A 72,089-nucleotide genomic window follows, 5' to 3' on the forward strand; every position below is an offset into this window, starting at 1 on the left:
TTCCGATTCTCTCGTTGCTTTTTACCATAGGGGTAGATAGATATTCATGCCTTAGGGCTCCTTATCAAGAAGCTCACACGTCGTAGTACACACATAATCTACTGAAGGCCTTACGTTTACTCATCATAAGCAATACGCAAAATCGAGTTCCTCTGACTCAACTCTTCCACAGCCGCATTCAATCTCTTACCAACTGTCTTTTTGGATGTAGATGTTGTTGTATAACAAATAAAATAGAATTTAAGAGTTTGAATTGCTTACAACTGAGCTCTACCACACAATCTAGAGTAAGAAAAAAGAGTGACAGTCATAAATGCCCTGTAGCCTCCTGCTTATAAGTGTGGTGCATAACACACCCATAAACAAGACTCTACTAGACACGGCTTGTAGACTCCCTAGGACAGAACTGCTCTGATACCACTTTTGTCACGACCCAAACCGATGAGCCGCGACGGGCTTCCGGTACCTTACTCAATCGAGTACCAACGTAATGTATCTTTAGTATCATACTATCATAGGTAAATGAGTCGGAAAGGCTGACGTGAGATAACTAGAATAAAACATAAGGGAATACTCGACATAGGATGGCCCAACTTGATATACCGACTTATACATATGACGTACTGGCCTACAAGGCCGACATGATCCTTAATATACTCAAAACATAGGCCGACAAGGCCATACCAGTATCCGTATACATAACATCTGTCTATAAGCCTCTAAGAGTACATAAATATCATAAAGGCCGGGACAGGGCCCCGCCATACCAATCAATATATATTCAAATCATACTAACCAAATAGGCAACTCCGGAGTAAATGGAGTGCACAAACACCTTCTGCTGAGCTGATAGCCTACTAAGAGAACTTTCAACCTGTCTATCGGGACCTGCGGGCATGAAACGCAATGTCTCCAGGAAAAAGGGACGTCAACACAAATAATGTACCGAGTATGTAATGAATGAAAAACAGTAAATACTAAACATGAGAGAAACATGGAGTAAAGAACTCAACCTATAATTCTGAATCGCTCTGTGAATCATGAAAATTTATAATGTCATGCATGTGCATATAAATGCCATACCATGCATAGGTATATGCATACATAACATCATCAAACCTCTGAGGGCATCCCATCATATCATCTCGGCCACTGTGGGCAAAATCAGCAACGTATACCAGCTGATCAGGTGGTGGTGCGTATATAATGCCGTAACCTTTTTCCATATCCCATATACATATAATATACGTGTATATAACGCCTTCTAGTCATGGGTCAATGTACATGTATAAATGCATGAAATGCATAAGAAATACGTTAAAAAGATTTCTCGAATATCATAAAATCAATATGCCTTTCGTACAAACTTTATCAAATACGTATTTTTCTAAGACCCATAAATAGAGGATATAATAATAATTCACATGGGGAATCAAGAATATAGAAACTCTAGTATTTCTATGAATATAGTCATTTATGAAAGTTGCGTATTTTGCTCGTTTTGTTTGTATCACTTGGATCATGCCAAAAGAAAGAAGGGATAACCTTAACATACCTTAATTCCGTTGAGTCCTTAATACCTTCCAAGAAATTCTTCAAACAACTCAATCCAATCTACCACAACATAAGGAGATTTAAAATCAGTGTTGAGTAAAGGCTAAGTCCAACTTAAACTAGTAGCTCGTTTACGTAAATTTGGGTAGCATCTCCCCTGCAACTAGGCCCTCCTCCAATACGATATACCAACAACAACAAGAACACAACAATAACAACATGTAATAATAATTTTCCAACCTTATCTCCATCACAATATACCACAAAACAGCCCACACACCCTAATCACTTCATACATAAAACGACAACCAAAGTAATGTCAAACAAAAATAAAATAATATAACGACGAACGACCAGCCCACTATTCCGTTATTATGTGGTGTTTATCCACACAATTTATCCTCCAAAACTCCATTAAATAGTAGAAAAATATACAGCCCAAAGGCAACACGAAACAACCCACAAAACAGTCCACTACAAGTCAAATAACTCGAACTCACGGCTTCCGATCACCGTCCCGTGAGTTCTAACTATTAGAAAATGAGTTTATCAATATTTCTTGATATTTAAACACTAAAATACAGAAAGTACATGTTTTTATTAACTATGAAGCACCTTACAAAACTCAACCCACAAAGAAAAAGAGAGGCGATATAGCGATACATACGTCGTAGGGATCGTTTTAATGTTATCGCTTCTTGATTCCGTGCCTGGGATGATAATATTGTTTGAAGCTCTTGTAGAGAGCTTAAGAGTAAAGTTAGAGGTGTTATTTGGGAGAGCTCTATGAAAAATTGGAGAAAGAGACGAGATGAGATGTAAATATCCCAATTGTTTTAAAAGTCATAAAGGTGCTACTTGGCACCTTGTGATTGGCACTTCTTCCAACGCTTATAACTTTTTATCCGGGTGTCGTATGAACAAACGGTTAAGTAAATTGGAAACTAAATTATATGACCTTCAATGTGATATATAATAGGTCCCAAAAATACCTCATATATCACACGAAATATATATCTCAAAAAGCTCTGTTACATGGAAAATCCTTAGTCGGTGTTTCCACAACTTTAATCCGATTTTTCTCAAACTTTATATTTTCTATACAAACATCATATATAGCCATATTTTGACTTTGAAATCATTTATATCATGATTAACAAGTTTCATTTTCATTACGTCACCTTGGGACGCACAGGGTGTAACATCTAACACATGGGACGGATCGCCGTGATACTTTCGAAGCATGGACACATGGAATACCGAATGAACAACTGCTAAACTAGGTGGCAACGTAAGCCTGTAATCTACCTCTCCCACTCTCTCCAGAATCTCAAAAGGTCCGATATACCTAGGGCACAACTTGCCCTTTTTTTCGAACCTCATTACACCCTTCATGGGTGATACCCAAAGTAACACTCTCTCTCCGACCATGAATGCAACATCACGAACTCTACGGTCGGCATAACTCTTCTGCCTGGACTGATCTGTGCGAAGTTAATCCTGAATAATCTTGACCTTATCCAAGGCATCATGTACTAAGTCTATGCCCAACAACCTAGCCTCTCCCGGCTCGAACCACCCAACTGGCGACCGACACCGCCTACCATATAATGCCTCATAGGGAGCCATCTGAATGCTCGACTGGTAGCTGTTGTTGTAGGCGAACTCTTCAATTGGCAAGAACTGATCCCACGATCCTCCAAAGTCTATAACACATGCACAGAGCATATCCTCCAAGATCTGAATAGTATGCTCGGACTGCCCGTCCGTCTGAGGATGAAATGTTGTGCTCAACTCAACCCGCGTACCCAACTCATTCTGAACTGCCCTCCAAACATACGAGGTAAACTGTGTACCTCTATCAAAAATGATATACACGGGCACACCGTGAATACAGACGATCTCACGAATATAAATCTCTGCTAACCGTTTCGAGGAATAGGTAACTATCACAGGAATGAAGTGCACTGACTTAGTCAGCCTATCCACAATAACCCATACGGCGTCGAACTTCCTCTGAGTCCATGGGAGTCCAACAACAAAGTCCATAGTGATACGCTCCCACTTCCACTCGGGAATCTCCATCTGCTGAAGCAAACCACCGGGTCTTTGATGCTCGTATTTCACCTGCTGACAATTTAGGCATCGAGCTACATAGGCAACTATGTCCTTCTTCATTCACCTTCACCAATAATGATGCCTCAAGTCCTGATACATCTTGGCGGCACCCGGATGAATAGAATACCAGGAACTATGGGACTCCTCAAGGATCAACTCACGAAGTCCATCCATATTAGGCACACAAATACGACCTTGCATCCTCAAAACTCCATCATCTCTAATAGTAACCTGCTTGGCACCACCGTGCCGCACTGTGTCTCTAACGACAAGTAAATGAGAATCGTCATCCTGTCGATCTCTGATGCGCTCAAACAAAGAAGACCGAGCAACTGTACAAGCTAGAACATGGCTGGGCTCAGAAACATCAATCCTCATGAACTGGTTGTCCAAGGCCTGAACATCTAATGCAAGCAGTCTCTCACCAACTGGAATATATGCAAGGCTACCCATACTGACTAACTTTCTACTCAAAGCGTCGACCACCACGTTGGCCTTCCCGGGATGATACAATATGGTGATATCATAGTCTTTCAATAGCTCCAACCACCTCCTCTGCCTCAAATTGAGTTCCTTCTCTTTGAACAAATACTGAAAGTTCCGATGATCTGTGAATACCTCACATGGCACGTCATAAAGATAGTGCCTCCAAATCTTCACCGCGTGAACAATGGCTGCAAGCTCTAGATCATGAACAACGTAATTCTTCTCGTGAAGCCTTTAGCTGCCGTAAAGCATATGTAATAACCTTGCCACCCTGCATCAATACCGTACCCAGACCAATATGGGATGCGTCACAATATACTGTATAAGATCCTGAACCTGTGGGTAACACCAATACCGGTGCCTTAGTCAAAGCTGTCTTGATCTTCTAAAAGCTCGCTTCACACTCGCCTGACCACATGAACGGGGCACCCTTCTGGTTCAATCTGGTCAACGGGGCTGCTATAGATGAAAACCCCTCCACAAATCGACGGTAATAGCCCGCCAAACCCAAGAAACTACAGATCTCTGTAGCTGATGTGGGTCCGGGCCAGTTCTGAACTGCCTCAACCTTCTTAGGATCCACCCGAGTACCCTTTACTGATACAACGTGATCCAAGAAAGCAACTGAATTCAACCAAAACTCGCATTTTGAGAGCTTAGCATATAACTGGCTGTCTTTCAGGGTCTGAAGAATGATCCGAAGGTGCTGCTCATGCTCCCCTTGACTGTGGGAGTAGATCAAGATATCATCAATAAACATGACCACAAAGGAATCCAAGTAGGGTTTGAAAACCCGGTTCATCAAATCCATGAATGCTGCTGGGGAATTTGTCAACCCAAATGACATCACTAGAAACTCGAAATCCCCGTACTGATTCCGAAACGTTGTCTTAGGGACATCAGATGCCCTAGTCCTCAACTGATGGTAGCCAGATCTCAAATCAATCTTTGAAAACACCTTGGCATCCTGAAGCTGATAAAATAAATCATCAATCCTCGACAATGGATATTTGTTCTTGATGGTGACTTTGTTCAACTATCGATAATCTATACACATCCTCATCGATCCATCTTTCTTCCTCACAAACAACACAGGTGCACCCCAGGACGAGACACTAGGTCTAATGAAGCCCTTATCAAGCAAATCTTGCAACTGCTCCTTCAATTCTTTCAACTCTGGCGGGGCCATGCGATATGGCAGAATGGAAATAGGCTGAGTGCTCGGAGCCAAATCAATGCAGAAATCAATATCCCTGTCGGGTGGCATCCCCGACAAATCTGCAGGAAACACCTCTGGAAACTCACGAACAATCGGCACTGAATCTATGGAAGGAACCTCTGCACTAGAATCGCGGACATAAGCCAAATAAGCTAGACACCCCTTCTCGACCATATGTCGAGCCTTCACATAAGAGATAACCCTGCTAGCAGAATGGCCAAGATTTCCTCTCCACTATAATCGAGGCAACCCCTGCAAGGCTAAGGTCACTGTCTTGGCGTGACAATCTAATATAGCATGATAAGGTGACAGCCAATCCATACCCAGTATGACATCAAAATTAACCATGTCGAGAAGTAGGAGATCTACACGAGTCTCAAGACTCCCAATGGTGACCACACACGAACGATAAACACGATCTACAACAATAACATCTCCCACTAGTATGGACACATACACAGGAGCACCCAAAGAATCACGGGGCACAACCAAATAGGAAAAAAATAGGATGACACATAGGAATAAGTAGATCCCGGATCAAATATAACTGAAGCATTTCTACTGCAAATTGAAACAGTACCTGTGATAACAACGTCAGATGACTCAGCCTCAGTCCTGGCTGGGAAAGCATAACATCGGGGCTGGGCCCCACTACCCTGAACTACGTCCCTGGGACTACCTCTAACTGGCTGGTCTCTACCTCTAACGGCCTGACCTCCACCTCTAACAGTCTGGCCTCTACCTCTGGCTGCCTGACCCCTGCCTCTGGCTGGCTGAGCAGGTAGTGCAACAACTGGTGCCGGGACCATGGCACGTGAACTGTGATGCTGTGAGCTGCCCGTTGCTCGAGGGCAAAATCTAGCAATGTGCCTCGGATCACCACAAGTATAACATAACCTCGGCTGTTGTGACTGCTGACCCTTAAACTGACCCTGTCGACCTGAATAACCACCCTGATAACTCTGGAGTGGAGGTGCACTAATAGGAGCTGGTAGTGCATCGTAGGCTAGCTGGTCGAAATAATGCATCTGAGGGCCACGACCACCTGAGGCACCATGGGATGCCTGGAGCGTTGAATGAAACGGTCTGGGAGGATGGCCTCTACAAAGGTACTCATGCCTCTAGATGAGGCACCGCTAAACTCACCGGAATGACGAGGTCTCTTGTCAGACCCCTGACCTCCCTGAGTAAGAACCATTTCGACTCGTCTGGTGACATTAGCAGCCGCCTGAAAAGAAATCTCACTCCCAGTCTCCTTAGCCATATGCAATCTGATAGGCTGAGCAAGTCCATCAATAAACCTCCTCACCCTCTCTCTCTCTCTCGGTGGGAAGCAGAAGAATGGCATGATGGGCCAAATCTACAAAACGGGTCTCATACTGAGTAATAGTCATACTGCTCTACTGGAGACGCTCAAACTGACGGCGACGCTCCTCTCTCAATGTGATAGGTAGAAACTTCTCTATGAAGAGCTGAGAGAACTGGTCCCAAGTAAGAGCAGGCGACCCAGCTGGTCTGGTCAACAAGTAATCTCTCCACTATTTCTTGGCGGAACCAGTCATCTAAAATGCAGCAAAATTGACCCCATTGGTCTCCACTATACCCATGTTCCATAGGACATCGTGACAACTGTCAAATACTCCCGGGGATCCTCTAAAGGAGCACCATTGAAGTGAATAAGAAAGAGCTTGATAAACTTGTCCAATCTCCATAAAGCCTCAGAAGACATAGCTGCCCCATCTCCGACCTGTGCCGCAATAACCGGCTGAACTAATTCGACTGGCTGAGCTGCTGGAGCCTGATACTAGGGAGCTATCTGCTCCAGAGCGGGAGTGGTAGGAGTCTGGGCTCCTCCTCCAGCCTGAGAGACTGCTGGTGCCATGGGAAATACGCCAGTCTGGGCCACACTCTCCATAAGGCCTACCAAACGGACAAAAGCGTCCTGAAGTACTCAAGCTCTATTTGAGGCTCCACTGCTGGGGCTGCTGCTCGAGCTCTAGGCTGAGCCCTACCCCTGCCTCGGCCTCTGGCACGGCCTCGGCCTCGACCTCTGCCCCGCGTAGGTGCTGCCACTGGAGGCTCTGTCTTCTGCTCAGCTGAGGAAGCGGCACGTGTTCTCACCATGTGCGAGAGAATAAGAGTAGAAGAGTTCAATCAGTATTGAGAAAGCAAAATCGCACGACATAGAAGAATAAAGTGAAACTTGTTCCTAAACTTTATAACCTCGGGAAGATAAACACAGAAGTCTCTGTACCGATCCTCCAGACTCTACTAAGCTTGCTCGTGAATCGTGAGACCTAGGCAACTTAGTGCTCTGATACCAACTTTCACGACCCGAAATTTCCCACCGACGGGACCGTGATGGCACCTAATATTTCACTTGCTAGGCAAACCAACATTAGAAAATCATTAAACCAATTCCTTATTTCCATTTAATAAATAACAATAATTAACTAAGATGAAATATAATAAGTATGAAATATTATAAAACTGTATTAATTACTACCACCCGGATCTGGAGTTATAATTCACGAGCATTCTAGAATTTACTACAAGTAATAGTCTGAAAGAAATACAACGGTCTGAATGAAAGAAAACAGTAGGACATAAAAGATAGATGGGAACTTCAAGGTCTATGAACGCCGACAGATCTACCTTGAGTATCCGGACAGCGGACCAATAGCAAAATCTCGGTCAACCTGAGTCGGTAACAAAATCTGCACAGAAAGTGCAGAGTGCAGCATCAGTACAACTGACCCCATGTACCGGTAAGTGTCGAGCCTAACCTCGGCGAAGTAGTGACGAGGCTAGGACAAGACACCCACATATAACCTGAACAATATAATCATGCTAGTGGCAACAACAGTAAATAAAGAAATAACGTAGAAATAATATGAAGGGGACATACAGTGGAGGAATATAATATAAAGAGTAAGAATAATGAAAAGACCGAATTAAACTGAAAATCCTTAAACGAATTGAGCAATTAAAACAGCAAGGAAAACTGCACGGCATCACCCTTCGTGCTTTTACTCTCAACCTCACCAAATAAGTAAATAGAACGGCACGACATCACCCTTCGTGCATTAAACCTCTCATAATATACACGACATCACCCTTCGTGCTTTAAACCTCTCATAATATACACGACATCACCCTTCGTGCTTTAAACCTCTCATAATATACACGACATTACCCTTCGTGCTTTACACTCTTCCTTACAATATAAATAATGCATGCACGGCATCACCCTTCGTGCTTTACACTCCTCCTCACAAATCACAGAATCAATAACAACGGATAGATAAGAGTATCACAAAGAAACCAATTTTTTACCCATAATCAATAGCATAATGTAATCTCAACCTTGAATCAATATTCGAAAGTTACCAAATCTCAGTGAAATCGAATATTAGTCACCCAATATTTCAAATAACCCGCTAAACATGGATAGTAGAATTTAAGGCTATAAAATAGACGAGAATAAAATTTCACTCGCATGCTATGACTCGACAACGACGCATAGATGCTCGTCACCTCACCTATACATCGTATTTAACAACTAAACATGTAGCAAATGAACACATAATACCTATTCCCTCAAGCCAAAGTTAGACACGACACTTACCTTGCTCCGAAGGCCACTTAATTCTCAATCACAACTTTTCCTTTGGAATTCACCTCCAAACCACTCGTATCTATTAAAAAATGACTCAATAATATCAAATATTGCTAAAGGAATCAATTATATTTCATAAATTAAATTTCCCAAATTTTCCTCCAAAAAGTCGAAAAATTGACCCCGGGCCCGCGTGGTCAAAACCCGAGGTTCGGACCAAAATTCATTTACCCATTCACCCCCGAGCCCGAATATGTAATTAGTTTTAGAATCCGACCTCAAATTGAGGTCTAAATCCTCAAATTTCCGAAATTTCTAATTTCTACCCTTACCCCTAATTCTACCATGAAAACTCTAGATTTTTGGTTGATAATTCAAGAAATGTAATGGGTAACTGAAAGAAAATGGTTTAGAATCACTTACCAATAATTTGGGGAAGAAATGGCTCTTGAAAAATCGCCTCTCACCATTTGATTTTTGAGAAAAATGAAATTTTGGCTAAAATCCTGTTTTTGGATTCTATTAAGTGCTGGGCGATAGTGTTCATCGCGTTCGTGAGAGCACTGTCGCGTTCGAGAAGCATATAAGCTGTCAAGCCTTCGCATTCACGAGACAGTGTTCACGTTCGCGTAGGCAACCCCCCCTCCCCCTCCCCCATGGTCTTCGCGTTCGCGAGGCATTGCTCGCATTCACGATGAAGGAACGACTGACTCCCCCTCCCCAATGCCTAATACTACGCGTTCGCGAAGGGTAACGCCCCCATCACTTCGCGTTTACAACCAAGCCTTCGCGTTCACGAAGAAGAAATTCCTGCCTCATCAGTTTACTCTTCGCGTTCGCTAGAGGTCATTCGCGAACGCGAAGAAAGATATGCCAGATACTAGAATCTGCAAAAAACCAGATTTTTCCCAAGTCCAAAACATCCCGTGGCCTATCCGAAACTCACCCGAGCCCTCGGGGCTCCAAACCGAACATGCACACAATTCTAAAAACATCATATGGACTTGCTCGCGTGATCAAATCGCCATAATAATGCCTAGAACTCTAAATTTAGCACCAAGTCAAATGAAATTCTCAAGAACACTTTAAAATTTCTATTTTCTCAACTGGACGTCCGAATCACGTCAAATCAACTCCGTTTCTTACCAAATTTCACAGGCAGGTCTTAAATATCATAACGAACCTGTACCAGGATCCGGAACCAAAATACGGACCCGATACTAACAATGCCAAATATCAATCAATTCTTAAAAACATATAATTTTCAAACTTTTAATTTTTATCAAAAATTCATAACTCAAGCTAGGGACCTCCAAATTTGATTCCGGATATACGCCCATGTCCCATAATTCGATACGAATCTACCGGGACCATCAAAGCATGGATCTGATCCCGTTTACCAAAAATATTGACAGAAGTCAACTAAAATCAACTTTTAAGGCAAAAATTCTTATTTTCATTAGTTTTCAATATAAAAGCTTTGTGGAAACCTGCCCGGACTGTGCACGCAAATCGAGGAGGGTAAAAATGAGATTTTAATGCTTAAGAGCGCAGATTCAAGTTCTAAAAGATAAGCTGACCTTTTGGGTCATCACGAAGAGTATTTGTATTTTAGAGTTTCTTAATACATACAAGATACGAATCGAAGCTATTGTATTTTGATGAACCCATAATATATTTATATGCGTCTATACTAGCCATTGGCAAATTAATGTACTGCTTAAACCAGGGGCGAAACTACATTTACTAAAGGGTGATCAGCTGACCACTCTTCGTCGAAAAATTACACTGTATATATAGGTAAAATAATAGGTTTTGAATGTATATAGTATATATTGAACATCCTTTGTCGGAGATTTTTTTTACTTCTTTCAGGTTTGAACACTTTGAGAAATTTCTGGCTTCGCCACTAACTTTTTTCCCCCTCTTTGTCCTCCCTTGCTCAAACATCAACCTATCCGAGAGACGATGAAGGTCATATAACAATTGAGGAGATGTTCAATTGAGGAGAAGTTCTTTCTTTCTTATTCTCTTATTGATATGACTATGAAACTATGTCATAAACTTTACTTACCAAGTTCACTCACATAAACTAAGTAGACTTGATGATGCATGTAAAGATAATTAATTAAGAAAGCAAATCTTTTTCGTGAGACTTAGCTAAAGGGAAGCTAAGTAAAGGGAAAGAAATTTAAAACAAGCTAAGCAGAAGAGACTTAGCTTACACTAACAAAACCAAGGCAACATTCAAGAAAACATTCACTACCAAAAAACAAGAACTAGCGACGGATAAAGTTCGTAGCTAAACAGTGTAGAATCCCTCGCTAATCCTACTTACAACTTGTTTGGATGATTGTTATGTATCATTTAGTAATATATCGTATTGTATTGTACTGTATCATTTTAATATATACAATATTTGGATAAATTATATTGTTTGTCGTCATTTCATGATGTCATGTACCAACAATACGAAGAATAAACTTGTAAATTACAAAGAAAATGTAAGGCACGAGATATGATTATTATATAAGAATGTAGGATAAAGATTAAAATAGGATTATTTAATAATAAGAAAGTGCTAGATGAGAGAAAAAAATTAGGTAATGACGCGAACACACCAAATCAGTCATTACATAAAGTGACACTTTTCGTTTACATAACGACGAATTTAAAGATACGATATAATAGAACTTAAATAATAATAAAAATAAATATTATATTTATAATAACAATACGATACAATACAATAGGTAACGACCATCCAAATAAGTTTTTAGCAACGGATTAACAATAAATTATTAGAAAATTCTATTAGCTATGAGCGATTTAGATACGAGGTTCGTAAGTAATTCCAGCTTTTTAATAGTGATTATATGTGAGGAGCAAGTCCATCTAGACTAGATAAAAACCTAAAAATGGCAAGATTTTAAGAAACTAAGAAACTATATATGGCATCCTCTGATAAAGTAGCTTTCGCAATCTGAAATTTTATACGATCTAGAAGGATATATATATATATATATATATAAAACCTAAAAATGGCAAGATTTTAAGAAACTAAGAAACTATATATGGCATCCTCTGATAAAGTAGCTTTCGCAATCTGAAATTTTATACGATCTAGAAGGATATATATATATATATATATATATAACCTAAAAATGGCAAGATTTTAAGAAACTAAGAAACTATATATGGCATCCTCTGATAAAGTAGCTTTCGCAATCTGAAATTTTATACGATCTAGAAGGATATATATATATATATATATATAAATTATGATATCAATACTTTAATCCCAAATCAGCATATACGTGTGTTTGTCTTTTAGTATTATAATAATAATAAGCCTCGTTACATTATCCGATACATGAGTGCCTAACTAATTATAACTATATATCTTTCCATTTTAATTTCATATATAGGCTCTTCTGTATTCCACTAATGTTTGCACTTAATAATCCTCTATAAACTAAATAATGAAATTCGTAATGTTAATTGCCAATGCCAAAGAACGAGGTGGTGGGGGTGTTACAGAAAACATTAGAAGGGGTTCGATTCAATGTTTCTCTAAATTAAAATGTATCAACAAGCTAAATGCTAAGATTAAAACTAATGATAATTTCTTGACAGGGTAATAATAGATAATTATAAATACTATTAGAAGTTAATGTCTTAAGCATGTGGAATGACATTTTTATGACTATAAGAGTACGACTTTAGGGGTCAAAAAAGTTAAAATAAAATTAAAGAGCTTCAAGAATAGAAAAATATTATTTTTTAATATAAATGAACTATAAAGATGCATCACGTGACACTTCTTGGTCGAAAATTTGCATTAAATATGTATACATAGATAATAAGAAAAATAAAAATATTGGGATAAATATAAAAAATGATGCTTATCATTATAATGATTTATTCATTTGTTTATTTATTTAAATGTTGGCATCACTTACAGCAAAATTCTGCGTACACTACTGGAGATTAACAAAGAAGTGGCAAAAAAGAAGAAAGTTATAGCATAACAACGTTATAGTTTTCCACTTCAACTATGAACCAAGAAAAACCAAATCAAGAAACTAACAACAATAACAAACAACTGTAAAAGAGCATGATATATAGTACTAAACTATATCTGAAAAACCGCCTTATATAAATGAAAAGAAGGCATGCAAAATGATATACTTATTGTTTGACCGAAATAATCAGGTGTCATGTAGAAGTTAGTAAAGCAAATCTTCAACGGCGATAAATCATACAAGGAAAGATAAATATATCAAAAGAGTCACAAACATTTAACGTGGTTCGGTCAATTGACCTACGCCCACAGGTGGAGATGAGCAATCCACTATATAAAAGAGAATACAAAATATCGAGTGAACAACCTCACGAAAAGTCAAACACAAGTAACACACTAACATTTGTCCCATAAAGTTCTTCCCCTAAAGAAGACTCTCAACCCCTTATGACTACATTGTGGATGCTACCGAATGAGAATGAAAGATCCTCAATTTATAAAAGTTCAAACATTTTCCTCCATGAAAAAGAGACTAGCCAAATAGGGAAGCATTATATTTTTTTTCCGTAAAAGGCGAAAAAACAATTATGATAAATATGTTGCCCTTCTTTCAACGTATAGGAATACCAAACATGCTAACAAAATCAGAACAAACACGATAACACTTATTAGAATTTTGCATTGTCCTACCATCATTTTCTTATGTTATGGAAATTAATCAAACTCTAGGCAAATTACTCAGCAACAGTATTATTAGTCTGTTCACAAATAGTTGCTCCTGCACCATATGATTGATGACCTTCTGCCACTTCTACTATCTTCTGATTTCTTGATCTTTTCCTTTTCTTCTCATAGCTAATACCTCTAGACTTAGACTGAAAACAACGAACATCACGTAAGAAAAGCTTAACTGCTCGAGTCCCAAACGGATTCATTTCTGAATTTCCTCCATTTTCTTCGTAAGCAGCTCGAAGACGCCCAATAAGAGAATCAAGACTTCCCCAAGCTTGCCTTAAAGGACAAGTACATGGCAATGGAGGATTCAGCACCCCAAAAAAGGGGCAATTTTGGTTATGAACTTTGGTCTTTCCGAACTGATCCAAGTACCTGTTGAAAATTAATTAAGAGTTTAAGAGCTACTATACACTAATGGTAAGTAATTACCTTATGTAATACAATAAATTATGCTGATAATGTAAAAGAATCTTTGCACTTAAATGGAACATGAACAATAGGAACAAAGACTAACAGAATCGAGAGAAAGTTGAAAACCCTAGTCTTACCGAACTGATCTAGGTACTTGTTGAAAATCTATGCGTTTAAGTAACGATATATAAATATATATTTACATAATTAGGAGGTAGTTCTATTTAATATATATAAAATTGATTGACAACTTAAAATAAATGGTAAGTAATCTGCTATAATGAATTTAATTATACTGATCATAGTGTAAAAAAAAAAGCATGCATTACACTATTAGTGCATATAACTTAAATATGATACTCTCTCCGTTTCAATTTATGCCAAAAAAGCGTTGTCCATTTCCTTTTTAGCCTGTTTTAGCCTGTGCCAAAAAAAATGACATCTTTCTACATTTGGAAACAATTACCTTTATGCAATGATTTATAGTCACATAAAATATATGTGACTCATTATACATCACAAGTAGGGGTGTACAAAGAAAACCGATAAACCGAACCAAACCGAGAATCCGAGTCAAACCGAAAAAAAAAATTCTAATGTGGTTTGGTATTAAAAATAAAACCCGACCATAATTAGTTTGGTTTGGTTTTAACTAAAAAAAAAGTCAAACAACCGAAACCAAACCAACCCGATAGTATATTTATATAATTTTTAAAAATATTTTATACATATAAATATTATTTGTAATGTAATTTATAAATATTTCTTAAACTTTTTCACAGTTTTATCATTTAATGTATTATTTCAAGTTTAGACTTAACATTCTTGAATGGTAATTAAATTTATAACTCATAAATATAGTAACTCAAACAAAGTTCAAATCAATACTAATGATAACAAAAGAAAGTCAATTCAATACTAGGAATGACGATAGTGTTGAATAATTATTTTAGTTTTACATTGGTTTATAATGAAAATGCATAACTTAATTTATCTTTTTCTTTAGTGCTTAGTTATGTAATTAATATTAGTACATATTAGCTATACTTATTTTAGCATGACCTATATAGTTTTTTTAGATTATATGAATTTTCATTATGGCTTATTAATTAGCAATATTTATTTTATGTAATTTTATTATTTTATTTTTGTTATTGAATATTTTAGTATAATGATATGACTTATCTCATATTATTGGGTTAGTTTCTTGAAAAACACATTATGTAGTTATATTTTACTAGGACTTATGAAATATTTAGAGCACGAATTACATATTTTATGCTATAAAGACTTAACGGACAAAAATTCGAAACCCCGCAGAAAAACCAAGATTGAAAAATCCGAATTTGTTGGTTTGGTTTGGTTTATAAATTTAAAAACCCGACACCATTGGTTTGGTTTGATAATTGAAAAATTCGAACCAACCCGACCCATGTACACCACTAATCACAAGTTCAAAAGTATTTTTTTTGTTAAACTCCCTGTCCAGTCAAATATGTTCACATAAATTGAAACGGAGGAAGTATTTGGATAGAACATGAATGATAGTAACAACGATTAACAGAATAGAGAGAAAGTAACTAGCTTGGTATATTTCCATAGAAGATAGTAAAGTGGACATGCTTATTTATAGGCTTAATTAATTCAAATAAAAGATCAGAAAAATCCTCAACTACAATCACAGTTCTAAATACCAATATATCTTATTCTTACTTTAATTGACTAACAAATACATGTGAAATATAGGAATTATATATATATATATACATACATACTAACAAACAGAAGTAATAAGTTCAAAACTTTGAAATATTATTATTCAACATTACCTAAGAAATTCCAGGACGTGACCACTGCTGCAAAGAGAAAACGACAATGGCGGATAGTGGTTTCTTAAGTATTGACAGAAAGTGTTCCAATCTCGACGTTTCTGGTTCTCGTATCGGCTTAATGGTGGAGCTGACAAGGGGATAACAGTAGTGTTTGAGAGATCACTACTTTTGCTGGGAATAATGTTTCTTGAAGTTACATTGACTTTTGCTCTCACAAAATCGGCCATGGGAAATATAGTATATTAAATAACCGAGAAATGTTCTTTCTATCTTATGATGAGTCAAGCTCTAACAATCAAGAAAACTGATATATCCTAAGCAACAACTTTATCAGATCTTATGGTTATTTTTGTAAAATCTTATTATGCAAGAGTCAGAAAACCCCCGTTTATTGAGGTGAACTGGTTCAGCTTCTCTACTATTATGACTGAAAAATTTATTGGTCAGTGAGAGTACTATAGGGTCATATATGTAGTTGACCTAATCTAGCATGGTCAAAGGTTAAAGATGAAAAGAATTTAGAATAGTAAAGCAAATAAAGGATATATACTAAAAACGACACTGCAACATTATGCATATATAGTTACGAATCAGATCAGCTAAGACTGCAAAGAATATTGTGGCTAGTGACAAAAAAAGGAATTTCTCTGTAACAATATCTTTGGATAGAAATCTTGATAAAGAGCTGAAATTAGTGAGTAAAAGAGAGAAGTATAATGTCCACTGATTTTTGGTCCAAGAAAAGGAAGAAGAGAGGAGGATTTTAAGTGGGGGGCAAGAAAATGAGAAGTGAAGAGAGTGACATTTGTGGAAAGAGTTTATATCGTGAGAAAGGGCAAAGTTTTTGGCATTTATTTTGAGGTTGTAAAAATGTATGTACGACGTTAGGTTTTGCTGGTAACCCTACTGCTACTAGTATTGGTTTACTCACTATTAGGGCACGTGTAAAATTTGAAACAATTGAAAGCAACCGTACTTATAAGGGAAAACTACAAGCCAACAATTCCAGGAAACTTCATAGCAAATACCTTTAATTCCAAAAAATTTCTCTTTGCTCACTCACAAGTGACAATGTATAACTTAATTTATTTTACACAACAACAATAATAACCCAGTAAATTCTCATAAGTGGAGTTTGGGAAGGGTAAAGTTAGGGGTGTCATATGGACAGGTTTGGCCGATTTTAGGCAGGTCAAAATGGGTTGAGTCGATAATTGAGTGAGTCAAAAGTTACTTGGGCTAAGATGGGTTGGGTCCAGATGGACTAAAATTTGGGTCATAGCTCAACCCATTTGACCTGCCCAAAAGTTACTTTGGCTAAGAAGGGTTGGGTCAAGATGAACTAAAATTCGGGTCATAGTCCAACCCGCCCAACTCTTTTCAAATTTTACTTAATATGTGTTGTCTTCTTATGAATTGTATAATTACTGAATAAAACTTTTTTGTTATGATCATATATAACATATCAAACAAAAAAAAAATTATTTCTTAGATATTTTGGCAAAGTTACTCATAGATCATTTTGGGCTAAAAATTAGCCCAATTTTAAATGGGTTGAGACGGTTTGGGTCAAGATGGGTTAAGTTCAATAACCAACCAACCTTGGGCGGGTTGGGCGGGTCATTTGGGCTTAGGCCAAATTTGACACCCCTAGGTAAAGTGTACGCAACCCTCTACCCTAGGAAGATAGAGATGTTGTTTCCGATAAACCCTCAAATAAAAAAAAGAAGAAAAGAAGTAGTAGCAACAAGTAACAACAACAAGATATTAAGGAAGCGAATCAAATATAGCAATCAAACAATAGGTAGTAGTAGCAATCTAAGAATAAAAGGATACCATACTAACACTAATGCTATCAAATTCAAAAAGAAAAATGACACGCTTGACTACCTACTATCCTTGTAAAGTCAGATCTCTCTATAACAGCATCCCTATATAACAACACTTCTCTATAAAAGCCAAGCTTTTTCGGAACCAATTTTTATGTTATGTTATAATATATATTCTCTATAACAGCACTTCGCTATAACATCCAAAAATATTCGGAACAAACGAGGTTGTTATAGAGAGGTTTGACTGTACCCGAATCCTCGATCTCCACAGTACCCTTCTACTAAGGGTCATATCCTCCGTAAACTCCAGTTTAGCCACGTCTTACCTAATCACCTCTCCCAATACTTCTTAGGCCTACCTTTATCCCTACCTCTCAACTTTATTATACACGATTCAATATTTGCATCCACTTTATTACTTACTTTGGGTGTAATGTCAGATAACTCTCTATGAATTTATAATTAATTAGTCTAATTAGCATATGATATGCTATATATAACAAGTTAAAGTGCATTAATTAAAGATATAAAAATCAATACAACTGTTATCATTATCGTTCCTTTGAGATTACAAGTGACGAGGCACCACTATCGAATAAAAATTTGAGCAAATATGTTTGACCATTATTTACCTTCACGACAGCTTGAATGGATAAAAGTTGTGTATAGCGCGGTATTTGTTTGTACCTAATGGAGGTTAGATCATTCAAATGTCAGCCTATTAAAGTGTATGTTTTTTTTATAATCACTTATTAGCTCTTAATAAGTTTGTGTTATTTGAATCTTGTACAGAATTTTAATATTATTAAGACTCGCTTAGTTAAAAATTTGTATGAATGTATTGTGGTAACACTACTCTATTTATTGACACTGGCAATTATCGCTGGCATTAACCATGCACCATCATACAACCACCAACACCAACAAACTTCACCACCAGATATATATATATAGATCGACAGGAGCGGAGATTAGAGAAAATTCGGTAGCTTTTGTTCAAAAAGTATATTTGTGTTAAGAAATTCATTAATTATATACAATTATTAAATTTAGAATGTAATTATTAATAATTGAAGTTATCGTTCTGAAATTCATAAAGTTGAAATTCTGGCACCGCCTCTGCACGTCCACAACTATCACTATCAACCACTCCACAACCTGCCACCACCAGCCACTCCACAATTGTGAACCACTATGACTAAACCACTTGCACCATCAATCGTCACCACTATCACTAACCGCATCGACGCCACCGCAACACATCCATTTAGGGGCAAAACTAGATGTTCGGACGAACCCAATAACTTTTATTCAAACAATTATTTGTGTTAAAAAGTTCATTAGATATGTACAAATATTATATTTAGAACTCAATTATTAACACTTGAAATTGTCGTTTTAAAATTCAAAACCAATAAAATTAGAATCTTAGCTCCGCATCTGCGTTCATGTCTGTTACTTTCTACTTTCTATTCTCCATTTTTAGCATATCATCTCCCTTTCACATATCTATTTTTATTTTACTTTATTGTTTTAAAAAATTAATTTCACGCATATATTTGTGCAATATAGATTTAAAATAAACAATAAATATTATTAAAATTATTAATAGCACTGTATAGAGTGTAGGACGAATTTGAGGAAATTTCGCAGTCTAATTCCGTCCTCTTAAAATACTATTTATGGCATAAAACAACAAAAAAGTACGACGTACTATATTTTAGACCTGCTAACACCAGTGATTCATTAATTTGGAAGTCGAAATATCAAGAAAGTGATATAAATGGTCTTTATATTTGGCAACTAACTTCAATTCAGTGACCATCTTAATTAGTAAGTAGTAATTGTTACATATCAACAATGGTGTATGCAGATATTTTTCATTAAGTTGTGTCAATATTTAAAGAAGGCAATAGATGAAGAAATTACGATAATACTAAACGTGTTATTATTTAAATTTATACCCAATATTTTTATTTTTCTTGTTATTTATACATACATATTTAACCACTAAGGATAGGGTACATCCGCCCCTGCATACCTGAAATAGTACAAACTTCTGACACTCTCAAAATATACAACTAAAACTATTTCACTACACCTTACAATATTGGGCGAAAGCCAAATTAATAATATGTTTGGCCAAGTTTGTTTTTTTTTTTTTTTTGGCAATTTTTTTTTTTTTTTGGTCAAAATTATTTTTTTGCCAAAATTAAGGTGTTTCCAAGCTTTTTGAAAGAAAAAAAAAGTATTTTTGAGTAGAAGCAGAAACAGTTTTGGAAAAGCACAAAAAAAAATCTCTTCAAAAACACTTTTGACAGAAATAAACTAAGAAGCATTTTTTAAAAGCTTGGCCAAACACTAATTGTTACTCAAAAGTACTTTTCAAATTAATTAGCCGAACACAAACTAACTTCTCCAAACCAGAATTTTGGCCCAAGTTTGGCCAAACAGACTATAAAACTTGCTCCCAATGCTCCCATGTAGAGGGGGGCAAAAGAGAGCTGAATAAAGTATTCATTTACATTTTGTATGAAGTTGCCAACTGCTTTCTTCTCAAATTGATAGACTCCTCTGGCGGAACGATAGCGACACAGCTATGTCATTACATTATACAATCCTCAATAGTCAATACAATTGTACTGCTAACATATTCATCTACATTACCAAACAAAAACTTCATGACTTTCCGCTTGCAGACAATCCAATCCAGACAGGAAATTGATAGAACCAAGAAAAAGTTGTCTAAATCAATGTGCACACCTAATTAGACCTGCTGCTGTTTCCTCAACTGAATCATGGAAAAATCCATATACAACATATGTACATTGTATCATGAACAAATTATTCTAGTGGTCAGTTTGTATGTTTCAATTGTAAATAAAAGGCATACAAGGACATCTAAAGACAAAAAGGAGAGAATCCTGGCAGTTTCTGATTGGTACCGTATATGCTTTGAGTCTATTGATGCTTCTTGTCTGGGGTGTGACCGCTCCAATTTGTTCCCAATAAGGGTACTTTAGTACCCAGCGGACAAGGTCTGAATGCGGTGATAATCTTATTAGAACTTCCCCATAAAACTTGCTCTGCTGTAGAAAATACCAAACATCAAATGCATCTAGCGAATGTTGAGCATCAGTGTTGGAGCTGCCTTTGAACATACTGAATCAACCAAGTATTTCTTTCTGTCTGGTCAGCCTACACAAATAACGACAAATAAGACAAATTCTGTTATCAAGAACACAGGATTGGCTTCACTAACAGCAAACGGTGAATGGAAAGCGTAGAACACGAACTAACAGCAACAAGCAGTTGGAAGTATCAAAAAGAAAAGGACATGATAGCTGCTGATTAACTACTCATTCAACAATTTTTTCATAAATCAATAAAAATGCAAGAAAATTCAGGGGCTATTTTTCTTTCAGATTCCTTTAACTGATAAAACTGTTACTGTTATATTAAAGGAGACGGGATGTGAGAATATAGAATCTTTCACTTAATACACAAACCATACCATTTAATGAAAAGTAAAATTTTGAGGACTAAAGGATAGGCTCTTTTTGAAAAAAAATATCATGCCAAACAAGTAATCAGTAGTTCATAATTCCTTATTCAATTGAATTCTTCCAACAGATCAGAGTTCTAAATTCTTTATAGTTGAGTCAGAAGTTTGATATGTTGGATAATATTGGCATCCATCGAGTCAACAGATGGTGGCAACATCATGCTGGTTAAAATAAAACCAAAATCAAGCCCCCAGTCATGAATGGGAACATAAAGGGCAGAATAGCCATTACCAAATGAAGCGGCTAGGGCTGATAGCTGCATGGTGGAACAAGAACAGCACCAATGCATAGTTCCTGCGGAGATATTTCTGTCCTCCACAAGAGATCATCGTAATCTTGATAATCTCTTCCTCTTTCGATTCTTTTTAGCAGTTGAACAAATTAAACTGTTGTTGGCGCTGGAGGGGAGAGCAATAGCTGATGGTCTGCCAACAGATGTTCTGCCCTTTTTAGCGACCCATCTCAAAGGCATATTATTTACTATGGTGCCAATATCATGAGACTGGTTTAGCTCAACTAGCTTCCGAATTTGATCAAGCATCTGGTGTGTCCATGCTGTTGACAGATCCAGTGCCATTGAATCATCCACCGGCTTTCTCGTTAGACTCACTAGAACCTCATTAAATGATTGAAATGACATAGAAGGTCGACATGATTGAAGATTCCCACATATCATATTGACTTTAATAATATGCTTGCACATATTTCCTTGCATTGACCATTCACAATCACAATGGGCAAATTCTGACCCAGGATTCCAAACTAGGTGTGTTTTACTGCTGTCTTTCTGGCTCAAAACTTTTGCGAATGAGTTATCCTTGCTATCCAAGGTCACAGCATCATCAGGAATTTGCAGAGCTCGATGCCAGGATGTGGTGGCAATATACTCCTCCTTCACATTTTGGAAAGAATCACTTTCATCTGCATATCGGTCAAGCCAGTAGCTGGAGTGTAACTCAGTTGTCAATTTGTGAACCAACCAATCAACTCTCTGGAGTGCCCCAAGATGTGAATCATCATATAGTCTGACTTTCAACTTGACATGATATGCTTCTATTGCACCAGATGCTTCCTGACTCGCAAGAGGTAACGTTCTCGTTGTAGTAAGCCACATTTCTGTACTATGAAAATACAAATATTACAGGGAAATACAGGAAAAAGATTCCGAAAAAATATTTTAAATATAGTAATGTTATATTGATTCGATCTAATTTATTTATTTTGTGTATGATAGCTTAGATGTTCTTTTTCTTCTTTCTTTGAAACAGAATTTTTTGCAAGGTGAAAAAACCAGATAACCGGAGAGATGATCTAACCAAATTTAGGCACCCAAGTGGCTTTGAAATATTGCAAGAAGGCCATTTGATCAACAAAATCTTGAGAAAGTTCTTCTAAAGCAACAAAAGGATCACTTCCATCCCAAATGCTGTACACTGTGTCACCTAGACGCTTAAATATCTCTCTTTGAACTTCAACATTACTACATTTCTTGATGATATTTCTCAACCACGATCTACGAATACGCCAAAGTGAAAATAGAACCGGACATGAAAATATCTCCCTGAAAAGATATCAAGATCAAGTAAATCTGTTATAGAACTATGTGATGAACTTGACAGAGAGAAATAGTAGACCACAAGAATTTTGCCTTATGGGGTCAATTTCTGCTGCAGCATCGTCGATTAGGAAACCATTGACCTTCCATGTTGGATCGACAGCACGGACACGATCATGAAGAGCTTTCATCCATTTACTCACGTCAGGCTTGGCAATTGTGCGGGTGACGACCCAAGCAACAGGAAGGGCATGCTGTCTTGAATCAAACACAAGAAGTGTGCACAAAGGATACTGCAAAATTAAGTAGATTAAGAAATTAGAACTATGTGAGATGTTGTCAAGGTTAAAAGGAAGAGACACCATGCTTCATTACCTTTAGTTTCTTTATACCAAATGTTGAATCAACTGCTATTAGACTACGATGTCCAAAACGAATCATTTGTTGTAACTGCCAGTCAGTTTGGATACCTAAGATGAATGGATCATTTTCCGATGTATCCTGATAAAAGAAAATAGATTTCTTATTCCGCTCGACCCACAATCTTATGCTAGCTTGATCATCTAGATCCAATTCATGAGTAGATCTTTTGATAATCATGCCAAGTTTGTGGACATACTGAGCAGCAAGGCTATTCACTTTCGCATCAGAACCACAATAACGTTGAATACCCTCAATATGTTTTTCTAAAACATTCTTCTCAGGAATGCCAAGATAGATCATAGACATAGTTTGTTGTTGAATCTCATTGCAAACGTATGGAATCTTTTTTGCACCAGGGCCAATAGCATCTCTATCAAGCGGCCCATGGCATAAAGAACCGGACTTGTTAACATGACGCCTGTTGTTATATATAATAAGTGCAAGAGATGGACGGGTATACAAGCGCTTCACTATGAAATGGCAAGTGCAGCCCCTCATGGACTGGGGTCTAGCAGCTCGGTTTCGAGTGTTAAGCCGATATCGTCGGCTAGGTAAAATATCGCCACCTTCTCCATAATTTTCAGGGCCGAAGGAACACCAATACCTGAAATAACAGCATGTCAAGATATGAAGGAGAAACTTGTAAACAATTTTACCTTACAAATTCATATCAGTGTAGTCAAAAGCAAAAAGCACCAAAGTGCGTTGAAGCACCAAGGGGGCTTTAGCTAAGAAAAGCACAAATATAGAAAAAATAAAAAAAAATAGAAATGTAATGCAAGAAAGTGTAACGATAAACACCAAGAATAATTATTTGGACAAAAGAACGGAAACGATAATTAAGCTATATATATATATATATATATATATATATATATATATATATATATATATAGCTATGATTGTGCCCTTAAAGACAGAATCTATCGGTAAAGGTGCACATGCCTTAGCACCTTGACGTCTACACTAAAGCGCTAATTAAGCGAGGCAAAGTGCACAACCTTCATTCACCGAGCTTCAGGGCTTAACTTGTGCTTTAACGGAGCCTTTAACAACACTGATTCATATTGTACCAAAAGTTATCAAAGACGCCCTCTAGGCTCTATTCTGCAATAGTATGTAATAAGAGTCGACCCTTACTATTATCTAAAGTTCATGACTTTTCAAACAGCTACAACTAGTTGTTACTCCCTTAGTCCCATGATTTTTGTCCATAAAAAGTCAAATTGGATTTCACTAAAAAGGATGTCCGATATACTTTTATTTTCATGTGTTACTTGAAAGTTAGAAACCTTCTTATGTACATGTTATGTACTATGTTCTTTGCCACCAAAATTTAGTCCTAAGATGACTTTGATCAAATCTAGCTCGACTTTAGAAGTCAAGTGTTGGTAACATATCCGACCAAAAGTATTCCAGGGAATATAGTGGCGACCGAGGACTCTTAATTAATTCTCTTCCTTACCATAATGGTAGTAATGCTCAGGAAGCCATAAACAAGTAAAGAAAGAGAAGCGACCCATACTTGAGGTTGTAGAAGAACTGAAGAGCTCCCTTATAAAAACGGGGAAAAAAGTAGAGCTCAAATCTGCTAAAAAAGATGAAAAAAATAGCGATATCAAAGGTCTGGAAAAGGTTGGGAGAAATTTAGGATTCTGAGTAAATTGCAGAAGCCTTTCCAGTCATTACCTATTTCCATTTTATACAGTTAAAAACAAACTGGTTAAGCAAGTGATGGGATGCTAAATTGAGCTAATGCAGCTCCTTTCTTAGCTCCATAGAAGTCACAAAATTGCAATTTACTGAGGCCTTCAGAGTAGAAAATATTTTTCTTATTTTTTTAATCAAGAAACCTCAAGGATGAGATCATATCATCTAGAATCCCTGTAAACCTCAGGGAGTCTATATCCAAGGCCTAAGATCATCACATGGAGAAATTTAATCCAGTTTCCTCTAGATGTGGAGGTGGAGGCGAGAAGAAAGATGAGTGGAGGAATAAGAGAGAACGCTTTACCCTTGGTAAAGGTTAATCACACCTTACATCCACAAAAAAATTGACAGCTTTTTGAGCTATCTTTGATTAGACATATTCAAGGTTATTAAGCTTCAACCCCAACGATGTCTAAATACATGAATGACTGATACAGGATTATGATATGACCTTTAAACCAATTACAAGAAATTGAGAATTTACCAAAATAAATTGGACATAAAACTTTGTTATATAAAGTAAACTTAAGAAGCTTAAATTTACTAATACACTCAAAAATTACTTAGAAAGACTGAACATTGCTTCATCCTCCATCATGAATCGCGTTTAAATTAAGCAAAATCCTCATAGTTGGCCATTTAAGTTCATTTTTTGTTTTGTCCAAAAACAGGAAAGTCTACGTCCTTGATTCTCCCTGTGCTCTCCTCCACGAGTCAAATATTTACAAAGAACTCTCCATCTTGAGGTCCATTAGTTCAGAAAGTTCATACCTAAATTAATCCACCAAATGATCAAATAACAAAATGTTCTCATGAACACATAGTTTACTGTTAAAACTAGTAGAACAAAGAAAGAGGTCAGCATGACCCCCCACACTATTCATTTCAAAAAGAAAAAAAAAAAAGAAAAAAAAAGAGTAGAAGATAGCAAATGACATATCCTGAAATTGTTAAAGCACTTACAGCCTGTACTCCAAATAGTCATCATGCTTATACTCCTTTAAGCTGCCTCTGCTTCTTTTCCTTCCCCTCTCAATGTGAAACCTTGTTGGGAATTCCACGTTACAACACTCTCCAATGATAAATGCATCAACTCGATCATAAAGAATAAGGGCAACATCATCATAACGTTCTACATTTCCGACCTTGGTCCAACTCAAATCAGATGCTGAGAAGTCTTCACCAGGTGGATCTTGCAGGGGAAGGTTCAGAATGGACTCAACTATCTCCATCTTCTAAAATATTCTGAACATTTAGTAAGGTATGTTACTAAGGCGGCCTATTGTTTACAATCAAACTAGCAACAGATAATCAACTTTGAGAAGGAAATCAATTGTGCAAAGATAATAAGCCTAGCTGCCTCCATTGGACCACATAATCTACATGCATTTTAATTTTATTTTTTTTAAATACGGTATCTACATGCATTTTCATTTTGAAAGAACCCGATACAATAATTGCCAGGGATTAGAAAAGGAGAAGACAACATTTCAAACCATTTATGGATTGGCTAAAAGGTAAATACAACATAAATGCTGAGAAATCATAACGGTAAACAAACAGAGAACGAAATAGCATCCTCTACCCAGCAACATGGAAATAAGTGCATTCTAGAGCTTCAATGTTTAAAACCTAGATTCAGAGGTTCTGCAATATGTAATAAAATCCAAAAGTTTTTTTCAAGCAACTCTGTCATTAGAATTATTAATGGAGATTAGCATTATTACAGTCTATTAATTTAAAAGATAGGGCACTAAAGAGATTAGTATATTACAACCAACTCAGCTTGTCATATTGTGAACTATAACGAAATTAATGAGAGTAACGAAATTAACAAAGGCAGAATTCTTTAACAAAGCACCACAAAAAGTCGATTGGTCCTATGAATAAAGTTCATATATGGAATCTATACATGAAAACCACGCATATAAGCTTTCAATCGGCTCAAGTTAAAAAATAATGTGACCAGCAAACAAAACTAATTACTTCTTTTCTTTTCTTGCCGTAAGATTTCAGCCGTTTGCCTCTGTCAGCCGCACAGATGGAGTGGAAGAGAACTCGAAGAACAATCCGCCTCACATGTGAAATGGAAGAGAAATCAAAGAAGAAAAAAGATATCCAGAGAGAGGAGAGAGAGAGGGGAAATTGGGGAAATAGGGCAGAAATTGGGGGGGGGGGGGGGGGGGGGTTAAATTTAGATTTCACTACTGCACCCACTCAAATATTCTTTTACCATTTTAACTAGTAGTCCCTACCCGCTCATTGGTCAATACTAAAAAAAAATATTAGTTAAATTAAATTTTGATCGGACTTGTTCAAACATATTGGATGATATTACTTTAATAAATTTCAATTATCATATTATTTGTTAATATAATATATTCAATAATAAAATTACTATTAAATGAAAGTGACTTATATCAATAACTTTTTTGTTTTATATTTTTATTTATTCTATTATCCAACTAGTATTTTTATATTGTTAATAAAAAAATTTATATAGCATGTTACTTTATTTAATATTTTTATATACTCGCTTTCTTTTTGTAATATAAGAGAAGATATATATTTATAATCTTGAAATATTTTAAATTTTAAATTTTATATTGTTGTTGTTAATAATATTATCTGAATTTTAATGAATAAAATCTCTATTAAATTAAAGGGACGTTTATAGTTATCAAATAAATCTTTTTTATGTATTTTTATTTATTATATTATCTAATATTTAATATAATTGCATTGTTAATAGAAATTTATATTAGCATATTATTTTGTTTAATATTATTATCTACTACTTTTTTGTAATATAATAGAAGATATATATTTTATTACTCTTGAAATATTTTTTTATTCTAAATTTTATTCTATGTTCTCAATAATATTGTCTGAATTTTAACGAATAAAATTTTTATTAAATTAAAGAGACTTGTTTAGTCATTGAATAACTTTTTTGATCTATATTTGTGTTTATTATAATATTCAATATCTAGTATTTTTACGTTGTTAATAGATTTTTATTAGCATATCACTTTATTTAATATTTTTGTCTACTACTTTTTTTTTTGTAATATAATAGAAGATATATATATTTTATTACTCATAAATATTTTTTATTTTAAATTTTATCCTATTGTTCTCAATAATATTATTTGAATTTTAATGAATAGAATTTTTATTAAATTAAAGAGACTTGTATAGTCATTCAATAACTTTTTTGTTCCGTATTTTTCTTTATTTTATTTTGTAATATTTAGTATTATTGCATTGCTAATTAAAACTTTTATTAGCATATTACTTTATGTAATATTTTTGTTTATTACTTTCTTTTTATAATATAATAGAAGATATATATATTATTACTCTTGATATATTTTTTATTTTAAATTTTATTCTATTATTTTCAATAATATTATCTGAATTTAAATGAATAAAATCACTAGTATTTTTCTTTAGTATATTATCCAATGTTTAGTATTATTGCATTGCTAATAGAAATTTTTATTAGCATATTAATTTATTTAAATTTTTGTATGCTATTTTATATTTTATTCTATTATTCTCAATAATATTTTCTGAATGAGTAAACTCTTTATTTTTAAAAAGAAATTTTGAATTGGCGGTTTTTATTTCTTCTAATTTTAGTTTTTTATTTTAAAGTAATTTAGAAACTACAAGTTAAAACTACTCTCCAATTTGAATGTACGGTATTTTTTTAAATTTTGTTTTTTTATTATAAATTATTTTATTTTATTATTTTATAGATATTTAAATTCAAAAATAATAATCAAAAATTAATTATTAACTAAATAAATATGTATTAACTACTTATGTCATGTGACTTTTTTCTAAGCTGTCACTTGGCTTAAGGAGAGGGTTTTTTCCTCTCCTTTTAACAATATACTAGTATAAGTACCCGCGTGATGCGCGAACAAATCATGTGAAATTGCGATGTAGGTTGTTTGAATCATGTGCAAATAGCCTTAAAATATAAATCTCTCAGATAAAAATTATATAACATGAAAATTTAATTATGAAACTATTGTTCAAATCTCATAGTAGAAAACCTATTATATATATATATATATATATATATATATATATATATATATATATATATATTTGTAGTAGTCTAACCCCTTGATTTTAGTACTTGCATTTCGTTTCGCTGTCAATATTAAAGAATACTAAACATGTCATATTGCGATTTGTCTTGTTGAGCAAATTTGATCATATTATTTTAACAATTCTTACTATCACTTTGTTTTTATCTGAAAGTCAAATACGTCTTATTCATCACATCATTTTTACGTAAATTCTTTTTTCTTTTTGTTCTTTTCTTATAGTTATTGTATTATTTATTATTTAATATTATTATACTATCATATAATTTTTTATTAGCTTAATAATTAAATTAATGTCTTGTTTATTATCCTTCTAATAGTATTTAATAAATATAAATGTTTTATTCTTTAAATTTGGCATATTTTTATGCTTGTATCCTCTTATTCAGAATATTTTAATCATTTAAATTTATCAGTAATACTTTTAAATATAATTTAATTTTTTTATTTTTAAATTAATTTAAAGTATAAGTATCCTCACACTACCTCAAAATATTGCTGAAATGTTGTTCCTCCTATATGTAAAATACACAAATTAATAATGAGAAAATAATAGTAATTGAATCTATAAATAATTCAATTCATGATTGCAAGCGTACTCATGACTCTCAAGCTCCAAGTTCATAAAGGTACGTGTTTTACCGCATTGATTGTACGATTCTACGTTACCATGACCAATAACTTCTCCTATGACATCTGCCACATTTAAATAAATAGTTATGAATAAGTTGATAAAACATTCAACAAAAAATAGCGAAAAGTAAAATAATTACCGAATAGTTCATTCTCATCAACCTCAAGTTGATTTGTGAGATGCTCATAAGGTTTAAAGTTGAAGATATTCAAACTAAACTGTGGATCGCTAATTTCATCCACACTCGTCCTATGAGAAAAAGTTAGTTTTAATTTATGCTTGTTGGTCTTAATTTTCAGATTGTTTGGTTCAACCACAAAGTTCTTCATAACATACAATCTCATTTCATGTATTTTTGTTTTGAAAATACGCATAACAGCTCTTCCAGTAGTTGCATGAATTCGTTCTCCCTAAAACAAAAAAAATTAAAAAGAATTTAAGTTAGTAAGGCGCATAAGTTGAAGAAAATACATCATAACTTGAAAAAAATAAAGCATGTAAAAGAGTATGCACCTTTCCATCTTGAATAATTAATTCAATTGAATTGGAATTTTCTGGTTTCTCGCGGTCTAGAATGTGCCTTAATCTAACAACACGAACCTTCAAATTTCAACTCATTTTGGACATTGATATTTCGCTGATATAGTTATAGTTTGGAGCCATACTTTGAAGTAGTTTGTATGGAAGCTAAACCCTAAGCAATGTAGAGAAGCCAAACCTAAGCAAAAATTGCTTAAATAAAAGATTTATAAGGAAAGACTATCGTAGTAAATCAATTTTTAAGGTATCTGAAATCCTAATTTTTTAAAAAGGTACGTGTAAATCAATGTGTAAGAGCGAGTGCGCTCAAGAAATGATACAAATCTTCATTTTTTTTAGCTTTGGCCTTTTTTGAATCTTCAACCTTCGTTTTTTTTTTTTTGTTAATTAAAATTTGTTAACCACCATGCCTTAATTTGAATTGTCTTTTTTATTTGTCCTCTTGTTCATTTTAATACTATTTCCTTTAATATAATATAGATGTAAGATACAAAACGTTTATTTAATTAATTCTTTAATTAAAAAAGAATACTTACCATAACTGAATTATACACAAAATGTAATTAAAGATACCTATAGTAATGTATATTGTTCACAAATAAGGTTAGATACAAAGTTTGTACTAAATAAAGAATTATTATTTCAACTTAAAATTAATGTGTAAGATACAAAACGAAATTTTAATTGATTTTTTCTCAAAAAAGGATACCTATCATAAATGAATTATACACAAAATTTATATTATACACAAAATTGAATTAAAGATACCTATAGTTATAGTATATTGGTTTGCTTAATGAAAATTGCGTCTTTTTATTTGTACCTCCAAAAGATTCTATTTTGGTCATTAAAAAGAGAACATTTTTAGTTTAATTAATTATTTCTTAAAATGTTTTACTCTATGTCCTTTAATATAATATAGATGTAAGATACAAAATATTTATTTAATTAATTCTTTCTTAAAAAAGAATACCTACCACAATTGAATTATACACAAAATTTAATTAAAGATACCTATAGTAATGTATATTGTTCACAAATAAGGTTAGATACAAAGTTTGTACTAATAAAAAATATTATTTCAACTTAAAATTAATGTGTAAGATACAAAACGAAATGTTAATTAATTCTTTCTCAAAAAAAGATACCTACCACAATTGAATTATACACAAAGTTTAATTAAAGACACCTATAGTAATGTATATGATACCTATAGTAATGTATATTGTTCACAAATAAGGTCAGATACAAAGCTTGTACTAAAATAAAGAATTATTATTTCAACTTAAAATTAATGTGTAAGTTGCAAAACGAAATTTTAGTTGATTCTTTCTCAAAAAAGGATACCTAACATAACTAAATTATACACAAAATCTATATTATACACAAATTTGAATTAAAGATACCTATAGTTATAGTATATTGGTTTGCTTAATGAAAATTGCGTCTTTTTATTTGTACCTCCAAAAGATTCTATTTTGGTCATTAAAAAGAGAACATTTTTAGTTTAAATCATTAACTAATTGCCTTCGATTAATTAAAGAATGAAATCCAACTTACAGAAAATGTTGGATTACTATTTTCATTAATTATGTTTCTATTTATAATTCAAATTTTGAATATTGTCTTAAAAGTGCCAAGTGACTTCATTTTAGCTTGCCACTTGGCTTAACCATATGCTTCACTACCCTCATTTTAATATAATATAGATATATAGATATAGATTATTCAATATTTATGTAATGACCCAATCAGTCATTTTGACTTTTAGAACCATGTTCCCCTAAATAAAACTCCATGTATGTGCTTTTATTAATTTATGACTTGTGGGGATGGTTGGTTCAAGATTTGGGAGTGTTCGGGTTAAAATAGGAACACTTGGTTCCTTAAGTTGGCCTTAGAATGCTAAGTTTGACTTCGGTCAACATTTTGAGAAAACGACACCCGGAATCGGGATTTGACGGTTCCAATAGCTCCGTATGGTGATTTTGGACTTAGGAACGTGTTCGAAATTTTATTTGGAAGTCCGTAGTTAAATTAGGCTTGAAATGGCTAAAATAGGAATTTAAGTTTGGAAGTTTGACCGAGGAGTTGACTTTTTGATATCGGAGTCGGAAACCAATTCCGAAAATTTTCATAGCTCCGTTATGTTATTTATGACTTGTGTGTAAATTTTGAGGTCAATCGGACTTGATTTTATATGTTTCGGTACCGAATGTAGAAGTTAAAAATTTTAAGTTTCATTAAGTTTGAATTGGAGGATGATTCGTGGTTTTAGCGTTGTTTGGTGTGATTTGAGGGTTCGACTAAGTTCGTATGATATTTTGGGACTTGTTGGTATATTTGGTTGAGGTCCCGAGGGGCTCGGGTGAGTTTCAGACAGCTAACAGATCACTTTTGGCTTTTGGGAGACTGCTGATAGCTGCTGGTATTTTTTTTTGATTTTCTTATACGCGATAGCGTAAGTTTGTCTGCGATCGCGTAGAGTAATTTGGGCAGAGGCGACTTGGTTCTACGCAATCGCGTGAATGGGGTTGCGATCGCGTAGGTTTAATGGGGCAACAGAAAATTTTTTTCTATGCGATTGCGTGGGCAAGTCCGCGATTACGTAGGTTGGGCCAGTCTCTGTATCGTGATTGCGTGGCGTTGTATGCAATCGCATAGGAAAAACTAGAGAGGAAGTCGGGCCACGTGTTTGTTCTATGCGATCACATGAATAGGGATGCGATCGCGTAGAGTTGGAACCTTGTGCATCGCGATCGCGTGGCATTGTTTGCGATCGCGTAATGTTGTTTTCTGGGCAGTAAAAATTTGTGCTACGCGATCGCGAGAGGAAGTTCGCGATCGCGTAGAAGAAATCTCTGGGCAGAGAGTTTAAGTTATGAAATTTTCGATTTTTATCGATTTGTAGCTCGGATTGAGGCGATTTTTGGGATATTTTCAGAGAAAATAATGGGGTAAGTATTCTTAACTCAATATTGGTTAAATTACCCGAATCCATCACTCTTTTTATCATTTAATTTGTGAACTAAGTTGGAAAAGTTTGAAAAACCCTTTTGGTTAGATTTGAGGATTTGAGGGCCAAATTTTTATCGGAATTTAGTAATTTTGGTATGGGTAGACTCGTGGTTGAGTGGGCGTTCATATTTCATAACTTTCACCGGATTCCGAGACGTGGGCCCCACAGACGATTTTTGAATTAATTTTGAATTTTATTGAAAAATACAGTATTTTTTATGGAATTGATTCCTATAATTTTTAGTGATTGTATCGAATTATTTTGGCTAGATTCGAGCTAGACAGAGTTGGATAATTGTGGAAAAGGCCTTCTAGTGGATTAAATTGGAGCAAGTTAAAGTAAGTCTCTTGTCTAATCTTGTGAGGAAAAAATTACCTCATAGGTGATTAAATTAATAATTGTTGCTAATTGTGGGGGCTACGTACGCACGAGGTGACGAGAGTCCGTGCGTAGCTACTATTTATGCTAGAAGTCCGGGTAGTTTAGGACTCAAATCATGAATTACTTGTGAAAATTGTATTCTTTGTTTAATTAAAATTATTTGATATATATATATATATATTGTGAATTGTTAGGGAAAAATACTAAAAGATGAAAATCTCATATGCTTAATTTTCTGTTTAAATTAATAAATTATTAAAAGAAATTGTTCATCCTCTCGAATTGATCTTATAATAAATATACTCTCCTTCCGGAGGTACATAATAAAATGTCATCCTTTCTTGTGGAGCGGGCCGAATGCCTCGGAGGATAGATACATCTATGGATCGCACTGCACGTCCCTCGGCAGTGTACACGCCACTCTAGATCGGGTCGTACGACCTTGGCAAAAATCGTGCTTAATAATAATAATAATTATACGATACCTTTTATTTTAATTGTAGTTTGTGAATTTAATTAATAGATTGGAAATTATTGCATTGGAAGGAATTTAGTTATTTCTGCTAGTTAAAAAAAAATTATTGTTAACTTTGTGAATCATATTGATTTAGATATTCTAGTTTTACTTCCATTATTATTATTGACCCTTAGTGAGTGTCAAAGTCGGCCATCTTGTCTCTACCTCTTCGAGATTAGGATTGATACTTACTGGGTACACGTTGTTTACGTACTCATACTACACTTGCTGCACTTTTTGTGCAGGACCTGAGAGAGGTGCTATAGTTGGACCTATCGGCGCGCACCCGCGTTATCCGAAGGCTTAGTGGTGAGCTGCTTTCTGAGCCGTTTTGCAGCAACTAGTGCCTCTTCCTAAATTTTTATTCTGTCTATTTCATTCCAGATAGTATTTATAATTTTTGTATAATCTACTAGATGCTCATACACTTGTGACACCAGGTCTTGGCACACACACTGGTAGAATTTGGATTTGTATTATTTCTTGAATTTAAATTAATCGGTATCTTTTCTATTTTCTTGAATATTGCTAGTAAAATAATAAAATTACTTAGAAAAGTATTCTGAAAATAATTTATATATGTTTAACTTATTAGTTGGCTTGCCTAACTGTAATGTTGGGCGCCATCACGACCTTTAGGTGAAATTGGGTCGTGACAACATGGTATCAGAGCACTAGGTTCACGTAGGTCTCACAAGTTATGAGCAGACCTAACGTAGGTCGTGAAATTGGGTCGTGCAATTGATGTAGTACTACATATCTTTCTCTTATTCTCTCACAGATGGTGAGAACGCGCTCTAATGAGATTCCAGACCAAGGAAGAGCTACTCCTCTTGTTGCTAGAGGCCGAGTCAGAGGCCGAGGGAGGGCTCCAGCTCGTGGTAGGGGGAGAGGACATCCCAGGACTGTTCTAGTTATGCCGCCAGTGGGTCCAGCAGAGAATCCCATTACTTAGGAACAGGGTGAGGTGCCTGTGACAGAGCCAGCTCTGGTGGATTTCACATCTGCATCGGGATTCCAGGATGTCATGGGTCATATGCTGTGGTTCATGGACACTATGACTCAGGCCGGTTTATTTCCGGCAGACCCAACCACATCTCAGGCGGGCGGGGAGCACAGACCCCTACCGCACAGGCTCATGGGAAGGCATCTGTTGTATATCAGACCCAGGGTACACTACCCGTGGGTGGAGCCCAGCCAGTGGCAGTAGCTACACCTGAGCCCAGGCCAGTTGCAGCCGCTGATCCGCAGAAACTATTGGACAGATGGACTAGACTACATCCTCCTATCTTTGGGGGTGAGCGACATGAGGATCCCCAGGACTTCATTGATCGGTGCAGGGATAGACTATACAACATGAGGATATTGGAGTCTCATGGGGTTGACTTTGCTACTTCTCAGCTAGAGGGCAAGGCCCGTAGATGGTGGCAATCTTATCTTCTTGGCAGACCAGCAGATTCTCCTCCCATGACTTGGGACAGGTTCACCCGTATTTTTCTGGAAATGTATATTCCACCCTCTCAGAGGGAAGAGTTGAGGTTTCAGTTTGAGCAGCTCCAGCAGGGTCAAATGTTAGTAACCGATTATGAGGCGAGGTTTTCTGAGTTATCTCGTCATGCACTTATGATACTCCCTACTAAGGCGGAGAGAGTGCGGATAATTGTTGCAGGTTTAGATACTGGCATTCAGGCCATTATGGCCCGAGAGGTTGAGATGGGTACTTCTTATAAGGTAGTCGTGGAGATAGCCCGGAGGATTGAGGGTGTGCGTCAGCGGAACCGAGAGCAGGTTATGAGAGATAAGCGGCTTAGGTATTCTGGAGAGTTCAGAGGTGCTCCGTCTGGGGGCAGAGGTTAGTTCATGAGAGGGAAGTCCAACAGGCCCCCATATCCAGCACCACCGCCTCCTCGGGGTCCTCTAGTGCGACCTTATTTCAGTGATATACCATAAAGTTCTTACCGCCCACCAGCTATCCAGGGTTCTTCCAGTGGGTATTCAGGTCACCAGGGCCAGACTTCCAGTCAGTAGCTTATCGCACCAAAAAGTTATTACGAGTGCAGGGATCCCAGTCACATACGGAGATTCTGCCCCAGGCTACAGGGTAGACCAGTGCAGCAGGGTCAGCAACCTATGATTACCGCACCAGTTGCTCCACCAGTAGTCCGACCACCAAGAGGTGGAGGACAGGTGGGTAGGGGTCGTCCTAGAGGTGGAGGTCAGCCAGGCGGAGGCCAGCCAGTTGGTGCTCCAGCTCGGTTTTATGCTTTTCCGGCCAGACCAGATGCAGAGGCCTCAAATGCCTTGATTACAGGTATTATTTCTGTTTGTGGCAAAGATGTCTCCGTATTATTTGATCCAGGATCTACATATTCCTATGTGCCATCTCTATTTACCCAATTTTTGGGTGTTTCTCGTGAGTTCTTGAGTACTCCTGTTTATGTATCCATTCATGTGGGCGATTCTGTTGTTGTGAATTGGATCTACCGGTCCTGTATTATTACATTCTGTGGTTATGAAACTAGAGCAGATCTCCTATTGCTCGAGATGATCGATTTTGAAATTATCCTGGGCATGAACTAGTTATCTCCATATCACGCCATCCTAGATTACCATGCCAAGACTGTTACCTTGGCTATTCCAGTATTGCCTAGGCTGGAGTGGAAGGGTTTGTCTGTTAGTTCATTTAATCGGGTTATTTCTTTTATGAAGACTCAACACATGGTTGAGAAGGGTTGTTTAGCTTATCTAGCCTGTGTTCGGGATACTACTGCAGAGACTCCGGCTATTGATTCAGTGCCTATAATTCGGGAGTTCTCTAATGTATTTCCTTCAGATCTTTCAGGTATGCCACCTGATCGTGATATTGATTTCTGTATTGACTTGGCTCCAGATACCCAGCCTATATCTATCCCACTGTATCGCATGGCTCCGAAAGAATTGAAAGAATTGAAAGAATAACTTGAGGAGTTACTAGCCAAGGGGTTCGTCACACCGAGTGTATCGCCTTGGGGTGCACCGGTGTTATTTGTGAAAAAGAACGATGGAACGATGCAAATATGTATTGATTATCGTCAATTGAACAAAGTCACTATTAAGAACAAGTACCCGTTGCCACGTATTGATGATCTATTTGACCAGTTGCAGGGTGCTAGGGTGTTCTCTAAGATCGACTTGAGTCGGGGTACCATCAGTTGAAGATTAGGGATTCGGATGTTCCGAAGACTGCTTTCTGGACTAGATATGGTCATTATGAGTTTCTGGTGATGTCCTTCAGTTTAACTAATGCCCCGGCAACGTTTATGGATTTGATGAATAGGGTATTCAGGCCATATATTGATTTGTTTGTCATTGTCTTCATTGATGACATTTTGATTTACTCACGCAGTAAGGAGGAGCACAGGCACCATATGAGAGTAGTGCTTCAGACGTTGCGGGAACAAAAACTATATGCTAAGTTCTCCAAATGTGAGTTCTGGCTAGAGTCTGTAGCATTTTTGGGGCATATTGTATCGGGCGAGGGCATTAAGGTTGATCCCAAAAAGATTGAGGCAGTTTAGAATTGGCATCGTCCCACTTCGGCGACTGAGATCAGGAGTTTTCTGGGTTTGGCAAGTTATTATCGTCGGTTCGTGGAAGGTTTTTCATCTATTGCAGCACTTTTAACCAAATTAACCAAGAAATGTGCTCCGTTCCGATGGTCTGATGATTGTTAGGTGAGCTTTCAGAAACTCAAGACAACATTGACTACAACACCAGTGTTAGTGTTGCCTTCTGGTTCGAGAATGTATACAGTGTATTGTGACACTTCACGCGTTGGCTTGGGTTATGTATTGATTCAAGAAGGGCGAGTTATTGCATATGCTTCACGTCAGCTAAAGCCCCACGAGAAGAATTATCCAGTGCATGATTTGGAGCTAGTTGCTATTGTTCACGCTCTTAAGATTGGGAGACATTATCTTTATGGGGTTTCTTGTGAAGTTTACACTGAGCATCGTAGTTTGCATCATTTGTTCAAGCAGAGGGATCTAAATTTGAGACAGCACAGATGGCTTGAGTTACTAAAAGATTATGATATTACTATCCTGTATCATCCGGGCAAAGCAAATATGGTTGCAGATGCCTTGAGTAGAAAGGCGGAGAGTATGGGTAGTTTGGCTTTTATTGCAGCAGAGGAGAGGCCATTAACTTTGGATATTCAATCCTTGGCTAACTGACTTGTGAGATTGGATATTTCAGAGCCTAGCTGAGTTCTTGCATGTGTTGTAGCCCAATCTTCACTATTTGAGCAGATTAAGGCTCGTCGGTATAATGATTCACACTTAATGGTTCTTCGAGAAACGGTACTACGGGGTGGTGCCAAGGAAGTTACTATTGGCGCGGATGGTATTCTGACTCCAGGATCATTCATGTGTTCCTAATGTAGATGAACTGAGGAAAAAGATCTTGAAAGAGGCACACATTTTTTGGTATTCTATTCATCCAGGTACTACGAAGATGTATCGTGACTTGAGGCAGTATTATTGGTAGCGACGAATGAAAAAGGACATAATTGAGTATGTAGCTAGGTGTCTAAATTGCCAGTAAGTTAAATATAAGCACCAAAGGCCGGGTGGCCTACTTTAGCAGATAACTATACCAGAGTGGAAATGGGAACACATCACTATGGACTTTGTAGTTGAGTTGTCGCGGACCTTGCGGAAGTTTGATACAGTTTGGGTCATTATCGACAGGTTGACCAAGTCAGCACACTTCATTCCGATTGTGACCATGTATACTTCAGAGAGGTTAGCCCAGATTTATATTCAGGAGATAGTTCGGTTGCACGGTGTGCCAATTTTCATTATATCAGATAGAGGCCCTTAGTTTACTTCACATTTCTGGAGAGCAGTACAGAGTGAATTGGGGACCCGTGTAGAGCTCAGCACAGCCTTTCATCCGCAGACCGACGGGCAGTCAGAGCGGACAATTCAGATTTTGGAGGATATGCTTAGGGCATGTGTGATTGACTTTGGAGGCCAGTGAGATCGTTTCTTGCCTTTGGCTGAGTTTGCTTATAATAACAGTTACCAATCCAGCATCGAGATGGCTCCATTTGAGGCTTTATATGGTCGGCGATGTCGTTCGCCCATCGGTTGGTTTGAGCCCGGTGAGTCTAAGTTATATGGTACTGATTTGGTAAAAGATGCCTTGGAAAAGGTAAAGTTGATTCAGGAGTGACTTTGTACAGTGCAGTCCAGACAGAAGAGCTACGCGGATCAGAAAGCGCATGATTTATCATTTATGGTGGGTAAAAATGTTCTTTTGAAAGTTTCGCCGATGAAGGGAATCATGAGATTTGGGAAAAAGAGGAAATTAAGCCCAAGGTCTATAGGCCCATTTGAGGTGTTGAGACGAGTTGGGGAGGTTACTTATGAGCTTTCCTTGCCTCCTAATCTATCAGGAGTTCATCCAGTTTTCCATGTATCTATGCTCCGGAGGTATCATGCCGACCTATCACATGTGTTAGACTTCAGTACAGTTCAACTAGATAATAGTTTGGGCTATGAAGAAGAACCGTTTGCCATTATTGATAAACAGGTTCGCTAGTTGAGGTCCAAGAGGATTTCTGCAGTAAAATTCCAGTGGAGGGGCCAACCAGTCGAGGAAGCGACTTGGGAGGCCAAGGAAAATATGCGGAGCGCGGAGCAGATATCCACATGTATTCAAGCACTCTAGGTACAATTCTAAACCCGTTCGAGGACGAACGTTTGTTTAATAGGTGGAGAATGTAATGACCCAACCGGTCATTTTGACTTTTAGAACCATGTTTCCCTAAATAAAACTCCCTGTATGTGCTTTTATTAATTTATGACTTGTGGGGATGGTTGGTTCGGGATTTGGGAGTGTTCGGGTTGAAATAGAAACACTTGGTTCTTTAAGTTGGCCTTAGAATGATAAGTTTGATTTCGGTCAATTTTTTGAGAAAACGACCTCGAAATCAGGATTTGACGGTTCCAATAGCTCTGTATCGTGATTTTGGACTTAGGACCGTGTTCGGAATTTTATTTGGAAGTGCATAGTTAAATTAGGCTTGAAATGGCTAAAATAGGAATTTAAGTTTGGAAGTTTGACCGGGGAGTTGACTTTTTGATATAAGAGTCGGAATCCAGTTCCAAAATTTTTTATAGCTCTGTTATGTCATTTATGACTTATGTGCAAAATTTGAGGTCAATCTGACTTGATTTGATAGGTTTCGGTACCAAATGTAGAAGTTGGAAATCTTAAGTTTTATTAAGCTTGAATTGGAGGACGATTCGTGGTTTTAGCGTTATTTGGTGTGATTTTAGAGTTTGACTAAGTTCGTATGATATTTTAGGACTTGTTGGTATATTTTGTTGAGGTCCCTAGGGGCTCGGGTGAGTTTTGGACGGCTAACGGATCACTTTTGGCCTTTGGGAGACTGTTGATAACTGCTGGTATTTTTCTTCTGATTTCCTTATACGCGATAGCATAAGTTTGTCTGCGATCGCATAGAGTAATTTGGGCAGAGGCGACTTTGTTCTACGCGATCGTGTGAATGGGGTTGCGATCGCATAGGCTTAATGGGGCAACAAAAAAATTTGTTCTATGTACGCGTAGATTAGGCCAGTTTGTGCATCGCAATCGCGTGGCTTTGTATGCGATCACGTAGGGGAAACTGAAGAGGAAGCTGGGCCATGCATTTGTTCTATACGATCACGTGAAGAGGGCTGCGATCGCGTAGAGTTAGAACCGTGTGCATCGCGATCGCGTGGCATTGTTTGCAATCACGTAGTGTTATTTTCTGGGCAGTAAAAATTCGTGCTACGCGATCACGTGAGGAAGTTCGCGATCGCGTAGAAGAAATCTATGGGCAGAGAGTTTAAGTTATGAAAATGGGACTGAGGCGATTTTTAGCGATTTTCCATTTTTATCGATTTGGAGCTCGGATTGAGGCGATTTTTTGGAGATTTTCAGAGAAAATAACGAGGTAAGTATTCTTAACTCAATATTGGTTAAATTACCCGAATCCATTACTATTTTTATCATTTAATTGGTGAATTAAATTGGAAAAGTTTAAAAAATCCTCTTGGTTAGATTTGAGGATTTGAGGGCCGAATTTTTATCGGAATTTAGTAATTTTGGTATGGGTAGGCTCGTGGTTGAGTGGGCATTCATATTTCATAACTTTCACCGGATTCCGAGACGTGGGTCCCACGGACGATTTTTGAATTAATTTTGGATTTTATTGAAAAATGTAGTATTTTCTTATTGGAATTGATTCCTATAATTTTTAGTGATTGTATCGACTTATTTTGGCTAGATTCGAGCAAGACAGAGTTGGATAATTATGGAAAAGGCCTTCTAGTGGATTAAATTGGAGCAAGTTAAGGTAAGTCTCTTGTCTAATCTTGTGAGGGGGAAATTACCTCATAGGTGATTAAATTAATAATTATTGCTAATTGTGGGGGCTACGTACGCACGAGGTGATGAAGTCCGTGCGTAGCTACTATTTATGCTAAAATTTCGGGTAGTTTAGGACTCAAATCATGAATTACTTGTGAAAACTGTATTCTTTGTTTAATTAAAATTATTCTATATATATATATATATATATATATATATATATATATATATATATATATTGTGAATTGTTAGAAAAAAATACTAAAAGATGAAAATCTCATATGCTTAATTTTCTGTTTATATTAATTAATTGTTAAAAGAAATTGTTCATCCTCTCGAATTGATCTTATAATAAATATACTCTCCTTCCGGAGGTACATAAGAAAATATCATCCTTTTTTGTGGAGCGGGCCGAACGCCTCGGCAGGATAGATGCATCTATGGATCGCGTTGCACATCCTTCGACAGTGTATGTCGCGCCCCGTTCTTCTCGAGAAAATCGGGTTTCGACATTGACAACTCTTTTAAAAAGGGAGGAAGGGTTATTAAAAGAGAGTCGCCACCTAACGGATTAAGGTACGTTAGGGCACCTATTGCAAATGACTCGGGTTTACTAGTTTGCGTCACCAAAGATCGGGTAAGGGCTCAAATTACCTCGAGGAGAAGGTGTTAGGCACTCCTCGAGGTCCACAATGGTGGGTCCCGGCCAAACTCAAATCATGTGAATTAGTCTAAGAGAAAAGAAACGATTGACAAATTAAATAAACGATTTATTTAAAAACAGAAATGGGGGGTCCTAAGTTTTTTAGCCTAAAGGGTCACCCCGTACAACATAAATAATACTTCGTAACTCCCTCAAGACGGGTTGTTACTCATATTATTCAGCGGGAACAGACTATCATCTCATGTTACCCCATTACTATCTTTAAGTTGTTTACCTAAAGCGCTCTAGTCAATTCTAAGTCGTACTCTATGCGTGCACTACCCGTCCCATGCCTAGGGTCTAGGAGGCATTTGGACCTCTATTTTAGGGTGGTTCTAGACCTTAACTTGGGTTGCTCAAAAGGAGAAAACTAGGCGACATACAAAAACAATTAGAACTTTCAAATAGAAACATGTATGGGCTCAAGTTACCCTCCGCACGCCAAACTGATTAGCATTGACAATTGCAGATTTTAATAAGTTAAGGTTGCAGAACCCTATAGGCAGGATCTCTATGTTACACTGAATTTAATGAGCAGACATTTTATACGTAAAAGTTTTCTCTCTTAATACAATTTCCAAAACCGACATAATTGCCTACTGATTGCAGGTATAAGGGATTAAGACCTATAGGCATGATATCTAGGTGATTCACGCAGTAACTAACAATGGTAATCACAGAAATATGTTCAGAATTGCTTAATCGAGTCTTATAGGCATGGTTTCTAGAATGGTAATTAATACATTGTTGAAAACTCTTAAAGAAACGAGCAGGGCGATAATTAAAACGGATTCAGACTCTATAGGCATGATTTCTAGAATTAAAACTGATTTTATATCCTATAGGCATGATTTCTATAATTAAAAATTGATTTTAGATCCTATAGGCATGGTTTCTAATTTGTAGATTAAACTGTATGTAAACGAAATCCTATGCACACATTGAGATATCAATCATTCAATATCCTATAAGCATGGTTTCTAACAGGTAAAAGCAGAACATATTTGAACCAAATAAAGAACCTATAAGCAGGATTTCTAACGCACATTTGAGCAAAGTAATGAACCTATAGGCAGGATTTCTACCCATTTCAATACAAGTGTAAGATAAAATTCCTTTCCCAATTTTACTAATACCCCAAAACGTTATTACAAGAATTATTACAGACCAGAATGAATGGAATAAATTACAAAGTAGAATAACTAAAGGGAGCCTACAACAGGCCCAAAGATATACCCAGCCAAGCCAAGCCTTCATTCTCATGGCTCATAACAGCCCAAAATTACATCTTCATGGACATAAGGCAACCAGGAATTAAGTGATTCACATAGTGGGTATAAAACAGAGTTGAGCATATAGAACCAAGCCCCTAGTGTGTTAGAGTTCCCAAGGGCTTCAAGAACCCAGGGCAGCGCTCACACTAGGGAGGTTAACAGAGATAATTCAGAGAAGAGACTAGGGACCAAGTCCTCGTGTGTCAGAGTTCACAAGGGTATCAAATGAACCCTGAGCAGTGCTCACACTAGGGAGGTCAAAGAATAGAACCTACGTAGCCTTGACTTTCAGCCGGCTAAGAATGAGATTCAAAGAGCTTAGGTGACAAGTGAAAGAAGGAACCAAAATTGAGAAATAGGAATTGAGGGATAGACACGACCAAATTGAGCAAACAAAGCAAATAGTTGAATAGATCACAGAAATTTAAAAAAAAAAAAGCAAGCTGAATGTAAATTGAGAAATAGGTCCCACACTTAGCGTAGAAGCAGTCATATGCTGAAAAGAAGTTGAGAAAAGAACATGTTTGCAGGATTGACAAACATTGTTGTACACAAGTGCAAAACAGGATGGAACATGGTTGAATTATGCTAAGTACACGACCTTGTATTATTACCAAGAAAACAAGACATCATTGTGATGAGTCAAATAATCATAGAAAGAGCAGGGCATCATGTTAGGACAGGGGTGAGATTACAATCACAAATTAAGACATATATGCAAAACTATTACTACAGAGTGGAAGGTAAAATCATGTCAAGTAGCAGATATAGACATTCAAGTTTTGTCATAGTGGTCTAATTAGCTAAAGATGATTAGGTTATAACAAAGGTTTAGCCTAACATTGCAAAGTAACAATTCAAACATGATTAGACAACTGTTCCAAATCACAAGCAAACACCAGAGGGGTATGGGGTCGAGTGATCATGTTGAGTGACACAATAGCAGAGAGGCAGATTATGACTGAGAATGAAGGTCTTAACACAGGCTAACACAAATGTGAGGCATCCACTACATGGATTCAAGACAAAGTAAGTAAACATGTTCATGAGCATTCAGGAGTCAATTCACTAACTAAATAAACCTTAAGAAGGTTCAGATTAATCAGGCTAGGAGTAGATAACTTCAGAACTGGTAGCATTAAGAGCAGTTAAATGCTAAAGAGACTAAAAACATATAAAGTTGACAGAACGATGCCTAAACATAACTCAGAAGCATATTGAACCATGGATTCAGAAGTAAGAACACATACAAGTCATAGACACGTAAGGATGAAATTGCAAAAGTCAAGTGACTTACCAGTTAAGCAAAAATGCAAAAAATAACAGAAGTCCACAATATTCTGAATAGCAAGATCTCAGAACTAAATGGCCTTGGCTTTCAGCCGGCCAAAATCAAAGTATAAAATGCAATATCAGAGTAAAGCTTTAGATCTAGTGAGGCTATAGTGAGTCAAAAGTGTCCTCTAAAGGGAATGTGGGAAGGGTTTATATAGTGTAGAAATCGAACACAGAGACATGGAAAACAAATTATTCAGATGCAAACAAGATAGAAAGAAAATATTCCGGAATCAATTAGAAGTGATTTTAGAGCATAAATTAGAGATTCAGTAAATCAACAGGGAAACGCACAAATAATACCAAAAATACCAAAATCGTTCCGAGTCATATTTAAGGCAAAGAATAAAGTTAAAAATAGGAAAAGATAAGGAAAAAGAGTAGTCAAACATAGAAAAGAAAAAATATCAATTAAGAATCGGTAAGAAACCAAGGGGAATTCAAACCCTAGTTGGCAGAAGTCGAAGATTGGCCGAAATCTCGGCTAATCGGACCCATATAGCCATGGTTGTGAAGCTTATGGACGAGATACATGTCCAGATTCAAGTAGTCAAGAGGAAATGGTCAAAATTTGAGGTGTAGTACTTGCCATGTTTAGGCAAGTACTAAGAGGTAACATAGAATCGTAGGAGATGGTGGTATAATACACAAAAGGTAAGAAAATCATAAAAAAAATCCATGATTGAGGCAGATTCAGAGAGGTTTTTTGAGAGGCGATGGGTTAGGGTTTTCAGAGAGGACAGAATAGAGAGGCGGCGGTTTTGGAGGCAATGGGGTTAGGGTTTAGGGTTGAGTGATATAAGGAAAGGGGGAGTCGTTTTTGAGCCGTTGATCATTTTTTATCAACGACTGAGATTTGAGAAGGGGTCGGGTTGGGTTTGGACTAGGTTGGGTCGTTTAGGGTTGGGCTGGGGTTATTGGGCCAAGGTCTGGGTAGTCAGGTCTAAATTAGGAGGAATTTAGGGCTAGATTTTAAATACCCAATTTTAATCAAATAAATAATTTATAAAAGTAATAAATAAATAACAAAAATATCATTTGTACATGAAAATGATTAAAAGTAATTATTTAATATTATAAAAATATAAAAAGTTTTTTTTTTTGTATAAATAATGCAATTATATGTACATATGGGCTATTATTGCAAAATATGCAATTTAGCCCTGAAAAATGCAAATGTAATTATACGAAATGCACTGAAAATATTTAAAACCTCATATTGGTATAAATGATAAGTTTAGATGATTAAATCATCATAAATATAATCAAGAGTGTAATTATTGGATATTTATATAATAAAATACAGAAATAAATTGATTTAAAGTCTTTAAAAATCATGGAAGATTATGAAAAATACTTGTGTATGCTTGTAAATCGAATGATGATGCATATGAACTATTTTGAAAGTGTATATATATTTGAAAAATATGAGAAAAAAATTGGGTATCAACAGTTGTCCCTCTTTACTCGGGAAGGATGAAAGAGTTGTCGGGTAAAGAAATGATGACCGATTTTGACCGAATGGGGTGATTTGAAAAGATATTGGCCGCACCCTGGTCTCTGAGCTGCCTACATATCCCTGGTTATACAGGAATCATGCCATGTGTAGTTCTGGTTCCGACGATAGAATAAACCGATGGAATTATTGTAAAAACAGACTAAATATTCTGGATATGACAGGTTGAAAATGGTTACGGATATTTGAGTAGGCATCAGGTGAGAATAAGTAATGGACGGTGGTCGGTTGCGTTTGAAATAATTGAAGGATATGAACGTTGAATGAAAACTGGAGCGAAGATTGCTCTCGTTATGAGAACGGTTACTTCTCGGATTACCTGCAAACTCAGAATACAATGCATGCATACAGATTATCGCATAAATTTAAACATGATGCAAATTCCCTTTGGACCATGGAGATCGTCCTTGGACGGTGAGGATGACGTCCTTAGACCATGATGTCCCGGGCCATAAATTGTGCGGTAAAGGATTCGCAGGCTATGAAATAATGTTCTCGGGCAATGAAGATGGTGCCTCTGAACCATGATACCTTTGAATAATGATGTGCAAGATTAAGAGATCCTCAGACCATGGCATGGTGTCTCCCGGCTATGAGGATGATGCCTTCGAACAAATTGGATATGTATCAGCCCATGAGATGCAGAGATATGATGCTTGAGATAAAAGAAGATAGAGCTTAGTCCTGTGTAGAGTCGGGAGCAGAGCTTAGTCCCGAGAGAAGAGAATAATGCAAGGTTTGGAGCAGAGCAACATTTGTGGTTATGCAAGGAGAGACAATGCTTAGTCTCATGCAATGAGAAGGCAATGCTTAGCCTTGTGCAGTTGAGGAGGCATGGCTTAGCCTCATGCAAAGATTTGAGACAATGCTTAGTCTCATGCAATGGGAAGGCAGATCTTAGCCTTATGCAGTTGAGGAGGCAGGGCTTAGCCTCATGCAGGATGGAAACAATGCTTAGTCTCATGCAAATGGAAGGCAATGCTTAGCCTTATGCAGTTGAGGAGGCAGGGCTTAGCCTCATGCAGGATGGAGACAGTGCTTAGTCTCATGCAAATGGAAGGCAATGCTTAGCCTTATACAGTTGAGGAGGCATGGCTTAGCCTCATGCAGGATGGAGACAGTGCTTAGTCTCATGCAAATGGAAGGCAATGCTTAGCCTTATGCAATTGAGGAGGCAGGGCTTAGCCTCATGCAGGACGGAGACAGTGCTTAGTCTCATGCAAATGGAAGGCAATGCTTAGCCTTATGCAGTTGAGGAGGCAGGGCTTAGCCTCATGCAGGATGGAGACAGTGCTTAGTCTCATGCAAATAGAAGGCAATGCTTAGCCTTATGCAGTTGAGGAGGCAGGGCTTAGCCTCATGCAAGATTTGAGACAATGCTTAGTCTCATGCAGCGAATAAATAATAAGTGATAGCGGAGTATTTCTTAGCTGTGGATGAGTTCGGTAGCCTTGTTGTTGTGAAGATAGTGATTCTAAGGTGTGCACGTACTTTTGACTATCTCTTGTTCCTGCATTTAAAGAAAAATTGTGAGTTTTGCGAAGGAGGTTGGTTCGTGCCTTTATCTGCTCCGCTCCGCGTTGGAATCTTGTTCGAGTTACCATGGGTAGCATCTGGCTAAAAATAAAATTTTTGAAAAATATGCATGCATAGTTATTCAAAACACAGTAATGTGAAATTTAAAAATTGATTAGATGAACCAATAACTGCGACATTGTTAGAGACATTGCGACCTTCTTGCCATAAAACTTTGAGGGTCCTCCTAAAAATTCTGCCCCAGTTACCTAGATGAATCTCTGGCTATTCTGCATGCAGTGTCGTTGGCTGAACTTGCTTCGAAATTTTGAGGGTCCTCCTCAAAATTCTGCCCCAGTTTCCGATTATGGGGAAAATAGAAATTTTATTGTATTGTGATCGAACCCACAGGGCTGCCTACGTATCCCCTCTTAAATGAGAATCAGGTCAAGCGTAGTTCAGTTACATCATATGAAGAAATGCAAAAAGTTTAGACATAGTATCTTTTGACTGCATCTGAATTGATAGGCTTTGGCCAAATTTCTCCATCCATCTCTGCGAGTATGAGCACTCCTCCTGTTAGTACTCTGTGAACCATATAGGGTCCTTACCAGTTGGGTGAGAATTTTCCTTTGGCTTCATCCTGATGTGGAAAGATTCGTTTCAGCACTAGCTGCCCCGGTGCGAACTGTCTAGGTTTGACTCTTTTGTTGAAAGCTCTGGACATTCTGTTCTGATAAAGCTGACCATGACACACCGCATTCATTCTTTTCCCATCACTGAGAGCTAACTGCTCGTAGCGGCTTCTTATCCATTCCGCATCACTGAGCTCAGCTTCTTGTATAATTCTCAAAGAAGGAATTTCTACCTCGGTGGAGATGACAGCTTCAGTACCGTAGACCAATAGTGGCCAATGCTTCTGCGAACTCATTATGGATTCTCGGGACATGTCTAAACTCTATCTTCGTGAACCTCTTCATCATTTCTTGCACATGATATAGATATGGTAATATCTTGGTATTCTTTGTAGCCCATTCTCCCTGCACCTGATGTACCAGCAGATCTAAATCGCCAATTACCAGTAATTCCTGGATATTCATGTCAACGGCCAAATTGAGCCCCAATATGCAAGCCTCATATTCTGCCATATTATTGGTGCACGAAAATCTGAGTTTCGCGGATACCGGATAATGTTGACCTATTTCTGACACCAAAACAGCTCCAATACCCACTCCTTTGAAGTTTGTGGCTCCATCGAAAAATATTCTCCACCCGTCGTAGACTTCGACGATATCTTATCCTACGAATGATACTTCTTCATTGGGAAAATACGTTTTTAGTGGTTCGTATTCTCCTCCTACAGGATTTTCCGCAAGATGATCTGCTAATGCCTGTCCTTTAACTGCCTTCTGAGTTACATAGATAATGTCAAATTCGCTCAACAATATTTGCCATTTGGCCAGTTTTTTTGTAGGCATAGGCTTCTGAAAGATGTACTTCAGAGGATCTATCCTCGATATGAGATATGTGGTACAAGAACAGAAGTAGTGCCTCGATTTCTGGGCTATCCATGTCAGAGCACAGCAAGTGCGTTCCAGCAGAGAGTACCGTGCTTCGTAGGGTGTGAACTTCTTGCTCAAATAATATATGGCCTGTTCTTTTCTCCCTGTCTCGTCGTGTTGTCCCAAGACACAACCGAAAGCCCCATCTAGATAGAAAGATATATATAAGGTGATTATATATACATTTTCATAATAAGCATTACTTAATAACTTAATAGAAATAATAATTAATTTATTATCACATATTAAACTACTCTAATAGTATAAAAGAGTCTTTACACTGTACATGCAACTTAAATCCTTATTTCTCTAAGAGATAATTGGGATATGTTCATAAATGGCCTTGACAAGCGTTGGTCTTGAATTTTTGGATCAATTAAGCCGTAGAATAGCCCAACCCATGGAACATATTTAAGCCCTTGGGGCTGGCGAAGAGCCGACATCAAGGTTCAACTATAGATTATTCTCTTATAGATTATTCATGGATAGGAAAATTCTCACACACAAAAAAGCGGCCAGATGCACTAAGTTCCCGCTATGTGCGGGGTCCAGGAAAAGAGCGGACCACAAGAATCTATTGTATTCAGATCACATATATAAAGCGATTATATATAAATTTTCATAATAAGCACTTATAATAACTTAATAAAAATAATAATAAATTTATTATCACGTATTAAACTAATCTGATAGTATAAAAGAGTATTTACACTGTACATGCAACTTAAATCCTTATTTCTCTAAGATAATTGGGATAAGTTCATAAATGGCCTTTATGGACAATTAAAATTTTATTAAATTTAAATCCATACAAAATTTGAATTTTACCATAATTGGACATATACTAGGCTAAACAAATATTATGGGATAGTATGATAGGGTCAATTATTTAAATAAAAGTTCGATAAAATTGGGCTAGCCCATTCTTCAATCAAATGGATCGGCCCATGAGCCTCAGGCCCAATGGCCCACTAGGGTTTTCTTGGATGCTACTCCACCCCACATCTATATAAAAGGGTCAAAGGAGAAAGCTAGAAGGACAATCAAGTAAGCAGAAGGAAAGGCTAAAGAAACTCTGAAGAATAACATCAAGGTTTCCATCCATATCTGCAATCGTTGTCTGTGATCAAATTCCAAAGGCGAACTCAAATCATATGCGGACGGCTTCAAATCTTCCGTTTGTGATAACCCAACACCAAATCCTGGTTCGTGACGACCTTCCAATTGTTCGTGACGTACTACAAACCTGAAACCGTCAAGTTCAAGATCAAGCTCTCTAGCTCTTGAACCATCGCTCGTGAGGAGAAGAATCAGAGGATTACATCTCTTTAGATTTGAGATATTTTAGAAATTGTAACCCCATAATTTGAAATCGAATATAATATTTGTCGCTATATTTCTTGTCTTGATTATTATTTTTCAGGAGCGAAATTTAGTTGTTATAAATTTTGTTACAGCCTTGACAAGCTCAGTGGGACGATCTCTACCTCTCATCTCTTCTCTTCGAAGTTTAAGAATACTAAGATGACCTCAATAAAAAGCAACCCTAGATCTAACTCCAAAAGTAGATTGGAAGTTGTCATGGAGATTATTGGCCAAATCAAAAGAAGCAAAGCCGAGATGCTAAGACAACAAATGCTTGAAGTGTCGTCCACAACTCATGTTTTTGGTTCACCTTCTCCAAAAGAAATAAGATCCTCTTCGTACATCCTAGAAGAAGGGAACAACATCGCTGAGGTGGTTGAACGAACTTTGGCGCAATTCAGCCTTTCAAAAGAATTCCATCCCCAGTCACACAATCCCTTCATGCAGAAAAATGATGACGCCTTGAGCAACGAATTTTCTCTAATCTCTCATCGTGTCACTCCACAATCTAGTCTCTATCCAAGTGATGATCCATACTATTCTCCGTCCTCTATGGTGGTCATGCAAGCGATGATGATCAAAGCTTCTACCATAGAAGAACAACTTGCAAATTTGACAAAAGCAGTTGAAGGCCTGACAAAGTACATGAAATATCAAGATGATAAACTTTCCAAGTTGATGAATAAAGTAGAGAGTATGGCAGAGGGAGAATCAAGACAAGCACCAATGAAGCTTCGAGAAATTCAAGAGAGAGGAGAGTCCTCTGCAAAGCTAGCAACAATGACCAGAGAGCTCCAAGTCTCTTCTAATGGACAGATTCATGTTGAGCAATTTAAGGACTTCATCTTAGGGTCCATCAAAGATAAAATTGAGCCTTTGCCTAAATCTTTCCTTACATATGCCAAGTCGTACACACAAAGGATTGATAACTTGAAGATGACAAGCAGATATCAACCCCCTAAGATTCAACAATTCGACGGCAAATGGAATCCCAAGCAACATGTTGCACACTTCGTCAAGATGTACAATGATGCTGGAACTTATGATGATCACCTGGTCAAGCAGTTTGTTCGATCTCTCAAAGGAAATGCTTTCGATTGGTACACAGATCTTGAACTAGGTTCTATTGATAGTTGGGAGCAACTCGAGCAAACATTCCTCAATCGCTTCTATAGAACGAGGCACATTGTGAGTATGATTGAACTTACAAATGCCCGCCAACGGAAGGATGAGCCAGTTATCGAATTCATCAATCGATGGAGGAGTTTAAGCCTCAATTGCAAAGATCGTCTTAGTAAAATTTTTGGCATCGAAATGTGCATCCAAGGTATGCATTAGGGCCTTCGCAACATCTTGCAAGGAATAAAGCCTAAAACTTTTGAAGAGTTAGCCACCCGTGCACATGATATGGAATTGAGTATGGCTACACGTGGAGATCAAAGGTTGTCTGTCTTTGAGACTCACGATGGAAAAGAAGTAGACGATGCGGAGAATGGGGGAAAGTATTCATCCGAAATTGAAATAGAAAATTCCATGCATGTTGCAGCGCTCCTTGACGCATGGACCTATACTGCATGTTGTAACGCTCCTTGACGCATGAGCCTAAACTGTATGTCAAAGCGCTCCTTAATGCACGAGCCTAAACTGCAAGTTATGATGCTCATTGACACACGAGCCTAAACTGTATGCCCCGAAGCTCTTCAAATACGAGCGAAGTCTTCAAGTTGCAAAGCTCTTCAAATTCGAGCAAAGACTTCAAGTTGCGAGCTCCTTAAATTTGAGGAAGTCTTCAAGATGTAAATCTCTTCAAATATTAGCTAAGACTTCAAGTCGCAAAGCTCGTCAAATTCGAGTAAAGACTTCAAGTTGCAAGCTCCTCAAATTTGAGCAAGTCTTCAAGATGTAAAGTTCTTCAAATTTAAGCTAAGACTTCAAGTAGTAAAGCTCTTAAAATTCGAGCAAAGACTTCAAGTAGCAAGCTCCTCAAATTTGAGCAAGTCTTCAAGATGTAAAGCTCTTCAAATTTAAGATAAGACTTCAAGTGGCAAAGCTCTTCAAATTCGAGCAAAGTTTTCAAGTTGCAAGCCCTTCAAATTTGAGTAAGACTTCAAGTTGCAAAGCTCTTCAATTTGAGCAAAGTCTTCAAGTTGCTATACTCCTTGTTTGCACGAGTATAAACTACATACAAAAAAAATTATACTTCTTTTGAACTACGTAATGACTTGATCCTCTTTGCTGGGGTACGTAAGCAACTTAGAGTTCATTCTAAGTTTAGTCACTTAAGCTAAAAAAAGTCAATTCCTTTTCACGATAGCCAAAGAGGAAGCTAGCTCCATGTATGCGCCATGTGCTTCTTTAGTAAGTTAAAAGAAGAAGTTACTCCATCAAAAAGCTTAAAGGATGATGCGCCATGTTTTCTTTCATCCAGCCAGATAAAAAATGCTTCATGTGCTTCTTTCGATAAAGGTTGAAGGACGAGATGCTCTCCTCCATAGCTCGAAATATGGAGCACTACATGTATCTTTTCATCAAGTCGTGAGAAGGACGTTCTATGCAATTCTTCTCCAAATTGCAAGAAGAGGTTATTCTACTCCAATGCTTGAAGGATGAGACACTCCATGAACTTCTCACCAAGTTATAAGAAGGGGTCATTCCATGCTAAAGCTTGAAGTTTAGGACACCCCATGCACGTCTTCGACAAGTTGAAAGAAGAGGTAGTTCCACGCCAAAGGTTGAAGTGGCTGCTTCATGTACTTGCTCGCAAAGGAAGTAGCACTCCAACTATCTCACCAAGCCAAAAAAGGGGATATACGCCACATGCTTTCTCGCCAAAGGTGAAAAGGAGTCTCTCATAAATGTTCCCTTCTCCAGCCGCAAAAGTAAGGATACACCACGAGATTCTCTCGCCAAGCTGCAATAAAGAGACGAATGGTCTGGCATCATTCATGTGGACCCCTAGTGAATATTCTTAGGGATATCATGACCGTTAATACTCTCTTGAAAATCTGCAAAAGAGAAAAAAAATTGGAGCCTCCGGTGCCAATGGCACGAAGCTTTTAGTTTTTTTTAGTTGATCGGTGCCAAACGACATGGTGCTTTAACTCAGTAGCAAGTACCGGTGTCAATAACACGATTCTCCAATACAGATGGTGAAATTTGTGACATGCACTTCTCCACCAAATCTTGAAGAATGTATTGCTCCACAGGTTATTCTATCAAAGCCGTGAGAATGACGCTGCATAAAGTTCTTAGTTGTTGCAAGAAGTCATCCATGCCAAGATTCAATGGATAGGAAGTTCCATGAACCTATTCACCTGCAAAAAGGATAGTGTTGATCATGTAATTCTTCACGTGATCTGTCACAGAGAACTCGCCGTGTTCGTCTCTGCCAAAGCTGGAAAAAAAAGAATTAAATGCCCGAACAATCCTCCCGATTTCAGCGCTTGATTCAAAAATTTACTATGACTGTATCAAAAAGGGTAGAGCTTAAAGTTTTATACATGTTGTAGATCTCACAGGCTTCTTTCGAATGCCTCAACGGCTTATGATTTGGACACTTTTATCTTGAGATATGAATTTTACGGCGAGAGTGCGCGAAGTTGTGAGCTGAACGGGCCCGTGTAGATCAATTTAAGAACTTAATACCAGCCAATCCAGAAAGACTTTGGCTAAGGACCTCCGAGTCTAGTTTCAATAAAATTAAACGCTTTGCAATTTGGGATCTTCTATACAGACGCACAAAGCTGACAGCTCCAGGCAGCTTCTGCAATAAAAAGAAAAACGTGAATAACTTTTACAAAAAGAAGAAGAAGAGGAGAATAGCAAGAAAACAAAATGGAAGCCCAAGCCCTTGCTTGAGAGGACTTTAACTCCCCAGCATGAGTTAATGTGGAGGCTGTAACGGTAAGCCACATGATGTTTTGATGAGAAAACTCTGGAGGAACATCCGCTATTTATAGTATTAACGTGCACGAATATTCCTTTCAAAGGAAAGGTAATTCCTTATTGGTTGAAAGTCTTACATGGTAAAGGAATTTTTTTTGAGACAACTGTCATGACCCGCCACATTATTATGCCACGTAGGTGCCACTTGGCATATATTTTTGCCATATCGAAAACTTATATAGGAAAAAGGCTAGAACTTGTAGGAAAGTTCTAGAGAAATATAGAGATTTCCCTAGGAAGACCCCAGAACCCTATGGATTTGCTAGGAAAGTTCTTGGAAGATTCTAACTATGTAAGGAATTCTAGAGAGGGGTCTTACTTGTAAATAATAAGGGACTTGTGTAATAATAATTATTTACTCACTAGCCCCTAGGAGACTAGTATATAAAGGGGGTCATTCATTTGTAATTCACCAAGCAAAACAATCAAGTTCTCTCTAATACAAAAGCTTCCTTTGGCAATTCTCCTGTGTTCTAGCATTCCCTTAGCGATCTTTAGTGTAGTAAGACTGACTTGGCACATCAAGAACGTGAGCAAGTTATGCAAAATCGTGAGCAAGTTGTCAAGTGTCGCACGTGTACTTAGTCAAAGACTAAGGACGTGACACAACTGCTCAAAAGGGCACCACGACGGGAGTTTGGTTTGAGTTAAAGGAAAACTGTTTTGACCAAATTACTTAACTTCATTGTGTAAATGTTCTATCGAGAGATTCTAAATTTGACGGATACTTCAGGTCTTGTCGCTCGTTTCAGCAAGCCTACACCCAACAAGCCTTAAAGTAGGGGACATTTGTAGATAATTAAATTTTTATTAAATTTATATCCATACGAAATTTGAATTTTACCATAATTGGACATATACTAGGCCAAACAAATATTATTGGCTAGTATGATTGAGTCAATTATTTAAATAAAAGTCCAATAAAATTGGGCTAGCCCATTCTTCCATCAAATGGACCGACCCATGAGCCTCAGGCCTAATGGCCACTACGGTTTTCTTGGATGTTACTCCACCCCACCCCTATATAAAGTGGTCAAAGGAGAAAGCTAGAAGGACAATCAGTAAGCAGAAGGAAAAGCTAAAAAAGCTCTGAAGAATAGCATCAAGATCTCCATCCATATCTGCAATTGTCATATGTGGTGGTCAAATTCCAAAGGCGGACGGCTTTTCGTTCGTGATAACCCAACACCAAATCCTGGTTTGTGACGACCTTCAAATTGTTCGTGACGTACTACAAACCCGAAATCCGCCAAGTTCAAGATCAAGTTCTCTAGCTCTTGAACCATCGTCCGTGAGGAGAAGAATCAGAGGGCTATATCTCTTTAGATTTGAGATATTTTAGAGATTGTAATCCCATCACTTGAAATCGAATACAATATTTGTCGCTATATTTCTTGTCTTAATTATTATTTTTCAGGAGCGAAATTTAGTTGTTACAACCTTGACAAGCGTTGATGTTGATTTGTTTTTGACCAACCAAGCCATGGAATAGCCCAACCAATGGAACATACTACAGTCCCAAGTGGCGAAGAGCCGACATCAAGGTTCGTCTACAGATTATTCTCTGAGTTGGACATAGATAGGAAAATTCTCACCCAAATAAAAGGCAGTCCGGTGCACTAACCCTCCGCTATGTGCGGGGTCCAGGGAAAGGGCGGATCATAAGAGTCTATTGTACGCAACCTTACCTTGTATTTCTGCAAGAGGTTGTTTCCACGGCTCGAACCCGTGACCTACTGGTCACATGACAACAACTTTATCAGTTACGCTAAGGCTTCCCCTCGAAAATTCTCACACAAGCCCAAGAAAAATTATGAACTAGATGTCCAGTTATACAAACTAATGGTTATTGCAAGATAAATACATGGGCAAAAATAAAGATTTGGAAGGTGAAGAAGTTTGTCCATTAGCATTGCAGCAGTATGTGATCCACATTTAGCTCTTACTAAATCAAGTATAAGTATTGAAATTAGTCCAACCACAAGATATGAAAATATATCCAAGTCTTTGATCACTAAAAGGACATGAAATGTAGACTAAAAGATTGACTAAATTTTCAAATGAAACTGGCCTTCCATATAGCATTTGGAAGAGCTAACATATGAACATGATAAAGGTTTTGATGCCACAGAAATTGGAATATCTTCTTAAAGATGGGGATCGATCATGTCAGTAACCGGTCATAAACTGTTACTTGTCACCATTTTCTTCGGCCACTCCTGCTAAAGCTCGCTGCAGATATTTAACCAAACAGAAAAATGAAGAATATTTTTCTAATCATCAGTTAAGGTCGATGCTTGAATTCATTAACTTCTTACCTGAACACAAGATACCGCATAGTGCACATCATTTTCTGAAATCTGGTGATGAATAACAAATCTGATTCTGCAATAGAAGTTCCCAACATTTTCTTAAGAGATGCTGAAAATCTCACAAGGGCTTTTGGTTTGTAAATTATAGGAGCATGTTCCGAAAGTTACCATCAAAGACATTTACAGTCAAATCTCTCTATAATAGCCTCTAATACTTTTTGGCTACTATAGTGAAGTGTTGTTATAGAGGACATATATTATAACATAATATGAAAATCGGTTCCTAGAAAAACTTAGCTTTTATAGTGAATTTATATATGGATGATGTTATAGAAATGTCTGACTATATATAATGAATGCAGATCTATTACTATAAGCTGGACGATACCAATATTTGGACGGTTCATTTTTCCATGAATAAATCAACTTAAGTAGAATAGACAACCAAATCTTCCGAACCATATCAAAATTAGTCTCTTAAACTATGGGAGAAAACGATTATAGATTCTCAATCCTCTACCAACAAATACAAGTTTGAGCGCTATTAGCAGATTTCATATTGGAAAACTAGTTAAGGAGCTACAATACCTAATGCTATTGGCATCATCATCAACAAATACAACAACAAACCTAGACCCAGTGAACCCCGCGAGGGGATCTGGGGAGGGTAATGTGTACGCATACCTTACCCCTATCTTACGAAGGTAGAAAAACTGTTTCCGATATTTTTTGCAACTATGGATGCGATAATACAAGTGTTTGTACCTCTTGAAAATACATGTTATTAATTTTTCTGCACTAGTTGGTGAACTCCAAATGAGCTTAGCACGCAAAACAACAAAGGAAATAAAGTAGACGTGCTTGGGGAGAGATTTGAAGAAACAAAAAGGCAAGCGCGCGCACCTCATTAGGCCTTCTGGTAGTATAAGTAAACCATGTTGCTCCAAAATCTTGCACATCTCTGTTTCGCTGATCTTTGACCCCTTCAGTATATCGCAATATACCTGATGATAGAAAAAGATCCTTAATGCTTTTCCATAACTGTGAGTGAACTGTAATGGTTCATCTGACTAATTGCACATATTTCCATATAACGTATCGGCTGTTAAAACCAAGCATCATTTTTTAATTTTAAAAAAAGAAAAAGTTAAGTATCATTTATGATGAGTAAACTTACAATGTTAGTCTCTACGGCAGCAATATCAACTTTCAGCCCTTTGATTTTGTTTAGTTCCTCTAAGAAGCAAAGGGAATCATTAGACAAATGAATAAAGTTGTTTAAATAAACCTAATCGAACGGAGAAAATATTACCAGCCAAAATCTTAGCCTTTTTGTGATCTCCTTCCAGCTTAACAAGATTCTCTTGGAAACCGATAAAAGCAGCAGCACAAAGGACACCAACCTGCCTCATTCCACCGCCTAGAGTCTTCCTCAGAATTTTTGCCTAGAAACCGAAGGAAACAACGAGCTAGGCGACAGTTTCCTTTGGCAAGGAACAGATAAATTCTTTATGGAAAAGCATACCTACCTTGGCAATGAAGCTCTTTGAACCAACAACCACAGACCCAACTGGAGCACCAAGACCTTTTGATAAGCATACCTGCACAGACTCTTAAATGAGCAGAAATTCGGAAACGATACACTAACAAACTTGTCATATGTTACAGGCTTACAGCCTTGAGGCATAGAATATCTCTTTTTTTCTCCTTTAGGATATCATGTTATAAATAAAATGTAGCAGTCCCTTACTCAAAAACAATGGACCGGAAAGAACGAGAGACAATGAAGAGAAAGGTAGTCTAGATCTTTGGCTAAAATATCACTTACCGAAACTGAATCAGCAGCACGTACAAGTCTATGAACAGGCACTCCAAGTGCCTACAAAACAGATTAATCCAGTTAATCTCAATGAATATGAAAAAGAATGCATACAGAAGGACACGCAGTTGCCCTTAAAAGTAATTTAGGACAACTCTACAATTTAGACTTCTATAAGACCTCATCAATCAATGAAGCCATATGACCATAAAAAGGAACTCATAAATCATTGAACTAGATTACAACATTCTTTACAGAAACTACTGAAAATTACTTTAATTTGAAGATCCATCTAACTCAGTGTAGCATTATTGACCGACTCCAACAAAAAGTTGTCTCGTAACAGCAAGAAAATTGTGTACTCACAACTGATGCATACTCAGGGTAGCATCATTGACCGACTCCAACAAAACGTTGTCTCATAAAAGCAAGAAAACTGTGTACTCACAACTGATGCATTGAATATACGAGCTCCATCAATGTGAAGCTTCAGACCATACTTCTTTGCTAGCTCTCCGACTTTGTCTGTATACTCTGCAGAAAGGCATCTGCCTCCTGAGCTGCACTCGTAGAATATTGTTGGTTAGGATCTTGCATTATAAAATGAATCAATACCAAACTGACTAAACGAACAGAAACGAATGACAATTAAGCAACTACTTGATATTTTTGGACTTGAACCTTGGATTTAAGTGACCACATTAAGAAAAGATTTTGATTGAAGTACAAGAAATATCCAAGAAGATACTGATTATTAACTCTTTTCTTCTTTTTATCATCTTTGTGTGTCGATAGACAGCACGGGATGAATGCGAGAGAGTAATAATTGCAGTCAAGATCCAGAGTTGAGGGAAGAGATTTCAGGATTTGCCTTATAAATTATAATGCAGTCGTGGGAACAAGAGTGCAGTAATAACTCATAAATGTAATTGTGTTAGTCAAGTTATACAACAATAATACTAAAAAAAAAAATTGATAAGGACAACAACATACTAAATGTACAACACGTCTAACAAAAACTAGCAAAAATCAGAAAGCATAACCAGATAATGTACCAAATAGAGAGTTGCGATTGCAACAGTTTTATGGAGAAAATATATTCTTACTGTGCATGTGAATTCTCCAAGCAGATCAGCCTAGTGGTCGGGTAACATATCTCAAAGCTAGGATCTCGAATTGCAGCTTCAATTAAATCAAGATCCATTGTTCCATCTTCATTGTTCTTCACTGTCCTCGGATGAACACCTCCGAGAGTGGCAATGCCTCCATTTTCATAAATATGGATATGTGAATAATCACCAAGAATAATTTCACTGCCTCTAATTTGGCAATGAGTCAGCACACTGATAAGGTTGCCCATAGTGCCTGAAGGAACAAATAGCCCTGCTTCTTTGCCCATTATCCTTGCGATCTCGGCTTCAAGGCGTTGGGCAGTTGGATCATAACCCAATACATCGTCATCCACTTCAGCGTTGGCCATTGCGTTCCGCATGGCTTCAGTTGGTTTAGTGACTGTGTCCGAGCGAAGATCCACGGTTCTCATCACCATTTTCCCTGACCTAGAAAACAGAAATGCATTTATATGCCCCATATAAGTAACCAGTTCCATTCTTGAAGAATCCATTCGTCTTGCTTTAGCATGCACATGTAAGAAAAAAGAAATATAAATTTCAAACAACTCTTTCAGCAGCAAACCATCACAACCTGACGAAAAAGATGCTTACCTAGAATTTCAGGAAGCGTCTAGGAAACGAACTTACGGGCTATCTTGTGCGGATTCTCCAAAAATGTCGCCGCACCCATGTCGGATCCTCCAAAAATGCACTACTTTTGGAGGATCCGACACACAACCAGAGACATTTTTGGAGAGTCCGAGCAACCCGCCTATCTAAATTGGAGTGAATCCAAAAAATATAAGAAAATGGAGAATCACAACGCTTATATACTACATTAGCTAAAATCAACTAAAATTTTGCTAAACTGGAAATGCTCATACCATCTTTAATAATGTGGAATTACACCCCCTGATATTCTTTAAGCACTTATATTAAATAGAAAGGAAAACATTGTTTAGATAACTAGGTAATATCAGCCATGTTGGTGTGAATAATGCAACCTCCTTTTAAATTAGGAAGCGGTGTACTAAGCTCCCGCTATGCGCGGGGTCCGGAGAAGGGCCGGACCATAGGGTCTATTGTATGCAGCCTTATCCTGCATTTCTGCAGGAAGCTGTTTCCACGGCTCGAATCCGTGACCTCCTGATCACATGGCAGCAACCTTACCAGTTACACCCCCTCCTATTAAATTAGCAAGATAAATCTAAATTATACTCCAAATGGACTCATAGAACATTATACAGTTTAAGAGAAACATAAAATAATAAAGAGAAAAGAGGTATGAAAAAAGCCATACTGTGTAAGCTTCTCCTTTTCTGTTCTTCCAAATAGCAGAACAAAGTCACAAACACTGATCCAATTACTCTGTTTCCTTGTTGATAAAAAATGCTACAAAAGAGACAATTCACAACTGCAAACCAAATTCCACCAGTTAATAAACAGAAAACAAAAATCTGCATCAAATTCCTCAACAAAAAAATATCAAATCAATATAAAAAGTAGCATTCCCTCCTTCAAGGAAAATCATCCACAACCACAAAAAAATTTTTAAAAAAACAATCACTTGCCATCAGTAGGAAAAAGAACCTCAACACCTCCCAGCTCAAGGGGTACTTTCTCAGCCACAAATTCAAGAATCAAGAGAAATAACACTAGTACACATATATACAAATAATTATAAACAAAACCCAAGAATCAAAATTTGGAATTTACTGAAATTTTTTATCTTTTTCACAGCAAACCAAACCCCACCACCCCATCAATCAGAAAAAGATGAAAAAATGTACAAACATACCAACTTTTGGACTTTACGCAGTGATACAAAATCAGTTAAAACAAACAGAAGGAGTACTACATATCACATGAAACACAATATCATCAAACACTTGTAACGTTTAAAAATGAGACAACATAAAAAGCACATTTAATTACATGCATGCATAATTTTTAACAAGTGGTTTAGAAGAAGAAAAAGGAAAGAGAAAATGAAGGGAAAAAAAGAAAAGCAAGATTTTTCAAATTAAAGAGAAAGATTCATCAGGCAAATTTGGTGGTTTCTTTGTTTGACTTGCCTGAAATTGTAAACATGTGACTTGGTTTTGGCTGTTCCACTTCTTTCGACTTTATAGTTGCTCCTTTGATTTTGTGTCTAGACTTTTAAGGCATTACTTGATTATGTGGATTGCTAAGGATAAGTGCAATGGTAGTATATTTAATATTACTCCCATTTGCTTTGTTTTTTACTTGTGCGACTAGTCGAGTGTCTTTTTTTGCATTTAATAATAGTTGTGTTATCCTTGTATTTTTATATACCTATAATTTTATTACAATTTGATTGCTTTTGTTCGGATTTTCTTATTATCTTATTGGTATTACTGTTTTTTTGATTTTTTTACTATTGCGTTTCTTTCTCTATTCAGTTGTGATACATACACACTATTCTCTTTATGCTCCACTTGTAAAATTATACTGATTATGTCGTTGTTATTGTTACTGTTGTTGTGTGACTAGATATGAAATTTAACAAAAAGGAAAAGTTCATTTGGAGAAGAATTATGAACAATAATAACAATACAAAATTTGATACTCTATTCCATTTTAAACGGAACTCTTCCATTTTTTAATCTTTTACGGGAAAAAATATCACCCTTCTATACTTGAAAACTCTTTAATTTTAAAATTTCGATTTCACTTTTAACAAAATTCTCTTAAATCAACGTCCAAATAACTCCATAACACATAAGACAATATCAGAAGTACTTGTTTTGTATACGGTGAAACTTACAAGAAATTATGTTAATGTACATGTCGATAAGGAGAAACAGAAATTTTAAAATGAAATAATCTCAAAATAGAGAAATGTATCAATCATTATTAACAAGATGCTTAGAAGGCAAAGGAAAGACAAAAAATAAGGAAAAATCAAAATTTTCTTGCTAAAGGGAAAGATTAATTATTCACCCAAATTTAGCCTTTTCTTTGTTTGGCTTACCTGTCGACACGTGTATACTATTATTACTAATGCAAAGTTTGATATCGGTATTGAAACGGATGCAAAATATCATAACTCTTTATTTATTATTTATATATAATGCAACAATTAAATAAATCCTAACAAGTATGCTGAAACTTACAACAAAATCATGTCAATTTTCATGTAAATAAGGAAAAAATAGAAATTAAGAAAAGAATTAATTTCTAAATAAAGGAAGGTGATAATCTTTTTTAACATGCAAAAAATAAAAAGTATCAAACATAGTATTTAGTAAGACGAAAAAATCAATAATTTAAAGAATGTATAAAGGCTCAAATAGATTACCATGACTTTAATTATCCTTAAAATTTGAAATTGTAATACTATAACTTAATTGAAAAAGTCTATGTTTTTTAACATTGAAATAGCACCTTTTTTGAGTGTGTAATAGATGGAAGAAGATATGTTTTGAAACTTTAGTGGGTGCATTGTATGACCTAAATCTGAGGTGGAAGATAGAGAGCAAGAAAAGTAGGTTCCAATGAATCTTGGAAAGATGAGTTTGATTTGGGCTCTTCGTCCCAACTTTTGGGCCCACAACCATAAAGCAGTACATTAAAATGTCCAAAATTGTTTTCTTTTTATTTGTCTATATTTTAGCGGACAGAGTTATTCGATATATATACTAGTGAAAGAATAATAGTAAGTATTTCATAAAATTAGTTGAGTCGTGCACAAGTAGAGGCGGATCCAGGATTTAATGTTTATGGATTCCTGCAACGACCTCGAGTAAATTTTTAATAGTAACCGGGTTCACATTCAAATATTTATAGATATTTAGTGAATTTTTCGAACACATTTATAGCGTTTGAACAAAAGTTACTGGGTTTACGTGAACCCGTAGGTCGCAAGGTGGATCTGTCCCTGTGCACAAGTCCACCCGAGCACCACATTTATAACAAAAAGAGTAGTCTGGTGCACAAAATATTTTGCATTCACACAGAGTCCGAAAAAGGACCGCACCTTTGGATATGATGTAGACAGTCCATCCCAATGTAACCATTAGTGACTGTTTACACGGTTTGAACCCGTAACATATAAGTCGAAAGACGGAAAATGTCAAAAAAAATGGAGTTGTCTTCTTAGCTCAAATAGTAGAGAGACGTATTGACGTGTTAGGTATATGTGTGTGAGGAGTTCTCTTTTCCACTAGAAATTGATTTTTGTTCGAAGACTACTCTTTTTCTTAAAAGAAAAATCTCTTTTCTTTTGGAATGGTAAATTCAGTCACAAACACAAAGCATAAGGCCTGCCGTTCATGTTTTTTTTCATCTGATTCAATGTAGGCAGATTTCGAGTCATTTTCAAAACATAATATTAATTTTCAACTAGGTAGTTCAAATCCAACTGGTATTAACATAACGCAATTCGAGCTTTTGGAATCGTAATACATTTGACAACACAAACATAAAAATTTGCTCGTATTCATTGCTTATATCATACCAATGAATATAAGATATTTCTTTCTTACACACATTTGTCAACTAGTGATATACATTCTAACTTGAATTTTGAACTGCTAAAGTTAAATTGTTTGATTTTGAGTAAACATCGGGCGCTAATAAGTATATCTTTCGAGTCAGATATTTTGATTGAATTTGCCATAGCATCATTCCATAAGTGAACGCGAACTGTAATTTAGTTGAAAGGCTTATAATAGATCTAATCTATTAAGAAGTAAGCTTGGGGCTGAAACCGTTATTGGTTCAATAGAGTATTATCATAGTACATAATATGAGCAATTGGTTCATCGGAGGGTTAGCTAAATGTGCAAAACATTTCGAAAACGTTTTAAATTTTCCATCATAGTAGTTTCTCTCAGGTTTTTCCCGACTCTTTTAAATTTTATAAATTAGCATAATTGAAGTTATATAAATATATAATCTTTAAATGTGTATAATCTGAAATGAAACCGGAAATGGACCTAAATCAATTGTGAGGGGAGACTTCTTTCAAAATGAAATTTATCATGTGCAAAGGATATATATCAATGGATCTGATATACTTAACAAACCTTTTAACATATTATATTTAATGGAGTATATATAAAGTACTAAGCATTTCAAATGTTGGTTCTCCAACAAGCAGTGAAGAATTAACCCAAATAACTGCCCACCCAACCATTTAAACTGGAAATAGTCAAAAGAGGTAAATATATATATATATATATATATATATATATATATATATATAAAACTAGAAAAAGTAAACAGTAAATATGGCCGGCTATTTATGTAAAGATCCCGGAAAGTTCAATTTGAAACAGATTGCTTGTTAGAAATTAAATTCACAATTACACAAGCCTAGAAGCAAATATGATACAGCAAATAAAGGACTGTAGATTTTTAGTTTACCAGAAAAATTGGAAAGGGCAGGCTAATGCTGCAGTTCATTATTTTGCAAAGAACGTAGGCAGCTCAACCACAGTTCAAATTGATACTTCCAAATTTTCATCCAATCATACAAGACATTCTTGAAATGAAGTAAAACTTGGTTCCAAAAATGTACGAAAATGGGATTAAAACACAACAAGCGAACCACCAATCACTTTCTTAGTGGCAAAACTAGAACATTACTAGTTTCCCGCATCACTTGCAACTACATCCTGCGCGTCATCTGCAACTCCAGAATCTTCTGTTTTGGTAACGTCCTGGTTACTCTCTCCTATACAGTTTTGACCCTCCATAGGCACATTCTCACTCATGGCTTCAGCATCCATTGTAGAGTCGTCACTGATAACTTTCACCTGTTCCTCAACGTCCTGAGGAGTTGCATCATGAGTGGCAGAAGCAGATTTTTCCTCTGCATTGGAGCACTGGCCGGTCTCTGAAGATTCCACAGGCACGTCATCAGCTTCAATAGCAGATGATGATACATGAGGGGCAGAAGCAGATTTTTCCTCTGCATTGGAGCACTGGCCGGTCTCTGAAGATTCCACAGGCACGCCATCAGCTTCAATAGCAGATGATGATACATGAGGGGCAGAAGCAGATTTTTCCTCTGCATTGGAGCACTGGCCGGTCTCTGAAGATTCCACAGGCACGCCATCAGCTTCAATAGCAGATGATGATACATGAGGGGCAGAAGCAGATTTTTCCTCTGCATTGGAGCACTGGCCGGTCTCTGAAGATTCCACAGGCACGTCATCAGCTTCAATAGCAGATGATGATACATGAGCGGCAGAAGCAGATTTTTCCTCTGCATTGGAACACTGGCCGGTCTCTGAAGATTCCACAGGCACATCATCAGCTTCAATAGCAGATGATGATACATGAGCGGCAGAAGCAGATTTTTCCTCTGCATTGGAACACTGGCCGGTCTCTGAAGATTCCACAGGCACATCATCAGCTTCAATAGCAGATGATGATACATGAGCGGCAGAAGCAGAAGTTTCCTCTGCATTGGAGCATTGGCCAGTACCTGAAGATTCCACACCAGCTTCAGTAGCAGCAGATGTGCTCTGCTTTTCTTCCATTTCTGCCTTGCCCAGCTCAAGAGCACGATTCTTTGCTGCAATTTCTTCCTGCATTTGAGCTTGTATTCTGTACTCATCCATGAGATGCTGCATCTTTTCCTTATCTGCTATGAGGTCACCGTACCTTTTCTGTAAAGTACGTTCAAGCTCCTTTTGTTTCTGAACTTCTTCCCACAGATTGTTGATCCTATGTGATGCTGCTAGCTGCTCTTGTTTTTGTAATGCTCGGAAGCATTCAAGTTCTGTCCCTGCTGTGTCCATTTGCTTAAACGTAGCCTCTATCTGTGACCAGAGTTTTCCGGCTCGCATCTGCTCATCCACAATGAATATTTGTTAGCTGGAATTTATAGCTTAGATCTCAACTCTCAAAACACAAATAAAAAAGTAGGATAGCCAAGAAAGATCCATGTAAGAACTAGAAACACGTCTGCTTGCAGATCAAACCTCCAGACAAATGAAGTTAATAAACAGAGAACTGTACAAGAAGTGGTAACTACATTCAGATTAAACAATTAAACCACTACAATGTACCTGATATCCATTAGTAAGGACTTTGATCTTCTGCTCAAGCTTTGTTGCTTTCTTAGTATCATCATCCATTTTCTTCTTCACATTCTCAAACTCATTCTGTAAAGCAGCTAGCTTTTCCATGTTTCCAGCAACACTTGAGAGCCCATAAGCATTCCGGGTAGGAAAGTACATGATATCATTCAAAGTTGTTTTGTGTGCTTCGACAAATTCATCAAGAGATTCACCCTCATGTCCCATTGCCACACGAACAAACTGAGCCTCATCCTTGATCAATCCATCAGCCTGCATGAGTGGAGTTAGTCATGTTGCAGTAGATGAAGATAAAACCATACAAACTCCAGAAAACATTACTTTTTGCACACGAAATTGGTAATGACAAGGGTACATCTAATAGCACAATGTAAAAATGGAAAAGGCGCCTATGACGAACAGACCTGATTTATTACTTCCAAATATTATTTTAACAGTCTAATGCACATAGAAACACTGAACTTTGCAGGAAAAAAAACATAATGAACATATTTCACACAAGCACAAATGGCATCCAAGTGAGTACTTAATGATCCCCCAGAGTGGAACCATTAGCATTTTTTGACGTCTTATCGAAAGACTCGAATGTTCAATTTCAGTTAATTAGTCCTCATAACAATAAATACTAGAAACAAAACTGGGACACCATGTATGGTGTCATGGGTGTAGGAGTAGGTTCATAAAGTTGAGCATGTAAGCTAACTTGTGTTGAGTGGGGTCAAGAATAATATACACACACACACACACACACTATATATATATATATAGTACGTACATTTAAATATATATCTTGACATAGATAGTTGCCCAGCCTATTGAACCTATTCTTTTTCCCACAATCCTTACACAGCCATAGTTTAGTGAAATTTTATCAGCAATTGTAGAAATGATTCCATATATCCATTACATAAAAAGGTTATATGATATTGTAAAAGAACAGTTTCCAAATGCTTTATATTGAAATTTAGGCAACTCATTTTCTTTTCTAGTATTAATTTGACCCTAACAACTCTGAAGTCTTACATGCATTTGAAGTAATCTGAAACACTTCTGCTCAAAAATAAAAAGTTCACTTGGGATTTTGCATATCATTTTTAAATACCTTAATGCCGCAAAGTAGGTAAGACTGCTCCTGGGAAAATAACTTGACACAAGAGTAGAGCCAAACCATTTTTCTTCATGTAACATGAACGTACCTCTTTCAGTTCATCTTCCTCAAAGTCCTCAATCGCAGGTTCAGCCACCACTTTTCGCTTGACCCCCTTTTTCTTCTCCTTCTCTGCTTTTTCATCTAGAGGATACTTGCTATTATCATGTTCTAGCAAAGATAGAAGTTCCTTCCTAATCATTTCATCAGCCTGCTCAATTAGTGTAGGAGGAACAAAGGAGCTCTTATCTTCATCAGCTCTCATTAAGGAACTTCTTATTAGTTCTAGTGAAGCAATGGGAGGTCTAGGGAGCTCTCTCTGCAATACTTTTGACCTTTTCCGGAGTAAAGCTTGTTGCCTTGCTTCTTCTTCGGCCTTCTCCCTTGCAATCCTATCAGACATGTCTTCTTCAATCTTCTCTTCTGGTGGTTCTTCAATTTCTTCCTGAGGTTGTTGGACGACTATCTGGTACTCATTTTTGGGCTGAGGAAGGCTTTTCAAACCAGAAAGCAATTCTTTCTTTGAATTGAATTGCCCAAGTTTAGCATTATTGTGCATATCCATTTCTTCATTAATGCGTAGCTCATCCCTCATAGGAGTTCCTTTCGGGGTCATGCCATAAGAATCCCTTGAAGGTGTCATGCCAATTCTAGGAGTAAGGCCAGTGGCTCCAGGAGTCGCTGAAGGAGTTAAGAGTGGGTTTGGTGTTTGAACTTCCCTTTTCTTAGGAGTGACACCAGAAAAATCTGAGGGGTGCAACATAGGATTATCCCCTCCAAGTAATGGTGTCTGAGACTGAGTCAATCTTCGTTGATTTTCTGCTTCCATCATAATGGCATCTTGCTTAGTTGAAGGGGTTCTTTGAGGTGTTCGCATAGGAGTCATTGCATGCTGTGGTGTCTGGGCATAATTTGCAAGAAGAGCACGTGTTGCAGCATTCCCTTCGGAGAGTTCATCACCCCCTAGTAGATCACTGGCAATACCTATCTTTGCTATGGCCTCCAATTCATGATCTGGAATCTGTGGTGCAGGAAGATTGAGTTTCGACCTCTTCCTCACTGCTTCTGGATCATTAAGTTTATTTGCATGCAATATGGCTGTAGGGGCATCCTGCCTTTCTGCAATTTTATTCCTTGCAATATCCTGCTTTCTTAGACGAGCTTCCTTATCGACTCGCCTTTCACCTTCTAGTTCTTCAATGGTAGTTGGAAACTTAGGTTGCTCTACTGGACGGTCTTCCTCAGCAACATCATAGAAACCTGGAGGAGGCTTCTTTTCAAAGGGTATTTCAGCATTGTAATCAATTCCTCTCCTTTTTCTCTTCCTTTGACGGGCATCTATTCCAGCAGCCTTCAGTTCTCTCCTTTTCTGTAAGGAAGCAAGCCTTCGAGCCTCTTCAAGCTGCTTTTCTCTAGCTTTCCTTTTAGCCTTCTTACCTCTTGTGTTGGCCAACCGAGCCCGTGCTTCAGACAACATTTCTTTCTCATCCTCGTCCATATCAACAGGATCAGGACGAGCAGGCTTTGATTCTGGATTAGGATCAATCTCTCCAGGCTTCAATTTTCTTGGATCATCATTAGGGTCATAGTTTTCATCCTTCGCACAAGCTGCATCGAGAAGCTTTTCATAGCGTTCAAGGCACTGGGATGGTGTACGACCAACAATTGGCGCAATAGTCCTCCATTGAGTAGGCATGAGCTTTGCAAGGTGAAGTAGTTTCTCATCTTCTTCTCTAGTCCACTCAGTCTGGAAAAACAAAAGAGCAGCGAGGATGTTAATAAGTTGTTAAACTCAGATATAAGTTCCTATTAACAGCCTGAGGTAAACTGGAAAAATCCGCGTACTTTCCACTTTCTCAGTTCAGAAAATCATTTTATGCCGTTGATAAATGGAAAACCAGAAAAGGTTTGAAAAAGCCCAGAAAGAAATTTCTATACAGATACTGGTTTCAAAAATTGTATCCTGAGTAAAGAAACCAAAAAGCAGACTCGGAGAAAGCCATAGCATGCTCACAAAGCAGAACTTTTCTCATTCACAATGGAATAGGAAGAAAGGTAACAATTACCCACAAAGAAATAACAGTGACAGACATTACAAAGATAAATTGCATGGCGCATTAAACTAAGCAAGAACAAAGCGCCAAAACCAAGATACAATGAATGCTATAAGGTACAAATAATCAAATGACACAGAAAGAATGATCATACATAAATAAACAAAGACACAGAAAGGATGATCACACCACTAACAACCATGCAAGAAAATTAAGTACAGTGGAATCCAATAACATATCTCAAAGAATCCCAACTCCAAACACCTAGAAACTATGAAGGGTATATTTGTTATGGTTGACTTGACAAAATCATTTCCCAATTTGGTTTATCATAGACGGAGGAAAATGTATAATATTTTACTCCAATTTGGAGGAAACTATCCTTTTTTAAAGAACGAGAAATACCAAAAGCAGCCTTGGAAGCTCGAGGATAATGGACCCGGCCATCTATCCTTCTCCACTTAAATACCATACTTAGTTTGCATGGCGCAGGGCTCAAACCTATTACTAAGCCACAAGTCCCTCAACTTTTGCCGCTTGAACTAAACCCGGGGGGAAATTTGGGGGAAAATAACTTTGGCACTAATTAGCAAAAGTAATTTTCCTTTTCAGAGATATTTAACTCACATTCACATCACTCGTTCGAATCAACACTTAGACATTGTTTGTCAAAATACTCAAAAAAACACTAAAATCATTGTCCCCATACCACATTGCACTATGAGCATATCTCACCTACATTTATATACCCTACCAAACATTTATAAAAAGTACTCCGAAATTAAATATTTCTCCAAAGACAAATTACTACTCCCTCTATTTCAATTTATGTGAATCTATTTCTTTTTTTAAAAAAAGAAATTTAAGAAAGAATGGAAGACTTTTGAAGCTTGTGGTCCAAAACAATCCGTATACTTAAGGGTAAAATGGGAAGTTTAAAGTTACATAGTTTCCACATTTAGAAAGAGGTCTGTTTTTTCAAATGGATTAAAAAGGAAATAAGTTCATATAAATGAAAATAATTTTTCACAGAGAACTTTTTTCAAAATCAAAGAACAAATATTAACAGCATATAATACAGAAACCAAAAAAAAATGGGAGAAAGCCATGGTATGCTCACATAGCAGAACTTTTCTCATTCAAATGGAATAGGAAGAAAAGATAATAGTTATCCACAAAGATATAACAGTGCTAGAGATTACAAAGATAAATTGCATGGCGCATTAAACTAAACAAGAATTAAGAACCAAAACCAAGATACAATGAATGCTTCGAAGGTGTTAAATAACCAATTGGCACCGAAAAAATGGTCATATATAGATAAAAACAAGGGACACAAAAAGGATGGTCATATGTCACTAACAAACTACGGCGGATTCCAATTGCATATCTAAAAAAAACCAACTTCAAACAACCAGAGACTACGTTTTGGGCCAATCCTTAGGACCAATCGCAACCTTCGAAACTCGGGGATAATGGGCCCACCCCTCAACATTAATTTGAATGGCACAAGGCTCGAACTTGTTACCTAAGTGGCTAAGTCATAAGTCCCTCAACCTTTTCCACATGATATATTCCGGCTTGGTTATCATGGATTGTGGAGAATGTTAAATACTTTACTCAAATTTGGAGGAAAATAACTTCCACACTAATA

At 36.9% G+C, this 72,089-nt stretch overlaps 4 protein-coding genes across 6 annotated transcripts in view; all 4 read right to left on the reverse strand.

The window, feature by feature from the left end:
* Positions 1-13,292: 13,292 nt before the first annotated feature.
* On the reverse strand, positions 13,293-16,814 carry LOC104106212 (protein LIGHT-DEPENDENT SHORT HYPOCOTYLS 1-like). Its single transcript, XM_009614710.4, has 2 exons — positions 15,996-16,814; positions 13,293-14,127 (listed from the first exon to the last, which is right to left on the reverse strand). Exons 1-2 carry the CDS (start codon positions 16,223-16,225, stop codon positions 13,755-13,757), a joined length of 603 nt encoding a protein of 200 aa, XP_009613005.1. The 5' UTR covers positions 16,226-16,814; the 3' UTR covers positions 13,293-13,754.
* A 3,430-nt stretch (positions 16,815-20,244) lies between these two features.
* Positions 20,245-27,257, reverse strand: LOC104106214 (uncharacterized). The gene is made up of 7 exons (XM_009614711.4): positions 27,071-27,257; positions 26,048-26,329; positions 23,327-23,978; positions 23,045-23,244; positions 22,713-22,957; positions 21,628-22,512; positions 20,245-21,028 (listed from the first exon to the last, which is right to left on the reverse strand). The coding sequence occupies exons 2-6, from the start codon at positions 26,314-26,316 to the stop codon at positions 21,722-21,724; spliced, it is 2,157 nt and encodes a 718-aa protein (XP_009613006.1). The 5' UTR covers positions 26,317-26,329; positions 27,071-27,257; the 3' UTR covers positions 20,245-21,028; positions 21,628-21,721.
* Positions 27,258-56,799: 29,542 nt separating this feature from the next.
* Positions 56,800-62,373, reverse strand: LOC104121285 (low-specificity L-threonine aldolase 1). Of its 3 annotated transcripts, none has more exons than XM_070199574.1 (11): positions 62,237-62,373; positions 61,462-61,575; positions 60,156-60,608; positions 59,498-59,609; positions 59,059-59,109; positions 58,760-58,831; positions 58,543-58,675; positions 58,408-58,466; positions 58,134-58,234; positions 57,237-57,303; positions 56,800-57,150 (listed from the first exon to the last, which is right to left on the reverse strand). In XM_070199574.1, exons 3-11 carry the CDS (start codon positions 60,596-60,598, stop codon positions 57,109-57,111), a joined length of 1,080 nt encoding a protein of 359 aa, XP_070055675.1. In that variant the 5' UTR covers positions 60,599-60,608; positions 61,462-61,575; positions 62,237-62,373; the 3' UTR covers positions 56,800-57,108. The 3 variants fall into 3 exon arrangements, with proteins under 3 accessions (XP_070055675.1, XP_009631533.1, XP_070055674.1); XM_009633238.4 differs by lacking the exon at positions 62,237-62,373 and adding an exon at positions 61,960-62,073; XM_070199573.1 differs by lacking the exon at positions 62,237-62,373 and adding an exon at positions 61,733-61,897.
* Positions 62,374-65,609: 3,236 nt separating this feature from the next.
* Positions 65,610-72,089, reverse strand: part of LOC104121283 (cell division cycle 5-like protein) — an 8,419-nt gene continuing 1,939 nt past the window's right edge. The window contains exons 2-4 of the mRNA XM_009633235.4: positions 68,431-70,128; positions 67,205-67,486; positions 65,610-66,982 (exon numbers count right to left, since the gene is read on the reverse strand). Of these exons, the coding sequence (XP_009631530.2) occupies positions 65,774-66,982; positions 67,205-67,486; positions 68,431-70,128 (3,189 nt within the window). The 3' untranslated portion in view covers positions 65,610-65,773. The remainder of the gene's footprint in view (positions 66,983-67,204; positions 67,487-68,430; positions 70,129-72,089) is intronic.

The sequence above is a fragment of the Nicotiana tomentosiformis genome, chromosome 4, assembly GCF_000390325.3.
Source record: "Nicotiana tomentosiformis chromosome 4, ASM39032v3, whole genome shotgun sequence".
Lineage (NCBI taxonomy): Eukaryota > Viridiplantae > Streptophyta > Magnoliopsida > Solanales > Solanaceae > Nicotiana > Nicotiana tomentosiformis.

Excerpts from the sequence above, each read along its gene's own strand:
- LOC104106214 (XM_009614711.4), bottom strand. The coding sequence starts at position 26,316 with ATGGAGATAGTTGAGTCCATTCTGAACCTTCCCCTGCAAGATCCACCT. Across the intron at positions 23,979-26,047 it reads GACTATTTGGAGTACAGGCT|GTATTGGTGTTCCTTCGGCC; the intron begins GTAAGTGCTTTA and ends CTGTTATTTCAG. Across the intron at positions 22,958-23,044 it reads GCAGAAATTGACCCCATAAG|GGAGATATTTTCATGTCCGG; the intron begins GCAAAATTCTTG and ends ATATCTTTTCAG.
- LOC104121285 (XM_070199574.1), bottom strand. The coding sequence starts at position 60,598 with ATGGTGATGAGAACCGTGGATCTTCGCTCGGACACAGTCACTAAACCA. Across the intron at positions 58,676-58,759 it reads CAAAGAGCTTCATTGCCAAG|GCAAAAATTCTGAGGAAGAC; the intron begins GTAGGTATGCTT and ends TTCGGTTTCTAG. Across the intron at positions 57,304-58,133 it reads CTACCAGAAGGCCTAATGAG|AATCAGATTTGTTATTCATC; the intron begins GTGCGCGCGCTT and ends CTTCTATTGCAG.
- LOC104106212 (XM_009614710.4), bottom strand. The coding sequence starts at position 16,225 with ATGGCCGATTTTGTGAGAGCAAAAGTCAATGTAACTTCAAGAAACATT. Across the intron at positions 14,128-15,995 it reads CACGTCCTGGAATTTCTTAG|GTACTTGGATCAGTTCGGAA; the intron begins GTAATGTTGAAT and ends AATTTTCAACAG.